Source organism: Impatiens glandulifera, chromosome 2 (genome assembly GCF_907164915.1).
Source record: "Impatiens glandulifera chromosome 2, dImpGla2.1, whole genome shotgun sequence".
Classification (NCBI taxonomy): Eukaryota; Viridiplantae; Streptophyta; class Magnoliopsida; order Ericales; family Balsaminaceae; genus Impatiens; species Impatiens glandulifera.
In genome coordinates, this window is record NC_061863.1 from 58656553 (window position 1) to 58728641 (window position 72089).

The window sequence follows — 72089 nt, forward strand, 5'->3', positions numbered from 1 at the left end:
TTAAAGTGTGCTTTATGTTTTAAAATTTTATACTAAATTTTTTAAATAAATAAAACATAATTTATCCTCAAACAATTTTTTTCAAATATATAAATAACAAAACAAACACACCAACACTTAAGCTAAGCCATAGTTTGTCATTCATTATCCTTCACCTTCTTGCACCCTATGATGAATAATAATAATAATATATATAATTAGTAATAATAATGATAAGAATTTCTAATTTAATTTGAATATATAATTTTCCTTTTTTATTATATATTCAATAAAATTATAAATTATTTTATTAATATAGCAAAAAAATTAATGTAAAAGAGGTCAAATGAATTCTATAAGTAGTCCTACAAAATGCATAAACCCCTAAGACTCACGTTTCATATTCTGGTCTTTTTCTCTCCGCCCGCTTACCGTCTCTCTCTCCATCTCTCTCAAATACATTCATACACATTTTCATTCTCCCCTCTCTATATTCAGTTTTCTTCTTCCAAAGGAGACCGACGAGACGGCACCGATCTCGTGAGCATACAAAACGAAGAAGAAATCATGTACAAATCGGAGGTTCACCGACTCTGTCTCCGGAATCAATGGGATCAACCTGTGTATTCCACCGTCAAGGAGGGCCCCGATCACGGATCTAGATACAATGCTACGGTAACTGTGAATGGTACCACCTTCCATTCAGCCGAACAGAGTTCTTCTACCAAGGAAGCGCATAACAAAGCGGCTAAAGCTGCTTATGATCATCTATCAGCTCCGCAGATCATCAATCCGAATCCTCCTCCGCCGACGCAGCAGTCTGGAGAAGTTGTTCCGAACTTGGCCCATTTATCCTCCGGTACGTTTCAGATATGTATATTTATATGAGTTATTTGTTTCCTAAACGGTTTGATAACGTTTTGGATTTCAATCGCATTGTTTAAGCTTGAAACTGTTTCAGAATCGTTAGATTCTCCATAATCGCACTGTTTAAGCTTGAAACTGTTTCAGAATCGTCGATTCTCCATAATCGGTCTTAAAACTCCTTAGTAGTAATAAGATTAGCTTTTTATACTGTTTTTAAGCAACCTATATGAGCAGATATATAGGGTTTCTTGGTACTCTTGTATCAAGTATGGGGCAAGGGAAGGGGAAAAAACAAGGGTTTCGTAAGAATCTCTGTCAAAGAATCGGATTGTGGATGGGTTTTAATTACGAATTAATTCAAAATTCAAGGATCGATTTATTATTATTATTATTATTATTTACAGGGTACATTTAGAATATTATTTCAGAGATATTTGAATATATATATATATATATATATATTTTTTCAAACAAAATTATAAAAGAAAAATGTAAACCCAATCTTGGATGGTATATATATATTTTCCAAATGTTATAGTTTGTATTGGGAATTGTTGATTTTTGGTTGTTCTTAAAATAATATTTTTGGTGTTAGGTGGTTATTTTTGTAAGAGCTCAAGAACCTATAGAATAATTTAGTGGAAAAAAAATTGGATTCTCAATAAAAAGTTGTGTAAAACATTCAAAGTGTAATTATATAATGAAAATTATAATTTTTAAAAGAAATTGAGGTTATCTATATATATATAAATAACAATGATTGCATCCGTCTCCTATTCGCTCTATCGAGATTTGGATCTTGTCGTGAGAGTAAACGGGTCGGATACAATTAAGGTCAATTTTTCTTCTCACATTTTATTTCTCTAGCTAGGTCTGGCCGCTGTAAGGCAGAAAGGTATTTGGAGCGTTTTTTTTTTATGAATGATGAATCTTGAATTATTGTCTCATAATTCAGGTTCTTGTTTTGAATCATAATTGATTCCATTTCCATCATGAAGTTGTTCTAGTTTTAGTTAATAAATTGAGTATTTTGATTGATTCTAGCCCAAGAATTGGGCTGCCCTAAGCAATTTTTAAGCTCTACATGAATTTCGATCTTGTTGTGAGAATAAATGAGTCGGATACAGAACAGGTAAATCTCAACTAGGTCCGGCTGTAGTAAGGAAGAAGGGGATTTGGAGCGTTTATTTTTTAATATCCTTTTATGAATGATAAATCTTGAATTATTGTCTCATAATTTAGGTTCTTGTTTTGAATCATAATTGATTCCATCGTGGAGTTGTTTTATAATTTTAGTTAAGAAATAGAATATTGGGATTGATTCTACCCCGAGGATTGTGCTAGGCAACTTTTAAGTGCTTCAGCCGCCTTGCCTCAATTGGGTTAGAAGCTATTCATGGAAAAGATTTGTATCATTTATGTGGAAGGCTAAACCTTAAACCTTAATCCCATGCAACTATAATAGTGAGTCTCAATTGAATGTTCATTTGAGTAAGTAATGTAATAATATTTTTTCACAGATGGGCAGCATGTGCACAAAACTCTTTTGAGAGATTATGCAAACAGAAAGAGGCTTGCAAATCCTTTATATTCCAGTGAACGCATACCAGGAGGATCTAAACGCTTCAAATCGAAAGTAACAGTTGGAGGGCAGACTTACGAGAATCAAAACTATTACCTCACAGAAAAAGAGGCTGAAATTGCTGTTGCCACAGTTGCTTGTGAGAAGCTTATGAAAGCTGAAGAAATTCAGAAGGTTAATAATAGTTAGTATAGTTATTATGTTTAAATGATTCCCATTGTTTGATTTGTCTTCTCTACTCTTCTTTTAATCTTATATGTTTTATAGGCAAAAAATGCAATGTACAAAAGTCTTCTACTTGAATTGACTAGAAAAAGTGGTGTACTTCCAAAGTTTGTGACCAAGATTCACATGAAGTTATATACATCCTCCGTAGAGATCGGAGACAAGACTTTTGAAGGTCAACCAGCCCCAACTAAAAAGTTGGCAGAGAGTAGTGCAGCCAAGGTTGCATATACTGCTATGCAACAAGTCAAGAACACAGGTTTCTTTTACGTCATATTCTTTTATCAAATTCAATACTCATTTTGAAATCAGACAGAGCACATAAGCTTGAACATTGTTCATTTCTTGGTTTAAAGCTAATATTTATTTTAAGTAATGTAATTGAAAGACAAATTTTTAAACATTTGAAAGAAAACATTATGAGTTTATTGAATCATTCAGAATAAGTTCTTATTCTTTGTTGTTGTTACTTTACAGGTGACTTAGCTGACCAGAACACAACAAAGGGATCTAGTCCTGGCCCAATTTTGGACAAACAGCAATTAACCAAAGGTATCCCATCATCTTCCAACTCTGGTATTTTTCCTCCCTTGTTCTTCTCTGCACATATTATTATTATTATCATTAACCATTAAAAATATGTCAATATCATGGTGACTTAGCTGACCAGAACACAACAAAGGGTTCTAGTCTTGGCCCAATTTTGGACAAACAGCAATTAACCAAAAGTATCCCATCATCTTCAAACTCTGGTATTTTTCCTTCCTTGTTCTTCTCTGCACATATTATTATTATTATTATCATTAACCATTAAAAATATGTCAATATCATGGTGACTTAGCTGACCAGAACACAACAAAGGGATCTAGTCCTGGCCCAATTTTGAACAAACAGCAATTAACCAAAAGTATCCCATCATCTTCCAACTCTGGTATTTTTCCTCCCTTGTTCTTCTCTGCACATATTATTATTATTATTATTATCATCATCATTAACCATTAAAAAATATGTCAATATAATGGCATAACAGTTGACCTGCCTGACAAAAAGACTGATGTGGTATCTCCTCAACTCACCACAGGGGTGGAACGTGGGCAAATGAGGAAGTCAGTCCAAGAACTTTCCGATGAAAGTAATTTTTTATGCTTTGCCATTGGATTTTGAACACAATTTAGTCTGTTATAATATTTCACTTTAATGAGAAATTGTCATCATTGCTCAGACTGGAATTCAATGCTTAAACGTACTGGAATTAATATTCAGGAGGCTCTAGATGAATCCCTTTTTGTATTGAAATGTGCTCTCGCTGGAAATTTTCATCTGATTGATGGCAGTTCTGCTGTTGCTGAAGAGAAAGACGTGGCTATGGATGTGGATGGATCCAACGGTAATATTTCCGCTGTCTCTGGAGAACTTGTTTCGATTAATTACAAGGCTGCTGTTGCCGAAGAGAAAGATGTGACTATGAATTTGGATGGATCCAAAGGTAATATTTCTGCTGTAGATGGAGAAGTTGTTACGAATAATTACAAGTCTTCTGTTGCTGCAGAGAAAGATGTGGCTATGAATTTGGATGGATCCAAAGGTAATATTTCTTCCATGGCTGGAGAAGTTGTTGCGAATTACAAGTCTGCGGTTGCTGAAGAGAAAGATGTGGCTATGGATATAGTTGGATCCAAAGGTAATTTTTCTTGTATTGTTTTTAGAATTCTTGATTCACTTGGTTGTATTTTCGTTGATCATGTCTAATCTTGCATCTACATTCAGACAAAGAAGCAACATTGGAGTGTGAGACTAATTTGAAGGGTCAAGATTTATCTCAATTGTCGATGGAACTTGGCGGCTGTTCGATGAAGAAAAGAGATTTGCTTGAAACGCCAGATCTAGATTCAGTTGCCCAAGTAAAGAGGGCGAAGCTATCTCATCCTGAGAATGTAGAAGTTGGAGATCAATTGGAGTCATCAAGCAAAGATGATGCTGGAAAGTCCAATTCTTCAATTTCTTCAACGTTGGCTTTGAATAAGCCCATTGTGGATCCGTTTATTGTGCTAAAAAGCAAAGCATCAGGTGAGACAATTTCGCTATCTTATGACAATATAGCCATCTATCCTCGAGTCCCGAACTTGGAATTTCCAGACGATGGTTCCATAACCGTATTGCCATTTCATAACGACATGTGGGTGATGGCAGGAGTGAATGAGAAGAAATAATCAGGTTATTTACAACTAATTCTTCTTACATGAACATTGACTATCTCTTTACTGATGAATTAATTATAGACAGGTTTCTTTAATTTAGTCTCAAATCATTGTATGTGAACTCTTGTTGTTGAATTGTTAAACTTCTGTACCCAATTTTCAAATTCTGTACTTTTCTTCATTTGTGTGTGGATTTTCTGTAATGCCAGTTCTTTTGTTTCATTTATTTTGTTTTTTTTTTACCCCCACCCATATAATTTTGGCATTAAAAAGTTTAAATGAAATTTTAACTTTTCATCTCAAATCATAAGGATTTAAACAATGTTCATCAAATTAGCCATTGAAGATCTTGGTATATCATATTACATTTGAAAATATATATATATATAAATCATTAAATAGATTTGAAAGTTATGTTGGTAATTATAAATGACAAAACATTATGACATGAAGAAAACAATCTCAACTATTATTTCATCTAGAAAATATGTTACAAAATCTTGTTAAGTTATTTTACTCAGTTATTGAAGTTACAATTATTCAATATATTCTCAAATGATCATTACAAAATATTTAACTAGAACTGTAATTTAAAAACTATCTATTTTATCCATCACAGGTACAAATAGCACATATAAATAATAGAAACAAATGGACAAGGTAATTAAATATACTTATCTCATTTTTCTAATGTCTCAATCCTAATTAATCTGGTGTAGATAGAAAGATAATTCTTTTCAATCTTTATTTTCTTGAATTGGATAGTATTATTTTATAAACGTAATTTTTGTTTTATGTATCTAAAAAACATTGGTCTTAAATACAAGAGAATTTTTTCTTACCATTGATGTCTACTTTTGATGCTTAGCTCTGTTTCATGTATTTGATATGGTTTGACTTAAACAATTCTTTTAATTAGTATGAAATGAAATGAAATGAATTTTGTGTCATGTCAAAGTAATCAAGAAAAATATCAATGATTTGATTTGATGTAATAATGATAACATATAGTTCTCAATTGTGTAATAATGTGTCAAAGTTACTCGTGGTGTCGTCCATTGAGTAAAATGTCTTCAATGATGCAACATATAGTTCTAGTTAGAATTTAATTGTTATGAAATTTTAATCTTTGTTTGATAAATTTTGTATAGTATACAGGTTAAATTGTTAAAGTGTTATATTTAAAATTTATATAAAATAAAATATTTTTTAAATATTAAATTAATAAAATAAATAATTTAATATAAATAAAATAAAAACATCAATTCCTTGAACATGAATCCTATGTAAAGTCAAATCTGTTTGTACGGAATTCAGGTAAAAAAAGAGACATTTTAAATCTTATTTTATTAATTTAATTTTATATATTTATTTATTTTTGACTTTATTTAATTTTGAATTATTTAAATAACAAAAAAAAATATTAAATTATTTTATTTTCATCTCTTATATATTAACTTATTTAATTTATTAATTAAAATATAAAAATATTTTTATTTAAAATTATTATTTTTTTATTATATATATATATATATCAATATATTATAAATCTTTTAATTAAAAATAATTTTCTGCCTTTTCAAAAACTATTATTAATCATTATTTTATTTATTTTTTTATTTATAATTATTTGAAAATAATTTCTGTCCAAAATAATACTTTTTAATAAAATAATTTATTTTTATTAAAATAATTAATATTAAATATTACCATAATAAAATAGTAAACCATATTAAAAATAGTTTTATAAATTATTATTAAGACATTGTTTGATTATAATAATTACTTTATTAATTAAAATATTTAAATAATATAAGTATGGTTCAGTTTGGGTTATTGAAATAATTTAAACGAAAAAATGACAATATTTTAAGGAGGTATAAATGTTTTTTTTTTTTAAAATAATTTAAGGGTATTAATATATATATATATATATATATATATATATAAATAAAATAATAATTTAAAATGTTTTTTTTAATATTTTAATTAATAAGAAGATGGGAGGAGTAAAATAATATTTGATTTTGTTAGTTATTTAAATAACTAAAACTCACGTAGTGGTTTTTTTTTAAATATAAATATATAATATCCTAATTTGTGATGTTTATTTCTAATTTTAATAAATAAAATGTCCATTGATTGTATTTAACTTTTGTTCTTTGTACTGAATACCTTAAGACAAAAATGTCATAACTTATATTAGTTTTTTTTAGTTTTTTCTCAATTCCTTTTTGTTATATTCACAAATTTTGTTTTATTTAAAAAAACCTATTTTAATCATCTAACAATTTTTTTCAAAATAAAAATATGACTTAATTTTATGAGATGCTAAGTATCAATCAAGCTCATAATATATTGTCATTTGACTTATAAAATAAATAAATTGCTATTGCATCATATATTGAAGATAATTTTAATAAAATGTGTATAAATAAAATTAAATATATTTGAATATTTAACAAGTAAATTAAATAATATAGAACAAATAAAAAAAACTAAAACAAAACATACTCGAGGTTAGCGATTCAAATAAACTAAATATTATTAAACATATATTAATCGTTTATCAAATAAACTCAAACTAAATCAAACAAGCCCAAGTGATCAACCTATTTTTGTAATCTATTAATTACTTAGATATTTTTTGATAAATTGCTAATTGTAATGATATATAAAGAAGTAAAAAAGAAAAGAAAATTACAATTAAGCCTGTTTGATTCATACCGTATTCTTGCAATCAAACAAACACTAATAAATTTTTTTAAAAAAGCAATATTACGCAAATATGGACAATGATCGGCGCGTAAGTGAGAGTAATTAGTGGACACGTGCTTCTTCCCTGAATGAATGCATCCTACGTGGAGACAACAAGCGATGGGTCCACGACAAACTAAACCGACAGCTATATCCATCAAGTGGCCTTCTTCTTCTTCTTCTGCTGCGGCTACCCGTCATTTCACAATCAATTATTAAGAGAGAGAGAGAGTGATAACCTAGCCGGCCGGAAAATCATCTTTCCGTTCGAGATGGGGATCCGATGGGAGGATGCCGTTCTTTTCCAACCTGGAAAAACCCCCGGCGACCCAACTCTCATAACAGCCAACTGCCCAGACAAAGCTGGACTCGGTTGCGACCTCTGCAGAATCATTCTTGAATTCGGACTCTGCATTACTCGTGGAGGTTCTTGTTGTTTACTACTTCCCTGTTTTTAATAATAAATCTTTCTGGGTTTTTGTTTCTGAGATAATTTGAATCTGCAAATGCAGATTTTCAAACCGATGGGAAATGGTGTTACATAGTACTGTGGACAGTTCCACAAGAAAGCTCGACTAGAATTGAGTGGGATAGTTTGAAACATAGGCTACAAGCGGCGTGTCCTTCTTGGTCAATAATGTCGTCTTTTCATTTTAACCAGCCGCCACGATTTGCCAAAGCTTCTCCAGTCTACTTGTTAAAAGTCTTTTGCCTTGATCGCAAAGGTCTATTGCACGGTAACTAATATCTACTACTGGCCGGGTTTCTTTCTTCTACCTTAAATTACAATCAATTTTAATCCTTTATATATTGGGGTTCGTTTCTTCTAAATGGACTTGCAGATGTTACTAAGGTGCTTTCCAAGCTCGACCTAACCATCCAAAGAGTAAAAGTCACTACTACCCCAGATGACAAAGTTTTGGATCTCTTCTTCATCACAGATACCATGTGAGTATTTGTCCTGTATTTAAACACACACATGTTCTTTTAACCTTGATAATATATACTGTTGTTTCAGGGATCTTCTGCACACGGAAGAGAGACGAGACGAAACGTGCAGGCATTTGGCCCAAGTTTTGAAAGAGCATTGCATCAGCTGTGAACTCCAATTGTCGGGGCCTGAGTTTGAGAATCAGCAAGGGGCTTTAATGTCTTTTTCATCTGAAGTTGCTGAAGAACTTTTCAGCTGCGAGCTCTCGAGTAAGGAAATGGGGTCTCTTCATCCTCTGAGCTCGGAGATGAAGAAGGTTAAGAAGGCGAGCATTACAGTTGACAATCACATGAGTCCTTCACATACTTTGCTTCAAATACAGTGTATAGATCAGAAGAGCCTTGTTTATGATATCCTCAGGACTTCCAAGGACTGTGATATCCAGGTTATTAATTAAACTCATGATTTTACCTGCAGTTTTGTTCTACTTAATTACTTACAGTTACAGTTCTGTTTTATGCTTTGTTTTGTTTAGATTGCCTATGGAAGAATATCACCAACAGTGGATGGATGTCGAAATGTGGATCTTTTTATACAAAAGAAAGATGGGGGAAAGATTGTAGATCCTGAAATTCTTACTGCTCTATGTTCTCGGTTGAAGGAGGAAATGCTTCACCCGCTTCGGGTTACAATTGCAAGCCGTGGCCCAGATACCATTCTTCTGGTGGCTAATCCAGTTGAAGTTTCTGGATTTGGAAGGCCTCGTGTTTTTTATGATGTTACCTTAGCATTGAAATTGCTTGGAATATGCATCTTTTCAGTAAGTAATGTGGAAAAAAAGTTGATCTTTTGTGTGTTAATATTAATTAATTGTTTTCTGATTGTGTTTAGGCTGAAGTTGTAAGGCATTCGACGTCCGATCGTAAGTGGGAAGTTTACAGATTCCTTTTGGATGACATTCCTAGGTTTCCAATAGCAAGTCAGCAGCGGTCGAGAGTGGAGATTATTGACAAAGTGAGGAAAACACTTATGATTTGCTAAATGTTTTTCTTGGTTTGTTATGGGTGGGTAGAATCCTTTTTTCTTGGTGATTTCTTATGGATCATATATAATATATAGTTGTATCTTATAAGTTGCTTCTTCTTTCATGTGCTATATATACTGCATTTATTTGTGCCAATAATGGGAATTGTAAATGTTATAGAGCCGCTCTGTTTGTTTTATTTGAAAACAAAAATGTATGGATTAGTTGTGACTGCTCATGCCAGTGGTTGAATCAAAGCAAAGATATACAATATTTACAAAGCAAAGACAACAAACAATATTTTGTGTTTGAAAGGACCATATCTGTCACAGAAGAAATGGGGATGATTTTGCCTTCATTATGAAAATGTCTCTCACAATAACTCATCTCTACCAAGTTCTCCTCTTCATTAATGTTCATGTGTTTGACTTCATATCATAGGCAATATAATATGAGAGTCATAAAATCACATTTATAAATATAATTTTATAACATATTAGGAATAAACTCATGTGTTGTGAGAAAGTATTTGAAAGAGTGACAATGAAGTGGCTATTCATTCTAATCTTTCCAGAAATGAGCAAGACCTAGAATATGGTTAGGAGAGCTACTTTTCATTTTGATATTTGATATTCTTGATTATGTTTGTGGCATGTTTGAGTAGGGTGATATATCTTAGATGTCTTTTATTTTATTCTTTTATATCATTTACAATGTGTGTTATAATTTGAAATTATTATTATTATTTTTTTTAAAAGATAGTTCAAATGCTAATAGTAGTTCTTAATAGATCATGAATTTGATTCTCAAATCTAAAAGGACTCAGATGGACTTCAACCAAATAAAAAAAAGTTAAAAATCTAAAATATCTCCTTTAATTTCTTAATTTTTTTACTGTTTGTTTCTATAATTAAAAAAAAAAGAAAGTAAAATCTATATTAATTTATTCGTTTTTTAAATTTTTTATTATTATTTAAAGCCCAACTCAAGTAATATTAAGTTTAAGAAAATAAAATTATTTATGATTGAAATTTTGTTTGAATTTGACTATATAATGCATTATAATTATAAGTGAATGAAAATAAAAAAATATGAAAAACATGTATTCTTAATTTTTTTTTTTTACAAATAAACTGAGTCGTGTCTCGTGTTTTCCATGAGGACCTGTTTATTTTGGGCCTTGGTGATATTTGGTATAAATAAATAATAATGGCCCAAACCATTAAGAAGAGAGACATATAAAGGTTTGTGATTTTGGCTCTTACATTGACTGAAACCCTAATAGCGCGCATACTCTCTCTAGGCAAGCAACAACAGATCCTTGGAGCCGCTTCTATTGATCCCCCTTTTCCGTGGTAAGCCATCAATCCCTCTGAATATTCGTTCTTCGTTTTCCATATCTTCTTCTTCTTCTTCTACTTCTATCTCAACATAAGATTCTAATATTTGTTTCTCACATCCACCCCTTGAATTTCATCTACATGTGATCTGCCTTCATCCTTTTTACATATCAGTTTATTCGGGGTCCCATGGAGTTTTCTGAATTATATTTTCTATTGCACACTGTTGTTGGATTCTATTTCCTTTGACGATGTATTGCATTAAATTGATTCGATAATGATGGATATTGGGTTGAGATAGGACGGTGCTGAATGAAATCGTCCTTGTTCTTATGCATTTCTGGGCTTGTAATCTATAAATTATCCGTTTTTGCAATACCCTTTACTCTTAAGATTCTAGATCTGCCCCCCTATAAAAAATGCAGCAAATTTGAAGTTTGAATCTTGTTTATTTGTTTTAGTGATATCAACAAAGATGGTGAGAGTTAGTGTGTTGAATGATGCCCTCAAGAGCATGTATAATGCTGAGAAGCGTGGAAAGCGTCAGGTCATGATCAGACCTTCATCAAAAGTCATCATCAAGTTTCTCATTGTGATGCAGAAACATGGTATTGTTTGTATTTCTTGACTTATCACCAAATTACAGTTCTTATCCTGATTATTTTCTTTTAACATTGACAACTAGGATATATTGGAGAATTCGAGTATGTTGATGATCACAGGTCTGGAAAGATTGTTGTGGAACTTAATGGTAGATTGAACAAATGTGGTGTGATCAGTCCTCGATTTGATGTGGGTGTTAAGGAGATTGAGGGATGGACTGCTAGATTGTTGCCATCTAGACAGGTGCATTTTAACCCCTTTCAAATTGCCTCTTATTCTTCTGTAAACATAGTGAAGAAAATCATTGAAAAAATTGTTTTGTTTGTTTGTTTGTTTGTTTGTTGTGCAGTTTGGTTACATTGTACTGACCACCTCAGCTGGAATTATGGACCACGAAGAGGCTAGGAGGAAGAATGTTGGTGGTAAGGTGCTTGGTTTCTTCTATTAGTCTTCTCATGAATGGGTTAAGAATTATAGCTAATTTTCTGGGCTTAGATCAAAAGTTAATCCAGTTTAGTGCTTGGGTTTCTTTTTTCTTTTTACAAAGTGTAAGACTTTCATACTCTTAAGAGAAGTTTTTGATGTGTTGCATGCGAACCTTATTTTCATTTTCAAATTTCTATTGACTATTGAGTTTGCCCAAAGATTGTCTTTATATCGATCATGTGTCAAGTTGAGTACATTGCTGTTTTCTTTTATTTTGTTTTTGGTTTGGTCAGGAATTTTATATAAGTTGTCTTCTTTGTTGATATTGTAGAGAGTTGCAAAAATGAAAATGTTTGAAACAATATTGAAGATAGCATTATTTTCCACTCAATAAATAATTTTCTGTCACACTTTATCAAAAGTGCCTCACAATTATAAAGAAAAGCTTTCACATATCATAGGGTCACACTTTTATGAGTTTCTTTACATTTTCTAGGTCACTTAAGAATTTAATCTTTTTTTAATGCATAATTATTATATTTTGTCACCAAACTGACCTCTGCCTATAGTGCAATCCAACCTAAAGATGTTTTTTTTAATTGTATAATTACTATATTTTGTCACCAAACTGACCAATGTTTTTTGGGAAATGTAATTTAAATTTTGGGAATAGCTTTATTAAATTGACATGATTTTTTGTCATTATAATTTTAATATTGATTTCCAATCATCTTAAATTAAAATTATAAATATTTTAAAGTTAATTATATATTATTAAAATAAGGTATAATTTTAAATTAATCATGTAAAAGTTATTTGTGAATGAATAATACTCATTTTATTAAAATTAAATTTTTTATGTTCTATGATTTTTTTTTTTTTTTTTAAAAGTTCTTTATTATGAATTGTTTAGTTTTACAACGATAATAAATCATACATCTAGCATATTTTCATTTAGTTTGTAGTTATTATACTTTTTTTTTTATAGGAATTACATAATTTGTCTCTTTTTATTTATTTTTAATTAAAAGTTATAATAATAAACAGTTTTAGATCTCTCACTGTATTTATAAAACTTGAAAAATCAATATATTCTATCATCTCAATAAAGTAAACGAGCAACTATTATTCCTTGAACAATGTCAATATTAAGATTTTAACAAACAATTGTTTAATTATGTTATATTGAATATATAACAAGTTGTAATATCATAGAAGATGAATACATCCTTATTGTTTAAGATTATTTATATCTAAAACTTGATAGACATTTACTTATTTTATATTAGTTATTTACATAAAATAAATATAAAAAAAGATTATTAATTGTACACATATACATATATCTACAACTAGAATGATAAAAGTCTTAGATATCTAGAAGACCAAAAGTGGTGGATTAAATTTCCACTTAGAATTAAAATTTTGATATTAATATTAAATATTAAAAAGATCTTATTTAATCAGTCCAAAAATAAAACAAAACTATTTTACAATGTTGTATTTAGCAAAAAAGAAAGATGTTATAATGGTCATCATTCATAAATATTATTGTATATATTATTTATAATTTAAATAATGTTTGTAAACTGCAGCTAAAATTCAATTATATTTATAATAAATAAAAATTAAATATTTTAGATCAAAATTAATTCAAGATTAAAAATTAAATAGTTTAAATATAGTTTGATTCAACCTAATTTTGACTAATTATTTTTAATATATTTAAAAATATTTATATTATATACATTAACTATTACTAGTTTCACTAATTTATTGACCTTGATATCAGAAGAAAAAAATAATGACATTATTTTAAAAAAGGAAATCATATTAAAATATTTATAAAACTAGTCTATAAAAATGGAATATCTTATATATTTTAGTTACAAAATTTGTTAAATATATCAAATTTATATATTTATTTGTATATAGATAAAATATGTTATATTTATTCAATTAATTAAAATAAATAATGGCATTAGTTTTTTTTTATGTATAATTTTTATTAATAAATAATGGCATTATATATAATTTTATTTAATTAATGGCATTATTAATTAAAAATGTATAATATATAAATTAAAATTGTTAATATTAAAATATTTTTATTATAAATTATCATAATAATATTTAAAAGAGTTTAATAAACTATGTTTTGTTTAGAATATTTATTTTATAATTTAAAATAATTTAATAAAATACTAATTGTTTAACAAGAATTTTTGTTGATTGTTTGACATTTTTATTCATCTCACTCTCACTTGAGCCTCCTCCACTTTTCATTTGGACGAACGATAAATAAATTTTTTTTAATATAAAAGTAAATGTGGAACATATATATATGATCAGCCTTTTAAATAAATACGACATTCTTGAATAAATTAGTTTTAATTAATTTCCATAGATTTTTTTTTATTATTTTTGATTGTCTAATGATATCAGTTGTGCATGTAATATACCATGTGGATCAAGAATTGTATATTCGGTCTGAAAGTTAAAACTGAAACTTAGAAGATTGTTTGGAAATTCAAATTATTTTATGAATCATTTTTAAGATTATATAAACCAGCTCATCTAAATATTTGTAAATTAAAATGAGATTAATTAAAGAAATCAGTTTATTTGTAATTAGTTAGGTCTTACGTAATCTCTAATCATAAACTTTCCTCCACATAAAAAAGTTGATAAACAAAAATGTAATTGAGCCACTAGTTTTTCCCTCTTCCTACCCTGATTATTATGCTTTAATTTTGAGCCACAAGTTACAAATAAATCATGAGGCTAATTAAGAATTAGCACATCCTGACTCAATATCCAATAATAATAATAATATAAAAAAAATAAAGAAAAAAAATTAAGAACTTGTAAGAAATGATAAGAAAAAATATATGGGAGTGGTTTAATTAGAAAATTATTTGAATGGGCGACCCACTAATAAATTAGTATTAAATCATGTCAAATGGAATTAGACTTCTAAGCTGAATGGATTTCAAGTACTTATTGTTCCTTAGTGTGATCTGATTTGGATCAATTATTGACACCATTTTTATTTAAACTTCTTATCTGATCTAATGAAGAACTGATATTGCAATTTCAGGATGAAATTTAGATAAAAGTTTGAAGATTTGTTGTGTTATTTAATCTTAATGTTGATTATAAGGTGTAAATCAATTCCATCAAAGCAACTAGTTAATTATCTTTCAATCTCATAGAGAGTTTGATAATTTATTCTAAACATTTTTTCTTGAGTCCGAATCTTTTAAAAATTGTTGCTCCTAAAATGATTTGACATTCTAAAATTAAAAGAGATCAATTTACTACTAATAGTAGTTGTTACAAGTATTAATTTTATGTAACAAATAAAATGTATTTACATTAAGATGTAACTTATTTTATTTGATTGCAACCTTTAGAATCACATATTGAATATGTATTAGGTTATTCTCTATTATGATATTTAATATATTTTAATTTATTATAATTAAATTTATACATTGAATTGTATGGTTATAATAATCTTTTTAATGACATTTTAATAAAATTAAATAAAATATTGTCCATGTATTTTATATTTATACAAATAAGTTCGATTTTTATTTGACTTTATATAAATAAGACTTCTTTAGAGGTCTCTAAACATATTGGGTCTATTAAGAACGGACATAATTGAGAATTAAGGAAGACAAAAGGCTTAGAAGAATCTCTAAAGCTTGGGTATTGTGTTGAAGTCTTGAAGTCGATATTCATAGAGAAAGGCTAATGTTAATTGGAGAATATATCGAGGTATAAACAATGATGGATGTAAGTACCCGATTCAATCACGCTTTCGATTTAAGATTTAAAATTTAAAATTTATAAAGCTGTTTCAAGAATCGATAATAATATTTAAAGATTTTTAACAGATATTCTTTTCCTTCTGAAATTGGGATGCCCAAAATTAAGATAACATAACATCATGGGCACACAAATAACCAAAAGATAGGAATTATATCTGAAATAGTGTATACTTGGGAATGATGCTAGTTAGTATATACCTTAATATGGCATCTAATTAAGTGGATCCTCCAACATTGGAACTGTATACCGGTGTGGGTCTTATCCAGATCATCAAATCAGCATTATTAGTGTATATAATATATTATTATACTCTAACAAACCTTTTCTTTTTAAAGAGATAAGCCTACAACACGCACAAATTATTTATATTTACTTTCTATTATTATATATTTATTAAAGTTGGATTTTCTTAAGAGAAATGCAAAGGGCGCTAGTATACATAGAAACATCTAATAGTTCAAATAAACAGCCACAAAACAAACATGATAATTGGTTTGGAGTCAAAATTCAAACAAAACCAAAACCAAATAAGCCATGAATTGTCTATCAATCTTGAAAGAATCTCATTCAAAGATTAAAGCTCACAAAAAGTAAAAGTTATGTACATATATATTAAAATAATATATGTTTTTTTTTTTTTTTTAATTTAATCATTATTTTTTTAACAGATTTGTTTTTAAATTTTATTTTTTTTCAATCACTTACTTTTGATTAAGCTAATTTTGCGGTGAACGATTCAACTAAACTTTCACATTTTTTTTTATTTATATAGTTAACCATCACTTCTTTAAAACCTAACTCATTTAACTTTTTACGTTTCTTTAACCTAATTAATTTAACTTTTTACATTTTCTTTAACCTAATTAATTTAACTTCTCACGTTTTCTAATTCATTTAACTTCTCACGTTTAATTAACCTAATTTATTTATGACTGAAAAGTATTACTAGAAATTTCATGAAACACGAAATGCATTATTTGAGATCCAACTCCAACATTATAAAATTGATGTTTTTCTAAATGAGAAATTTTAAAATATGTCTTTCATCAATGAATTGTGTAGGGTAACAAATTAGTTAAAACAAAAAAGTTACCAAATTTTAATTTGATTGATAGATTTGATTCAACTTATTGATTTTACTAATTTCTACCACCACTACAGAAAGATCATTTTCAGCTATAAAATATGTGAAAATTTTTAAACGGAATAAAATGGGAGAAAATATTTTTAGCAAATACTATGATGATATATATTGAAGATATTGATTCAGATTTGATAATAGATGAATTTTATTCTACACAGAATAGAATGTTACAACTTAAATAATATGTGAGAGTTTTTTAAATTTTATAGATTTTCCATTGTCTTATAATCTTTACATTTTCAATAATAATAGATAAAATTTTAAATATATAAATTTAATATTTAAATCGGGTATTTTCATCACTTTTTAAATCTCGGATATTTATTTTATTTTAGTAGGAGTATTAATGAATCGTTTCAATTAATATGCTAGAAGATAAGAGAAATATTGTATTGAAATGATATATAAAATTACATAGTCTATGTCTATAGACATTACATTGAGTTTATAAGGAAAATAATATAATAATATAAGATAATATTGATATTATCACAATTTATAATATTATGATAATATTCTACATATATATTCTCTTATATTCTAACAATCCTTCTCAAACTAAAGATGAAAATGATTTAAAGAACTTGAGGTTGAAGATGATGTTGATGTTAGAGAATAGAGAAAAGAGAAACTAGAGTTTTATTATTGATTAAATGTAATGTAAATAGAAAACAATGAAATACTTATTTATAAGCCAACAGAGAGACTAAATAATAAAATATATAAAAGTAAAGGTCTAAAATGCTAATATTCCCCGTCAAACTCATGATGCAGCAGCAATGAGCATTGAGAGTTTGGTAACAAAAAAACGAAAATGAGAAGAGGATAGAGCTTTGGTGAACAAGTCGGCGATCTGCACAGAGGAAGAAACAAATGGCAATGTGATGGTACCGATTGCAAAATGATGTCGAACAACATGACAATCAATCACAATGTGTTTCGTCCTCTCATGGAACACCGAATTACGAGCAATCTGGATGGCACTCTTATTATCACAGAACAACGGAGTAGGCTCATGAAAAAATACTCCCATGTCGGCAATTACCATCGTAACCAAATAGTCTCACAGGTCGTAGAGGCCATAGCACGATACTCAGTTTCCGTGGAAGATCTAGAGATCACATCTTGTTTCTTGCTCTTCCATGAAATCAAAGAATCACCAAGAAAGATACAAAACCCTATGGTGGACTTGCGATCGGAGGGATCACTAGTCCAATCAGCATTAGAGAACGCTCGAAGATCCAAGAAAAAAGAGGAAGAAAGGAGAAGACTCTGAAACCGAGTTCCCCGAAGATACTTGAGAATACGAAGAACATCACTCCAATGAACTAAAGTAGGCGTAGTAACAAACTGACTAACAATGTGTATAGCATGAGCAATATCAGGACGAGTGATGGTGAGGTAAACCAAGCTGCCAACAATAGTACGATACAAGGCTGGATCTAGGGATGACAACGTGTACCCTACCTGTCGGGTAGTGAAGTATCCATCCCCGAACCCGATTTTCATTTTACTACCCAACTCCGAACCCGACCCCGACCCCGATGGGTATATCTAATTTTATCCCCATTCCCGATTCATCGGGTACCCAATCTCCGACGGGTACCCCATTACCCGATTAAAAACTTAAAAATTGTAGAAGTTGAAGAAAAAGAAACATAATAACTGTAATAAATAATAAAATTATTAATAACGAAATGTTAAAAATATAAACAAAAACATTATTTACCTAAGTATTTATGTTATAGATCTTGAAAAAAAACAAAAAAAAACTTTGTTGTTTGTTGTTGCTAAAGTGAAGAAAAGTTAGAATAAATGTAAAAAAAATATTGACTTATGTTGAAGATCTTGTTGTTGTTAAAGTGAAGAAAAGTTAGAATGAATGTTAAAAAAATAAACAAAAACATTACTTACCTATGTATTTATGTTGAAGATCTTGAAAAAATAAGAACTTAGTTGTGCTAGAGTGAAGAAAATGTAATGAATATTAAAAAAAAGTTAAAGATTGAATATGAAGAGTGTTGAGATTGAAATACATCTTGTTATTAAAAGAAAATTTTAAGATGTGAGAGAAATAACTTTTTGGGGAATATAAATAAATAATGTCTTTTTTGGGAATATAAAGAAATAATGTTTGAGTGGAGTATGTATAAGAGCAAAATATTCATGATGATATTTGTAATAATGGGATATTTGAAATGTCACATTAAACTATAATAAAAAATCATTTTATTTTTAATATTAATATAATCGGGTATCGGGTATCAGGTTTCACACACTCCCTATCCCCGATCCCGTACCCGATCGGGTATCTTCTCTCATACCCCATGCCCGACCCCATACCCGAACCCGACTATCGGGTACCCACGGATATCGGGCATACGGGTACCCATTGCCATCCCTAGCTGGATCTGGCAAATGTGAGCCATCGGTTAGGGAATACCGAGCATTGGTTTCAATTGGAGTATCCACAATCTTATTATCAATAAGATGAGCACGATCAAATATATCACATATATATTTTGATTGAGATAAAATATACCCCTTTAGAGATGAAACAACCTCAATCCCAAGGAAATAACGTTGCATCCCCAATTTTTTCATCGCAAAACTACGAGCCAACTCGGATTTCAAGAGCCCAATCCCGTCAATATCATCACCTGTAATAATCATATCATCAACGTATAAAGATAGAAGAATACGGATTCGATCTGTACACTTGATGAACAATGCTGAATCATGATGACTACGATGAAATCCTATTGAAGTGATCACAATAGAGAATTTATCAAACCAAGCGCGTGGTGCTTGTTTAAGCCTAAAGAGAGCTTTCAGAGCTTACAAAACTTCACCAGGTTTGTGAGGGACACCAGGTGGAGGAACCATAAAAACCTCTTCTTGAAGATCTCCATTGAAGAAAGCATTCTTAACATCCATTTGAGTTATATTCCACCTACGAACGGAAGCGACAGCAATAAGAGTGCGAACTGTTGTCATTTTCGCAATTGGGGCAAAAGTTTCCTCGTAATCCATGCCATATTCCTGAGAAAAACCCCTCGCAACGACTCGGGGGGCTTTATATCTCTCAATAGACCCATCAGACTTGGTTTTGATGATGGTTTTGTATACCCATCAAGAACCAATAGGCCGTTTTCCTGATGGTAAAGAAACCAAATCCCAAGTATGTGTTTGATGTAGTGCTGCAAGTTCCTCAGTCATAACAAACTGCCAAAGAGGATTAATAACAGCTTCTCGATAGGATGATGGCTCATACAAACAATGAATAGATGCTAAAAAGGAAGCAAAAGATGTAGAGTAACATGAATAAGAAAAATCAGGAAGTTTGGTTGACTTACGTATACGGGTTGACTGACGAGGTGGAGGATCCACATAATCGGGAGGAGATTGAAAGACCGTGGAGGGAGGAAGATATGTGTAAGGACTTGTAGTACTAGAGTCTGTAGTAAGAGGTGTCACCTCTGTAGTACTAGAATCTGTAGTAGGAGGTGTCACCTCATCATCAACCGTAAAAGGATCAATTCTAACAAAGTCTAGGTGAGTCATATCATGAGAATTTATAGGATTGGAAAAAAATGGAATATGCTCAAAAAACGAAACATGACGGGAGACATATAATTTTTGACTGAAGGGATCAAAATAACGATAACCTTTCTGTCATATCCCATACCCCAAGAAAACACACATTACAGATCGTGAAGTCAATTTGCTACGTTTAACGTGTGGACGTAATACAAAACAAGTGAAACCAAAGACACGTAATGAGGAATAAGCAGGAGCATATCCTTGAAGCTTTTCAAATGGTGACAAACCTGAGTTGTGAAATGTTGGAATCATATTAATAAGATGTACAACAGTGAGGATGTCTTCACCCCAAAAGACACTAGGAGCATTGGCAGACAATAAGAGAGAGCGAACTGTTTCGACAATATGTCGATGTTTTTTTTCTGCAACGCCATTTAGTTGAGGGGTGTCTAAACAAGAACTCTGATGAAGAGTTCCATCAGAAGCAAGTAACCTAGAGAAATCATTAGAGGTGTATTCCCCACCCAAATCACAACGAAAGCATTTAATGACAGGCGAATACTGAGTTTTGACAAGAGCTCTAAAAGTATGAAATATAACTAAAAATTCATAAAGACGTTTCATAAGAAAAACCCAAGTATAACGAGTACAATCATTAATAAACGAAACATAATAGCGGGAACCCCTTTTGTAGGTAAAGGAGAAGGTCCCCACACATCAGAATGAATTAGATCAAATAGAGCAAAAGATGAAGATAAACTTGTTTTAAAAGGCAAAGCCGAAAACTTAGCAAGTTTACACCACTACAATCAAAAACATCATCAGTTTTCAAATCACCTAAAACTCCAATAGAAGCCAAAAATTTTAAACGGGATCCTAAAATATGTCCTAAACGAGAATGCTATAAATAAAAGGTAGAAGAAGAGCGACTCAAATGAAAAGATGTCAAATCCACAATAGAAGCAGCACTAATAGCTATTTTTGGTACTTCAAGTTCATCCAACACATATAATCCCTCTAGTAATCATCCGAATCGATTGAACTCACGAGTGGCTATGGATGAATGTGCTTTCTATAAGAAGAAGGGTCACTGGAAAGGCCAATGTCCTTTGTTAATCAATAAAGGTAACAACCGCACCAATAATAACAATCGCAACCACAACAACAATCACAAAGACTCCCTCCACAATCATCAAATCACATTGGCCTTTCCAGTGACCCTTCTTCTTACAGAAAACACATTCATCCATAGTCACTCATGAGTTCAATCGATTCGGATGATTACTAGAGGAATTATGTGGAGTTGCAAGAACGAATGAAGTGGATGTTGGGTTATGCTCTTTGTCAGGTCGAGTCTTGATTCGTATCTCCTCAGCTATCAACTCATGCACAACTGAATCAACTGAAGGAAAAGGGTTCCGATGCAATATTGATCCACGCAAAGTCTCAAAATCAGATCGAAGAACAACCAAAAATTGAATTAAGCGTTGTTGCTCTCGATGTGTGATGTAAGGTGCCAATACCCGTAACTCCTTAGACTCGGTAAGAGCCAACTAATCCCATATATCAGACATGGGGGAATAAAAATCTTAGATACACAAATCATTCTGCTTGAATGCACGAATGTCCGTTTCCAACTAAAATTGTCGAGCAAAATTAGACTGTGTATAAAGACGAGCAAGATGGTCCCAAACGTGCTTGGATATATCGTACTTTGCCAACTGAACCCCAATCGAATGTGTGACGGAATTGTTTATCCACGTGATGATCTTCGATTTATCGGCCTCCCAAACATTGAGCATTGTTGCATAAGTCTCTGTAGCCTTATCGGTAGGTGGCATTTTCGTACCCGTAACCTAACCCCACATCGATTTTCCCTTCAAATTTTTTTCATCACATAGCTCCAATACGAATAATTTTTTCCATCCAACTGTACACTAATAGACTGAATAGAATCGTCTTTACGAACAGCCATAACGAACAAGCAAACGAGATCCAAGCGACAAAGGAACCAAACAAACAAAATCCCCAATTCACAAGCCAACAAACAAACCCTAGGAGCTGCAATCAATCAGTGCAGAAGCAAAACAAGAGACATACTGTAACAGATTAATCCTTCGGTGTAGAAGCATAAGAATCGTTGCAAAATCCTCGATCCCAACAAATCAAGCCCTATAAATGAATGGTGGCTCTGATACCATGATAGAGAACAGAGAAAAGAGAAACTAGGGTTTTATTATTGATTAAATGTAATGTAAATAGTTGAAATATTAATGGTGTATCATTCAAATTTCAGAAACTCGTGAGCTCCATCCAGTTATAGAATGACAGTGTGTTGGCTGATAAACTAACGAAAATGTAGAATCCCATATACATTGAATGCTGGGTGAAAACAACCGAGAACTCTAAAGTCACTTGTGAGTCTCGAGATCCATCAAATGACGGGATGACAGTGTATTGCATAAAAGAAAACAAGCAAAAAAAAATATAGTCTCATAGACATTAACATAGAATGTTGGGGTGAAAAAATATTTGAGAAAACTCATCTTAACGAAATAATGATAGTGTGTTGAATATATAACCAGTAAAGAAACACACATTATTGGATTAAGACCAATAAAATATGAGCATTGACTATTGGAATAAAACAACAACTGAAAACAAAACCCAGAGATATGATTGTAAAAAGAAAATAAAAACATCAACATAATTATTTGAAAGAAAAAATATTATTAAAAAATATATTAATAATAATTAAAACATTATTAGAGCCTTGTTTCAATAACTAAAGTACGTGATCATTGATTGAGACAACAAAAAAAACTAATATAAAAGAAAGTTACATTAGAATTATATATAAAATTACATAGTTATGTTTACATTGAATTTATAAAAAAATTAATATATTAATATAATATTGATATTATCATAATATTTTACATATAAATTATTTAATATTTTAACCCTTAATATGCTCATTTGTTATCGATAATAGTATAATACTTTTAATCTTTATAGTGTACAGGAAAAATAAAATTCTAAATTCGGTCTGCTTGCAATATAAATATTATAATTCATAAGATACGAATAGATGGCATTTGCAAACATCAATGTATAGTTGAGGTTGTTTTGATCTCATATATACCAACATTATAAGATGGATTACATGCAAACCCCTGTATAATATATATATCATGAATCCTCCCACAAACTTGTGATTTCATTGGCTACATATAGGTTGCAATTACGTGAATACCCACCACCAAGCCTCCACTACTTTCGATCTATTCATGTTTACTTGGCACTTGTTTGATACGGGTGTTTTTTGGAAAAAGTAAAAAAACTCTTGTACAGGAAAAGGAAAGGTTGTTTAAGAAACGAAACCTCTTACTTAATATATATAAATCTATAATTAATCAGAAGCAACAGTTACAATCCTTACGTGAACTATGTGGTGAGATGCCAAACTAATTAAAGAGACAAAATAAGAAAAACTCAATTGTTCTGTTCACAAAGATGATCAGCATGATCCAACCTCTCATCTAAATGAGTATGTTGGTTTTAATGATTTTTTTCTTTACAATCAAGTTGTTTTATTATCGTTATTTTGGGTTAGAAATATTCTATTTAAGTGATTTTGTCGATTTTTTTTAGTCTGAACCACTTTAAAATTTAGAAACAGATCACAAAATTTGCCGACAACATATCAACCCAAAAAACATCACCTTACAAAAAGTGAACCTTGTTCAAAAAATAAAATTCCACATCAAACAAAGCCAATCTTTTTCTACTAGTTCTTCCTTAGTCAGCAACACTTTTGCTTCATATTTTTATGTTAAAAAAAATTATATGCCCCCAGATTTCTAATAAGTGTCAACTGAAAAAAAGAAAGAAAAAAAAACCCATTATTTTCATAGTGGAATCCCCTAGTATTATTGAAGCTTGTTGTTCATCCACAACTTGAAGCCTATATAAATGATAAGCCTTGTTTACAATAAGATCATATATACCAATATATCTCACTCAAATTAAGTAAAGGAGAGATCTAGAAATTAACAATGGGATCATGGCTTGAAATATTGAGTAAATCTAAAGTGTATTTGTGTGTGATCTTCCTGCAATTTGGGCTGTCTGGGATGTCCATAATTGCCAAGTCTGCTCTAAACCAGGGTATGAACCATTACACTTTTGCTGTCTATCGGAATGCTATTGCAGCTATCGTCTTCGCCCCTTTTGCCATGGCCCTAGAAAGGTGCAAGCTTCTAACTAGTTAAACAGAAGAAAATATTATTCCTTAATCCTTACAAACTTAATATTTATTATCTATGTAACCAACATGTGACAGGAAAGTAAGGCCAAAGATGACTCTATCTATTTGGACCAAGATTATGTTGCTGGGGCTATTAGAGTATGACTACAACTTTAAATTATACAACTATATACTAGAGTTTATCTTGATTTGTATCGAAAATTGTTGTTTAGGCCGGTTCTAGATCAGAACTTGTATTATAATGGGATTAAGTACACAACAGCAAGTTTTGGAACAGCCATGACAAATATTCTTCCTGCTCTGACATTTGTAATGGCTTGGTTATTCAGGTAAATTACTTTTCCTTTTGTTAAGTGAGAAATATGTTTGTTTAGTAATTAATATTCATGACAGGCTTGAGAATGTCGAAATCAAGAAAGTGAGGAGTCAGGCCAAGATTGTGGGAACCTTAGTGACAGTTGGAGGAGCTATGATTATGACATTAGTCAAAGGTCCAAACTTGGGCTTACCATGGACCCAACACCAAGAAACATATAATGTCTCTTCTTCTTCTGAATCAAACCAAGAAAACAACATCAAGGGCTCTCTTATGATCATAGCTGGTTGTTTCTGCTGGGCTAGTTTCTACATTTTACAAGTGATAATTCATCAATTACTCACACTCCATTTCATAATTAATTAAAAATTCTTTTAAATGTCCTGATCATCATCTTGTTACAATTTTATATAGGCAATCACCTTGAAATCTTATCCAGCTTCACTTTCTCTCACGACACTGATCTGCCTAACGGGATCATTACAAGGGACTGTTGTTACACTCTTTGCCCAGAGAGGAAATACCCAGATTTGGTCTTTGCACTTTGACTCCAAGCTTTTAGCTGCCCTTTATGGAGTAATCTACCATCTTCACATTCTTCTTCTTCTTTCGCCATTTTTAGTGTCTGCATATTAAGATATGGTTTAATGGGTTGTTGCAGGGGGTTATCAGTTCAGGCGTTAACTATTATGTTTCATTACAAGTGATGAAGGAGAAAGGACCTGTCTTTGTGACTTCATTCAACCCTCTCAGCATGGTCCTTGTTACCATAATGGGATCTTTTTTTCTTTCTGAGCAAATCAACCTGGGAAGGCAAGTAATAATAGTACTTTTTATGAGAAACAAACCAGCATTTGATGATTATATTATATTTGATCCTTTTTTTTTCTGCAGGGTTGTAGGATCAGTTGTAATAGTTGCTGGATTATATCTGGTCATATGGGGAAAAAGGAAGGAAAAAAGGAGCTTAAATAATAAGCAAGAGAGCAATCATATAGCTCCTGTTGACCTTCTGGACAGTGATAAAAATGAAGAAGAAAAGGAAAAAGAGAATTCAAAAACAGAGGTTAATAATAATTCTGTAAAAGTATTGTCTGTTGATGAAGCAGTTTGAGTAGGAAGTTTAACACAAGTCAATAAAAAACAGTTGATGTAAATTTGTCTAAGGAAAAGAAAACAAAAAAACAAAGCTCCTTGTCCTTTCTCTTATTTCAGTAATCAGGAACTCTCCTCCCACACATTGCGGCTTCATGTTTAGCTGATGAAACAAATAGGAATAGTAAGCAAAACATGATGTCTAAATTAATGTAATCTGTTAGAATATAAGGGACAAATAATTAACCTTTCCATGAATCAAAATTCACAATATTTATATTTGAGCCAGATGCAGTCTTCATTGCTCGATATAAGTCCTCATGTGTAGTAGTTTTCTGCAACTCATACACCAAGTCTGAGAATGTCTTCCCATTGGTAAAGTAAATCCGATCGTTGGGATGCTTGGTCTGTCGGCATCCGGCATGGACTTCAAGCTCATGTGGGTTGACAACCTTAAAAAACAAAACAAAAACAAATTATATAGGATAGTAAACATTAAATTACCAAAAGAAAAGGAGGGTTTTCTTATTTACAGTTTTAAACTTGCAATGATTACACCCGCATAAGTAACCAGGTGATCTGATGACCGCCCTTAAATTATTCTGCACAAAAATGAAAAGGGTTAAACGGGGGAATGTGAAAATGAAGAAGAAGAAGAAGAAGAAGAAGAAAGTGAAGACTGAGTACCTGTCGTGTCGGAGAGGAATACATTACAGGTATTCCATCAAATACCTTACTTGAGATCATGCTCTTCACGTTTGTAGGGAATTTCTTCAGTCCAGCTATCTGGCGTGAAGTCATATAAATTATACTCCTTCCTTCTCCTCCTGATCCTCCACTACCATTTTCAATGGCCAAGGGAGTAGTAGTAGGAGGAGTAGTGTATTCAATCAACTGTCCAGAAAACTGAAGTTGACAATTGTTGGTAATCCTATTGACAGTCGTGGATTGGAATCTGTCCGTCGGAAAAGTGGCGATGGGCCGAATTGGTCGACCCAAATGGCGGCCATAGCCATACAATTGGCCTGCTGGTGGTGTACTAGACAACTGAAACATCTGAGGATTGTTGTAGTAGTTCATTTGAGAATTTCCAGTGTTTGGAAATCCTAGCATTCGCGACCCAGCCAATTGAGGCATTTGCCCAATTCTTCCAATTAAATTCTGGGTTCTTGAGGAATCATCATCAGTGTTCTGATATCTTCCGTTCCAATCACTTGTCTGAAAGTCATGTAACCAATAATATATTAGTTAAGGATTATTTAATTAATTAAAGACTATCAAATCTTATATAATTAATACTCTAATCTCAATTAAATAACATGAGTCAACCGTCTAGCTAGACATAATTTCAAATATGTAGAGAAGTTGCCAGCAAAAATATTCATTATAATGTCTACCATTCTTTAATCTAAAGAAAATAAGCCAACTTAGTTATATATAATCTTAATTTTGTCGTATCTTTTGTCGTATCTTATGTCGTATTCATTCTTCGACTAGAGTTTATCGAGGAATGTGTATTGATTGTCCTAGTTACGTTATGACTCATTTAATTAATGATGATAAATTATATCAAGAGAATAAAATGAAACAATTCACAATAATTGAAAGATCACATATTAAATATTAAATAGGAATAACAAACATTCACATTTCCAAAGTATACTTTTATAAAAAGCATCAAAGCCTTAAAATCTTATAATCTAGAGACAGATAGACAGACAAATGAAACAAAGGGAAATAATTTATTTATTTTGTCCTAAAATGTTATAATGATTAGATTCACATTATCAATGTCTAATAATAAAAAGCTGTACCCTTTAAATCTCATCCATCCAGAGAATTGGAAAAAAAGAAGTTTGACTAAAAAAAATATCAAAACTCTTTAATTAATTAAAAAACTTTAAATAATTAACCAAATGTAAAAAGTTAATAAAGAGATTTACATAACTAATGAGATTAGTTATTAAAATAACAATTACATGGTTGATATTAGATCAAAGATTACCTAAGAAATATAAAATGTAAAAAACATATAATGATTAATCAATAAGATTAAACTCACCATTTCACCAAACTGAACCTGAGAACTTGCAGCTCACCTAGTTTTTCAAATGATCCGGCTTTCCCTCTGAACTGCAGATGTACATATAAACAAAGATCTAAAATTAGATAATCAATTTCGACAAACAATCATATATCATTAACTTCAATTTTGATTTTAAATATATATATATATATATACAAGATAAACAAGGATTAGTTGCTTCACCATTTCACCATGAAAACATTATATAAACAAGATCAAAACCAAATCTTTAATATTTTTTTTTGTTTGTTTATATAAGAAATTGACAGTTCTATCTATCATGAAGATGTTACATTCGATTGATAGAATTTGAAGTAGTACATAGAGAGAGAAAGAGAAAGAGAAAGCAAACCTTAGGAGAAAACAAGCAAACTAAGAAATGATTTATGTTTATGAGCTTACCTTCGATCGGCTTTTAAACTACTCGCCCACTGATCCAGTGTTCTCTACCACAGCATAACTCAATGCATCTGGACTCTACACATGTCACTGATGGACCATCCAATGGCTCTAATTTGCTTAAAATAAGAGGTTTTGACAGGTTAGCTAGGACACACTAATTATTTGACAATTTTAAAAAAATATATTTAATCCACGTGTAACATTTATCTTAATGGCTTTTAAAAAAAATTAACATATATATATATATATTAGATATATATATATTATATATAATAGATTTATATCTTTCACTTAAGTCATTTTTGTACACAATTAAGGAGTTACAAGTTTTATGTTGATTAAGGCATGCATACATAAGCTACATTTTATATTATTTTTATCATTTTCAAAGTCAACAAAACCTTTTGACAAGTCTCAATAAAATTTTAATTTAGTTTAGTTTATTTTAAATTTAGGTGCGTTAGTACTGCTAAGATTAAAAGGCTTAAGCCACATTAATGATTAATGGGATTTATAATCTGGTTTTGAAAATCTTAGGCCACATTAATGTTTAGATATATATTAGGTACCTTATTTAGTATTATGTAATTAAATAAAGTTATTTGACTCTCACAACATTTTGACTTGTATATTTAATATGTGAAAACATTATAACTTTATCTTTTTTTAATTTATCACTTTTCATAAATAATAAATAAATTATTAAAAGATAATATGTTCCCAATGTAAAATAATATATTTATAATATTATTATTATTATTTTAAACGGTCATGTATACAAAAAAAAAATGATAAAAGTAGTGTTAAACATATTATGAATAATATGAGAATAAAATAAATATAAGTATAAATTATGATAAGAAAATTTTAATTATCCAACATAATCATAAAAAATAGAATAATATAGATTGCTGAGTTAATTTTACAAGCTAGCTCATAGATAAATTGAGTTTTAAATTTTTTTTATTATTATTGCTTATACAGTCTAATCACATAGATTGCTACAATCATTTTTTAAATATTGTAAATAAAAAATCAATTATATACTGTATAAAATATTTCCTAATATATATCAAAAATATTAATACAATTAAAAAAAAATATACCATTTATAATTAATTAATTAATGATATTATATGAAGAAAATTTGAGGCCCATAGAGCCTATGCAAATAGCTTGCCTCCTCTTGCAGGTTGTCCACAATTAAGCATCCTCATTTGGATAATAATAGGCCCAATAATATTTAAAGGTGGAGCAAATTATAAATAACATTTTAACAAATTTAGTAATAATAAAAGTTATTTGGAATGAGAGCAAATTCCTAGAGTTAGTCATTTTTTATTATAATTTCATAATGGCCAATCAACAAAATCATAGAGAATAATACAAATTAACAAGATCCATATTAGACTAGAAGCCCAATTATGATTAAGGTTAACCAAATTAGCAACTGCATTCATTAAGTACTGCGCTAAGTAAAATTAAAAATTAAATTAGAAGGTCTTTGGCATGATAGAGCTTTGATATAATTTGCAAACATTTTGCGGATATGGATATCTATTTAAACAGAGTATTAAGACCATCTCCACCAACCGAAAAACCCATTTTCAAACTCATTTTGGTGTAAATATCACATCAAACAGTAAATTTCTACTCCAACACGAAAAACCCATTCTCAAACCCAAAAAGAATATTCTTAATATTCTTTCTTACATCAACTTTTATAACTTTTTAATATCACCCATATCTTTTACAAACTATAAATTACACCACAATATATAATATCATCAAAATATTTTAAACTTAAATATAAATTAATTATAAAAATTTATTATATATATTAAAGTAATTTTTTTTAATATTATTATAACTTTTTTAATTATATTATAAATTTATGTTATATAAAAAATATTATATAAATTAAAATTAATAATTATATAATAAACTTAATATAAAAATATAAGATAAAAATAAATATAACTCAATAAACATATAAATAAATAAAACATATAACAAATTAAAATATAAAATAAATTAAAATATAAATAAAATATAAATTAATTATATAAATAGTTTAATATATAAAATTGATGAAATAAAAGTTCCAGGGCTAAAAAGTAAAAAAAAAATATATGCGATCTGATACAGTAGCAACGCATATATGCAGTATTTTGAGATGGAGTATGGGATATCCATTTTTGGTGTTCCGTTTGGAGTACTATGGGAGTTGCTGATCCCATTTTGGGTTTCATTTTGCAGCTCCATTGGAGATGCTCTAATATTGTCAGATTTACAAAGGTCAGTCACAATTTGAGTCGGATTCAAACGAGGACTTTCAAATCTGCTGTTTCAAATGATATGTTCCATTATGTACCATCCTCACAAAAATTAATTATTTTAAAGAATAAGTTAAAACGTAAGAAAGAAAAGAAAGAAAAAACCCACATATTTGTGAAAGTGGTACAAAGTGGAACATAAATTTGAAAGAGTAAATCTCATTAGCTTTTTAGATATTCAAATCTATCTATCTATATATATATATATATAATGATGCTTAATTTTTAAAGTGTCTGGATTGTCGGGGTCAGAGCTGTGGTTAATTTGGATATTTATGTGAAAGTAAATGGATATTTGGGTCGGATTGTGGGTTGACCCGCCCATAAACTTAAAACGGTTAAAAAATAAATTTAAAATTATTATTTGTAGGTTTGAACTTGCAACCTAACCAAAACAAGTACATATTTTAACCAACTAGGCTAACAACACTTTATATTTAAGATTGAACACCAAATTTGTATGAACGCGAGACATTTTAACAATAAAAGTTTCAAATTTTTATCTAACTAAATCTATATATAATGATGCTAATTTTTACAGTGGCCGATTACCGGGTCGAGAGCTAAGGTTAATTGGATATTTATGTGAGAGTAAATGGATACTTGGGTCGGATTGTGGGTTGACCCGCCCATAAACTTAAAACGGTTTAAAAATAAATTTAAAAATGTTATTTGTAGATTTCGAACTTGCAACCTAACAAAAACAAGTACAACCCTTTAACCAACTAGGCTAACAACACTTTATGTTTAAGATTCAACACCAATTTGATGAACGCGAGACATTTTAACAATAAAAGTTCAAATTTTAACTACTAATCTATATATAGATATAATGATGCTTATTTTTAAAGTGTCCCGGATTACCGGGTCGAGAGCTAAGGTTAATTTGGATATTTATGGTGAGAGTAATGATACTTGGGTCGGATGTGGGTTGACCCGCCCATAAACTTAAAACGTTAAAAATAAATTTAAAAAGTGTTAGTTGTAGGTTTCGAACTTGCATCCTAACAAAACCAGTATAACCCTTTAACAACTAGAACTAACAACACTTTATTTTAAGATCAACATCAAATTTGATGAACGCTATATATATCATAGATATATATATAATGATGCTTAATTTTTAAAGTGTCCGGATTACCGGGGTTGAGAGGTATGGTTAATTGGATATTTATTTTGAGACGTAAATGGATACTTGGGTCGGATTGTGGGTTTGACCCGCCCTAGAACTTAAAACGGTTAAAATAAATTTAAAAATGTTATTTATAGATTTCGAACTTGTAACCTAACAAAACAAATACAACCCTTTAACCAACTAGGCTAACAACACTTTAAGTTTAAGATTCACACCCAAATTTGATGAACGCGAGACATTTTAACAATAAAAATTCAAATTTTTAACTAACTAATCTATATATATATAATGATGCTTAATTTTAAAGTGTCCGGATGGCCGGGTCGAGAGCTGTGGTTAATTTGGATATTTATGTGAGAGTAAATTGATACTTGGGTCGGATTGTGGGTTGAAACCGCCCATAAACTTAAAACGGTTAAAAATAAATTTAAAAATGTTATTTGTAGGTTTTGAACTTTCAACCTAACAAAACAAGTACAACGTTTAACCAAATGTGATTGAGATGTGGTTTGTTGAGGGATAATAGACCGATATCATTTGAAAGTGGTTAAAAAATATGAATCAAAATATTTAATTGACCAAAGTGTGAGGTCACGATGTTAATTATAAAAAATATGAATCAAATATTTGATTGACAAAGTGAAAGTTGTAAAGTCACGAAATGAGGGATTCATTCGGAAAAAATATGTGATGAAACATATGAGAAAATAAGTTGTTTTATCGAAGTGAATAAAATGTGGAATGAGAGCGTTTATATTTTTTATTTTAATAATTTTAAAACATTGAATAAATATTAGTATATATATACAAAAAATACAAGATTTATAAGATATAAACGAAAGAATTGAGATTCCTTTGCAGAATAAGAATGTATGTATATGATTTGCACAATCCCATCAGTGGATTCAATTTACAAATTGTTGAGAGAAAAAGACAACTGAGAATATAAGAACATGACTTACTTATAATCCACTTCCATTACACACTGGAGGCTTTTCTCAAGTGCAGCATATAGTACAACATATATATTACACAACACTAGTAAATTTGTTCAAATTTCTACTTCATAAAGCTCCAATTTGTGCTACAAGTACAACAACAAGTTTCATAACGGACACTCAATTGCACACTGTAATTGCCTCTTTCTTTTTGCCAAAAACCAGAAAACTTGTACATGTGCTGCTGTACATAGATATGTATAATAAAAGTTGTTATAGTCGATTAATGCAAGCACAAAACAAGAATATAGATTTAGCAAGGTTCATCCTAGATTAAAATTACCTTCTAGCTCATATTAGAAACTTAAGTTCACATTGGAGATAATCAAAATGTTGGGTATTTTTCCCATTTTCAATTCTAATTTTGTAAGTTCTGCTTGGCTGTTTCATTAATTATAAAGTAAAAAGCAAAGAAAAAAATAACCTTTTGCGGTGAAGGTGGATTCGACACCTGACATTCAAATCATCAGCCTGACAATCTCCCAACTGAGCTATACCACATTATAAACTTATTAAATTAGTTTACATATTGTGTGGTACGCCCAAGCCCATGCTCCCACGCCCAAGCCCACGCCCACGCCCAACGCCCAACGCCCAACGCCCAACCCCCAACCCCCACCCCCCACGCCCCACGCCCAACCCCCACTCCCCAACGCCCAAGCCCACGCCCACCTTCCACGCCCCACGGCCCCACGCCCAAGCCCCACGCCCCACGTCAACCCCCACGCCACACGACCAAGCCCTAAACCTAAACTAAAAACCCTAAAACATTTCTTACTCTTACTCAACATGCAAATATACCATTCTCAGCATTCTAATAAGCAAAACATATACAAATATTTACAAACCATTCAGAACATTCTCAGCATTTCAAACTATACAAACAATAAACCTAAACTAAAACCCTATATCATTCTCATCATTCATTACCCCCAATCCATAGAGATTACCTAACAATAAACCTAAACTAACCTCAGATCGTCGGGCTAGAAGCGTCCGAGGCTTGGCGATCGTCGAAAAGGCTGGCTGTAAGCGTCGTGGCTATCTCGTCGGGGTTCAAGGGCTTGGGGTTCTTGGAGAACGTCGGGGGATGGTGGTTGGCGGAGTTCAGGCTTGCGTCTAGGGCTGGACGGGGGGAAACCGGATGGGGGAAAAGCGGGGGAAGAAGAAGTGTAACGGCATGGGGAAAGGGAAAGCGGGAAGAAGAAAGAAAAGGAAGAAAAAAAAAGTAAAAAGTTATTAGGGGTAAAATTGGAATTTTTTTTTAAAAAAGGTTAAAATTCAATGTTTTTTTATGGAGGGTTAAATATCAAAATTAGGATCATAGTATCACATTTACCTAAGTAAAGAGGACTCCACATCTCATCTTTAGTTATGTTGTGACTTGTCATGATATTGTTTTTATATAAGGGTCGTTTTCCGGAATCATCTTATTTGAAATTCTTTTAAACTTAGTTTATTCATTTAATTGTTTTCAAAACAATCACCTAATTGACTATTAAAACTCACTTTTTATCCTTCAATTTTTTTATTTTACCTCTTAAATATATTATAACATTAATAATTTATATTATATTATGATTAATTATAATTTTTATAAATTGATTAATTATATTTTAATTATTAATTTAATGGTTACTCTATACCCAAATTATATTTTAGCTAGTGGACTATTAGTTGAAGGAGAAATCGTGAATTTTCATAACCGTATTGGTCTAATATATTCTATTCATAATGCTATTATGATAACATTAATATATCGGCATGTTTTGGTCCTAAACTTCTGATCCCTCAACCGAGGGGGAAGATTTGCAAAGATTCGTCCCCGGAAAAACTTTCAGAGTCTGTCAAGAAAGAAGTTAATTATCGTTCTTCTCGATAACTTACTATTCCATAATTTTTTAGTGTCGTTTTTCCTTATTTTTTATTTCATAATGTTCGTTATTCTTAAACAATATTTTTCATTTTTAATATACATGAACCTTTTAAAAAAATAATAATAATATATATATCAATTAAATGTATTATTCTTATTTAATATCTATTTAAATTATTTTATAAATTTAATTTATTTTTTAATATATCTATTTAAAATTATTATTAATTATTTTTAAAATTTTAATTATTTATCTTATATATATATAGCCATTTAAATATAATAAATATTCACTTTATCATCTTATAAATAATTAGAGAAAGTTTAAAAATATTTTAATCATTAATAATTTTAATAATACATTAAAAAAAGAACGAGATACAATCATCACTTTTTAAGTTACTGGCGATTTTGTTTTGGTAAGAAGAGACATCCAATAAAACATTTAGACTAGACTACACTAATAAAAAAAATATATGTGAAATAGAACCATTCAAAATATATTAGACTAGTTCTAAAATAAAAAAATTATTTAGTAAGTATTTATGAAAATGTTTAAGTAATATTTATAATACTCATTATGTGTTGATGAAACAATGTTTATGTTAGGGGTTCGTTGATAAATATTTTGATTTATGTTTTAGATTTTTACTTTGGATGTGTTTGTAAAATTTTGTTTTTGTAATAGTTTTTCCTTAAACGACTTTCATTTCTAATAGATTATATTTCACGTTTATAAAAATAATAATAAATAATAATTTACATGTGTATATATATATATTAAATAATTAAATTTATAAAAATAAATAATTTAAAATAATCAAAATTATAAAATAAGAATATTTAAATAGATATATTAAAATATAAACAAGCAAATTTATAAATAATTTAATTGGCATATTGTAAAAATATAAATAATCAAATTTTAAAAAATAATAATTTAATATATATATATAAATAAATTATTAAATTTAAAATATATTTATAATGAGTTATAATAATTAAATAACAAAGTAGATTATTTTAATAAATAATATTAAAATAAAGTAATTTTAGGAAGGCATTCATAGTAAAAAAACATTGAATCTCAATTCACGGTGATTTTATATTGTCACCTATCATTTTTTAGATGAGATAATTTTTATAGGTGAAGTTTGGTTCTCGAGAATAACTTGCTTAAGTGAGAATAAATATATTGTTTTTTTATTATGATGTATTGGCTCATTTTCTTTATAATATAACAAAGTTTTGAAAAATGATAAAAATACTCGATTAATAGTAATTTATTATTTAAAATTATCTATCCAAGAAAAATAAGATTAAGAAAACTTGAGAATTTAAATTAATTAATTTTAAATAAAGTAGACTAATTATATAATAATAAAATAAGAAAATCTATTTAGTGTATTTAATCCTAGTTTGGTGAGAATTTAGGGGAAGAAAAAAAGGGCCATAAAACCATTAAAATAAGGAAAAAAACAATAAAGAGCGTCACCAAAAACTAATATCAAATGATATATATTCGAGTAGAGACGATTATAGAATATCAATACATATAAATCGTTTTGTAAAAATAAAATATATTAATTTTCCAAATGAATGACTTGCTATATCCGATTAGTTTGTTATAGGATCGATATTTATTTTATAATCGATTAATTTTTTTTTAAATTTTGTTTGTTTAAATAATAGAACAAATCAATATAATTTATAAATTTATTTTTGAATATTAATTTATAAAATTTTGAAATAGTTTAAAATTAATTTAAAACTTATTACATGATTTATATTATTTTTATAAAAATTATGAGTACGTGAGTGATAATTTCCACCATTAATTTTGAGTGTTTATATTGAACTCCTGTAGTCTTGTAAAGCTCCGAAATAACCTATTAGAAAGTTGGGAATGTAACTTTATTTCAAATACATTTTCTTAAGTTAATACAATTCAGTTGGTGCTTTAATTAAAACTAATGTTTTGTTTTTTAAACTTTAATTTTTTAGAAAAACTATAAAAAATAATTATTATATTATTTCTTAAAGTGGTAAAACTGTTATTTTAATATATAGTTCCAGTTAATTAAAAAAACATACTAAAAAAAAATTAAACATATTTTTGATAAGAAACCTCAAATAAAACTATATATTAGATTAAGAGTCGATCAAAATAATTAAATATTTTCAGTGAAATAGTTTTCTCTATTTATCTGGCATCTCAACACTAATTTGTAACCACAATTTCAGATGCATAAAAATGACAAAATTTATTTTGTTTGTTGTTATTGCTCATACAAATTCCTTTTTACAAAGTTATAAACTTGTATAATCTACCTTATTTCGTTTGTTTCTAAAGCCACCAGGAACAAATGTAGATATGTAAAACTTTCAAATGCATGTTCTCTTAAGTTTGAGACAGGTCTCATTAAATATAAATATATATAGTTATTTTTGCAAATAACATTCCATTTAACAAACCTATACCACCAACTTCTGAACAGATTAGTCCTTTTGAATCAATTGTTGATTTCTTTTTAGATTTATAACTTTATATTTAGTTGCAATTTGATGACCATTTCATTTTAAAATGAGGATGTCGTGTGGTCTTTAGAAACTACTAAACTTTTACTTTATAAGCTTTTTTTTTTTTTTGGCAAATACCTCTCTCTACTTGTATATATATATATAATATAATATATATATATTAGTCTTGCTTTAGCAAAAGATAAACAAAAATTGTGCAAATATATATATATAGTGATTTAATTACAAAGTGGTCTGTATGTGTATGTATATAATGATCATAATAAACATATGAAAGATCCTCTGGCAGGCGGGGACGAAAGAAGAGAAGAAAAGAAAAGAATAAATATAATTAAAAAAAAAACAAAATCATATTACATCTGATGTGTAGTAGCTAGTCTCTGATCATGATCTGGTATATATATATATATAGTTATATAATAATTCAAAAATAACAATGAAGGATTGGAGAAACCTTCTGATCTCTGATATTCATGAATTGATGAAAATTATCCATTCCATTTTCTTTAGGCGTCAAGTTCAAATCCAGACATATTCTCTTACAGCTGTTCGATCTCTTCAACACATGAGGCACAAATACGGGTGGAGGAGTTTCCAAAGGAGGAGGAGGAGATAGGGACAAATCCGCGGGCTGGTTCTCCGCCAGTGTGGCCGCCCTGTGCCGCCTCATGTGGCCTCCAAGTGCCTGCCCTATGGCGAACTCCAGGCCACATATGGAACACTCATGGGTCTTCGGTTTAGGCTTCGGTTTTGTCGCCGGCTGCTGGGAACTGATCATTAGAGACAGAGACGGCTGCAGACTCAAGTCCCCCGTGTGCCTCGGCTTCTTGTGGCTGGCTCTGTGGCCCCCTAGTGCTTGGAAGGAAAGGAATTGACGGTTGCAGGTCTTGCACTCGAAGACCCGAGTACCCGCGGCCTGTTCGTGGGTCACCACGTCCTGGTGGTGGATGTAATTAGGGTTGATGAAGTCCCCTCCTCCACGAGCCATGATCATGAGACAGTTAGCTATGTTGGTTAAGTTTGGATCCGCCATCTGATCTCTTTGTCTCTTCATACCCACATGATGTACCATGATGATATATTGTCTTGTCTTAATAATTTGTTTGTGATTGATTCGATAGAGGAAGATCAAAGAACAAAAGGAAAGAAGATATTGAGTGATTAGCTAGGGATAGATGGTTAGATGTATATATAGATAGATAGGTACGGCCTTATTAAGTTATATATGATGAGTAAGTAGTACAAGTTGGAAACTTTTGACTAATTAGAGTTGACTATTCTCTAGCAGCTTCATATTCTTTACTTTTTCTAACAACAACAACAACAATTATAATAATAATAATAATAATATTTTGAATTTCTTGCTAGGCACGGAGGAGTTGTGTTAATATATAGATGTGGATTTTCGAATTTAATCAGGATATTGTGTGAATTGAAGAAAAGTAAGTAGAGAAAAAATCCAAAGAAATCATGTATGGTGATATAGAAATGATGTATTGGGATATAAATAAAAAGAGAGTTTTGAATGAGAAAGTTAAAGGGTTAATTTAATATTTGAAAGAGGGCCTGGGTGTGAAATGGATGATGGTTTGCAAACCGCGTAGGGGAGAAGGACACGAGGAAATAGTCGGAAGGAAGGAGTCGTGAACGGACAGCATATCGATGGATCCAATCTATTATAAGTCTTCGCGCTGCTGTGTCATCATCTTAACCGCACTTCATCACTTTTCACAACACACGTGTCTATATTTAATTAATTATATATTTAATTAATTATTTAATTTAACTTTCTTTTTTCTAGTCTAGACTCAAGTTATTAATGAGACTATCACGTAACTCACGTTTCCTGGCTCCATCTTAATTTACAAATATGTACCTACGGCTACTGTTTTTCAATATTTGTGTAATCTAATTTCAACAAACCAAACTAAACCAAACTACATCATAATATTATTATTATTATTATTATTATTTTAAGACTTAGTTTAGTGAGTTATCTAACAAATTATTATTATTATTTATGTAAAATACTATAATAATTCACAGATTAATGACACCCTATTCAATTTAAGATTTTTTAAAATTTTAAATCAAATTGATGACATTTGATTTCTTATAAATTATTTTGTCACTTATGCTATCGTAGCGTTGAGTTTAGCTAACAAATTATTACTATTTTTATAAAATTATTATTATTTAAATTTAATAATGTGATATAACCTTCTAACTTTTATATTTATTTTTTAGTTTAATTCAATATTTGTTTATTTAATTTTTTTTTTAAATCAAAACTTACCTCCATCTATCTATTTCATTCATAATTTCTTCTTTATTCTTTTATCCATTATTACATGTGAACATAATAATAATAATAATAATAATAATAATAATAATAATAATAATAATAATATATATATATATATTTATTTTTGTGAGAAACAACTTAATGTCATTTCATTAAAAAAAACAAAAGAGAGAAGAAAATACAAAAGTTTAAGATCAGATTTAAACAATTTCTAGATTTGACAATTAAACAATAATTGAATTACAGCCAACAACAACAATCAATTAGCGGCTACAACGTTTTTACTTTTATTCTACTTGTGACATTCTCAAACGAAATATCTCATATCTAGCAGAGTTTTTCATTCTCTTCATTCCTTTTCGATTCCTCTCCAAGATTGAATGAGTGCATTTCCATCTGAAGTTATATCTCTCCAAATATCTTCAGCGTTTCAATTTCTTCCACTATGAGTTCTTGATTTCTTTCTTTCCAGATATTGTAGATTACTGCTCCAAATTAGCATTTCAACATACTTATATAAAAGATCTTCCTTTTTCTTTATTCTTCATTCACTCTTGGATTTTTTCCCATATTCCTAGAAAGTTGATGATGTTCATGTTTGCAGCATATATATCCTCTAGATTTGTATTACAAAAGAGTATTCCCCAAATAAATGGTTTATGCTTTCCTCAACTCCCGAACATAGAACACAGTTGATATTAGGAATGTTTATGTATTTTCGAATTATGTCTTTTTTGTCAACCTTTTCCTGTATACCAACTATAGAATAAATTGGTGACGGGGAATAATCTTTGGAGACCATACCACATTATGTCAATCTACCTCCTGGCCTCTTGTTTTAACCTTTTCACATGTCTTTCCTATAATAAACTTCTCTTTACTGTTTGTTTTACAGCATATTTCATCATTACTTTCATTGAGTTGCTTCTGCCTCATTAGGTTTAGGATTCTATCACCTTCTGGAATACGCCTCAAAAGTGAATCACATTTACATTCATAGACGTCTCTAAATTAGTACTTGATGTATTCTCTTCTAACTCTGTTTCCTTACATTTCTTTTTTGAATATAATGAGAATATTATCAGCCAAGGATCAATGCCAGAATAGTACCCCTCTGCCATTTCCAATTGGTTTTTCACCATTTGAAAAGGCATCTTTTCTTGTTTTTAGGATTTTCTTTCATGACCATATCATTCTTTCATGTGATGCTTCGTGTCTAGATACTCGCTCTTCTTTTCATAAATCTGTATGCACCCATTTGACCCATATGGAGTTCCGTTTTGCTCCAATACTCCCATAAGCTTCATGATGTGAGGGCTTTGTTCTATTCAACACAACTTTTTATTCCTAGTCTCCTTTTTCTATGAGAGTGCAAACGCTTTCCGTTTGAACTTTTTTTTCTCCTCTTCCTTGTGTTCCCCAGATGTAATCTCTCATGATTCTATCGAGTTCCGTCATTACTTTCTTTGGGATGACTATCTTTTCTATCAGTTGTCTGGTTAAGTATGTTGCGGGCTACCTACTTAATTCGTTGTCCCATTTATTTTATTTATATATATATATATATTATTACAAATGAATTTTCTAAAGCTAAACATATTTAAATTATAAAAAATGAATACATGGAGTTCAGAAAAATATAAGAACTATCCAGACATTTCATAAATTGTCCCATTTATATTTATTTATATATATATATATATATATATATATATTCCTTTTAGTGCGAAATTTGTTTTCATCTTCTACTAGTTTCATAGTTAACATTGCTGTAAAACTTTATTTTCTTATTGTATGAGTTTATTGAGGAATTTCTTTTTCTTTTCTTTTTTTCTTCCGAAAAGTTGCTAATTTTATTATATCATAAATACAATCAAATGTACTCATGTTTCATGCTCTTGGAAGCACGCCGTTGTATTTCCTCTTTCACTTCCTCACTCGCATGATTAAGAAGACGAACCAACCCTAAACCCTTTAGGATAACGCTTTAACCTCAATACAAAACATTGTTGTAAATAATACCCAATACAAGCTGTACTAAACATATCGAAAATACTTAATTAGTTGGTATTAATTTAATTTGAATTTTATATTGAAAAAACATTGTTGGATTTACAAAGAGTCAGTTTCACAATTAGGGATTAATAATTTCCGCATGTTTACGCATAGTTAATTGACCAATCATATATTGAATAGTCATGATGATGAGTGTGAACAACATTCTAATTAATTTGAAGGTAGCACAAAATTAATTAGGTAATATATTCACTAATTGTGCTAGATAGATAGCTTTGATAATACGTGTCTGCAAGTTGGTAGTTAATATGTTTAATTAATAAAAACAGCCATTAGTATCCAATGAATGGAGTTGTTGTACGGCAGGTTAGACACTTAATAAAGTAATAAGATTTCCCCACCTATATAGATAATATATATACATATGGACATTAAAAATCAAAATGGTGCGTGCTCTATTTATTAATTAATTAATATATAATTCCAATTGTATTCTCACTCATTAAACTAATGGGACTGCAGCAGGTATATATATATAGGAAGTGTTCGTACCGGCTAACATATGGCAGCTAGTCAAACCCTCTTTCATCATCAAATTTCCCATTGTACTTCGGCCTTGTTATTATTATATTAGAAAAATTAAATTTACAAGGGAAAAATGACATTATTCATGCTTTTCTAATTTTGACTTGGCTGGTGCTTATAATAAAAAAAAATAATCAGAGGGTAATTATAGAGATCATAGATGACATCAGATTGAGTCATATATATATGACTTGTGATTTGTGAAGAAGGGTTAATCTGGTTTGGCACTCTTTAATCAAGGCATTTACGGATCATTATTAAAAAAAACAGAATAATAAAAACTTCAATTGTAAACATAAATATCGCTTTCACACTAATAAATAAATATATATAAACATCTAGAAGCTTTCTAGAAGAAGAAGATATTTATTATAGGAAAGGTACTGCATGGTTACTTACTCTCCATATTATTTCTACTTACTTACGTACACCATACAAATTTAAATGAAATTATAATATTTAACATTACTCCCACAACAACATAAATTTAAAGAATAAGTGGAATAGTTAACAGATTATACCAATATAAATAAACTGGATTTTTATAAACATAATTAGTAGTTCAAAATTGTTCATAATAGGTTTAATTAGTGTTTTTTTTTAGTTCACATAACCAAATGAATAATAACTAATAATAAAAAATTAATTCTTAATGTTTATTTGATACCACGTTACTTCAATTAAAAATAATTAATAATATAATAATATTTAAGCACTATTTATATAAAATTTAATGTAAAGATAATATTATATATATATTATGATAGACCAATAAAACAATTAATATAATCCAAAAGACGAAACGATTTGGTTTTAAACAATTTTGGTATTATTTAAAGTATTTGGACAAATGAACTTAAATTGTATTTTCAGTCATGTTGATTCGGTTGATGGGATATTTAAAAGAATTGAGAATGTTTTTTTGGTAAAAAAATTTAAATAGTATATATATATATATATATAAGAGTATATATATTATATATATATATATATATATATATATATATATATATATATAAATAATAAATTTAATAGTTTAAAAATAGAGAATCTTTTAATATTTTGGTTAATAATTATTTAATTTAATGGAGGAGAGAGCGAGTGAAGGATGTTTAATTTTTTTTGGTTATTAAAATAATTTAAAAACGGAACAAGGCCTTAATGTATTTATTTTACAACTTACTTATGTACAAAATTTATAACCAAAATAGTCCTAACAAATCATTAACCGATTAATCAAACCGTTTATTCATATAATTTTTATGTAGTGGTAGTGTATCGAAAATTGAAACACGTCCAAAGTTTTAGATCATTTTGTCGAATTTCATTAACAAAAAATTGTGTGCAACACCTCCGTATAATAAATCAAAGAGTCGAAACAACATCTTCTATGTTGTAAGAGTTCCGCACCATTCAATCAATCTCAATTTATTTTAAAATGTTCAGGGCAATCTTTTTCAAATCAAATAATTAACAGATCTGCAGAAAACAAGATGTCTCAATTTTCAACGGAGGCTCCTAATAGCTTAATTAATGACGTGATGGCCACCGTCAAATGACCATCTATTAATATTTTTAAATAAAATGTTTAAATAATTTGAATTATTTAATGGATTAATACATTGGATTTAATCAAGTCAAACAAACTCTAACTTTCTAATGATCGTACAAGTACTCAACTTGTATAAACTATTAATTCAAAGAAGACCCGTCATTTGCTCATTAAGTATACTTTTTATTTTTATTTTTGTAAGGTGGCTACTTGATCAAGTTATGTGTATCATTTTGAAGTTATCTCTTCTTTTAAGTTTACTTTATTTTATTAGAAAATGGAGTAATATCTTCTTATATTTGAGACATTTTTAGTAAAAAATTGAATTTTTAATTTTTTAATCTTTATACCAGAGCTCTTATTCTTTGTTTCAGTTAGTTTTTATAATATTTAAGAGAAATGATTAGGTGAGAGAATTTGGGTGAGGGAATCACTTGGCATAATCTATTCGCTGAAAAAATTAAATAATTTCTCTCTTTTCTCTCTTTCCTATTACTTTTATATTTTTCCAACCAATTAAGGTGATGTCAAGTCATTCCCTCACCAAATTCCCTCTCTTTATCACTTCTCAATATTTAAATATAAAAAGAAGTCATATAAGTAAAAAAAAATATAGCAGGAGGGATTATATATATTATAAGATTTAGGGATTATTTAATAGTTAGAGACAAAATGAAAGGGCCATTTAATCCTATAAGTCTCCTTTTTTTACTAGAAAAAGTCAGAAATTGATGCCGTACAACCATATTTATTTTGTCATACAAAATGACAGACTTTTCCATAGCAGTTGCTGACTTGTATGCTTTTGATTGAATTTTTGTATATTATAGGATTAGAATGTCACTTAAGATTATCATTTTTGTATAGATTATTTTAATTTTCCCTGACTTTTGAAATATATATATGTTAAGAAAGTAAACATTTTGCTCCAATATTTCACATCCACGTCATTGGCTAGCTACAATAATGTGCACATCTCTCTCGGTGAGTACTTATTAATTAATTTATAACATTATTAAATATTACATAAAATAATTCTAATTATTATACCATATTTATATCAAAGGAAACCTTTTCCTCCTTAAAAAACTAGAATATTTCAAACCAAAAATTAAAGTCCGATGGTTTGTAGGATCTATCCCCTGTTTGTAGGAACAGTTTGGGGATTAGTAACAAAGTGGCAGATATGATGTGGACTTTATTTGTACTATTCTCTAAATAAATAAATAAACTTCCTTTAATCTTCTTCCACTTATTATTATTATTATTATTTGAGTTTGTTGATGTTGGGCTTATTATTTTTAAATAACTTATAAAATTAAAATATTGCTGGGTGAAAACTTTTGAGTTATTGTTAAATTATCTTTTGTATTTTAAATTTATAAAAAATCTAATAATAATATTTTAATTAATTAATTAATTAAATGATTTAATATTTTAGAGTTAAAATATAATTAAAAATTTTGATACTTAATTTGTGATGACATGAATTTGGTGATTATTTATTATTACATATGTCATAATTATTTATTTGTGGTAAGAGTGATCTAATTGATTAAAAATTAGGGATTTATTTAAATTAAAACGTTTTAAAATATTCTTATTATTTGAGCTAAAGATATGTTAATGAGTTATATAATAGGTTATGTGATAAAATATATTTTAAAAATTGAATCATGTACCGGAATTACTTTAAAATATTTTACTATCGATTTTAAGGTACATAGAAATTTTACCATACAACCGTTACTTAAATAGATGTACACTTAGAGACAACTCTAGGGTAAGTTTGTTAGTGTAAGTTCAACAAGTTTATGCGTTAAGGCAAACACAACCTCAATATAACATTATAGCTTTTAATTTTGAGGTTAAATCCAATTCTAGGCTTAAAAGCTATTCCTTTTTCTGTTTATGGTTTTATTTCTTTTTATGCCTTCTTTACACTTTTTATCTGTTACAATATTTTGATAGAGAAATAATTGTTAGTTTGTTACTTTATCTAATGAAGAAGAAAAAGCAAAACATGTCTAGAGCAGTTCAACATAAGAATTTAGCAAACTATTAATATTTTTCTAATCACACATCAATGACTATTTTTCTTAGTTATATATAACAAAAGACTTTAACCACAACCTAAGATCTCCAGATTCTATAAAATTTTGGGTTCGAACTCGTCAAACGATAAATTTCTTTGTGAGCTATGTGCATATGGTCATTTGTTTAGACGCAACGAATCTGTTTATATAGATATTGGATTAGGACTATAATAGGAAGGGACCTCAATTAAAACACTTATTCAACCTAACGTATCCCATACGGAATTTTATTATTACTTATTTATTTCTAATGAAAGGCCTGAAAAAACAATTCAATGTTTTACTTTTCTAGGCATTGTGAAAATAAGAAACTCCCTACATTGCACGAATGGGACCATGAAAAGCCTTTTGAGATTAGGACTAATATCATGAATTATGTCACACCACATATAAACCCTCTTTGATACCAGATTTTTGGGAGAAATTAATTAGAAATGGTTACTTACAAACAAACTACAAGTCATGTGTGAGAAATAGATGATTAATCAAGATGCCACCCGTCACTATCATTGATTACTCAAATCCATTTGTTTCTTTGTGAAAAGTCCAAACATGCACATCTCCAGAATCATCGGATTGTACGGCCACTAAGATTTATCGCATTTTTTAAATTGGTAAATCAAGTTCAGCAAGTTATTGGGCTAATTTTTTCAATATTCACTTATTAATATATACATATAATAATCCCTCAAGAACTTAAAACACTGTTACTGGAGACATACAATCTCAAAACCTAGTTATAAAGTTATTCAATGAAAACTAAATTTCAAAGATAGCCTAACAATACAAACCAAGTTAGAATCAAATTATTATTATTCAAAACATTTTAAAATTGAAAGATCTCATGTGCTATTCCAAAACAATATTTAGCCATTTTGTTTTGAACAATTCAAATAGGAGGCAAGTGGTAATCGCTTGATCTGTTTTCACTAGAGTTGCACTACAGACATTTACACAATTTTAGATGGTGCAAAGCTTGTGACCTCGTGTTTGGCACCAGCCTACAGCAAAAAGAGCCAATCTAACTTGGTGTCGCATATGACCCTTATGTCTAAGGTCAAGCCAGGGGCCCGATCATACTAGAGCATTGTTGATCCATCAACAATACTACAAATGTGATCTCCTGTCATGTTGGGCCTAAAAACCGCCATCAACAACAAGAATAATCAATTGATACTACAATTATAAGAAACAATACCTCAATAAGAACCAATGTCACATACAACAATAATACTTTTATTTGATTATTTCAAGTAATGCACATATTCTCATAAATGTTACCAGACAACATCGCAGTCTGCAGAACTGCAGGCCATATGGCATGTGTTCATTCTATATTGTACGCCAGTTTCTAAAGGAAATGAAGCAAATGAGAACATGATTAATCTTGCAACTGTTAGGTCTACTGCAACTATAGAGTAAGCAAGTTCATTTCTGGCAGAGCTTTAACTGTGTACATTTTTCCATTTCCTGTGACTTTTGCAACCAAGAATAAAACAGAGGCAAAAGAACAAGACCATAAGTTAGTTAACTGCTGATTGACAACATAGAAACATAACCAAGTCCCTTTTTATGTATCCTAAAGGAGTGCTCAGACTCACGAAATCAGAGGGTGAACATATATATAGACAAACACTTGAGCAATGCACTCCACTTCAATTGTTAAGAAAGAAACAAAACTCTGAGAGGATTGATGCAAAATAGGACAAACTTCCAAGTTGTCTGATGTTATCAACACTGATGCTTGTGTTTTCGAAGTTAGCAATTTCAGATAGTAGTGGGACTTCCTTGGGCATAGGACCAACACCAAGGTCATAAATATAATAAGGCAAGATGACTGGCGTTTAGTCTTTGGTTATGTTGCTTACAATAAAGAATACAACTTTACCATCAATGAGATTCAGATTGAGATATCAATGTTTGAAAAAGAAAGCAAAGAAAATGGAAACCCAAAAGTGTATTGTTCTACGCCAACACTAGAGATTTTAATCTAAATTATGTTTTGCTAGTGGCTGTGCATTCCATCATAAGGAACTTTAAAGTTCATGGCAAATCTTTATCCAATGAAGGATAATTGGAAAGTAACAGTTACAGTACATCTTATTCCTTGCGAATTTTTGAAAAAAACAGAAAATGAGAAATGGGTAGGACTCACGTCATTTCAATCAATCTAGTACGACTGAATCATCAGATAAAAATTCGTCCTTAGGCTGATCTTTGACCTGGGTTCGATCCACAAACTTCTCCTTAAAGGAGTCTTGTTTCTTCATCCACATCATGTGACCCTATAATCGACCAGAGGGGAGATGGTAGAGATAAGGTTGCAACAGATTAGATCATTTAAGAATGAATCGGTTCGTATAAATATATATGAAATTAGAAAGAGAGGTATATATGTTAATTACCTGAAGACCCGCAGCCCAAACAATGAGAAAAGAGGCGAACCAGAACTTCTTGTCCCTGACAAGCTTCTTCACGTTGAAGTTATCAGTTTTCATTGTTACTCTGTGAGTATACGCTTCTCTTCTTCATCTATTGGAACTAAAATTATTAAAACCCTAATCCCATGTAGCCCGATTGCTTCATCTCTTTGTTAGTACTTAGTATAGTGTTTTTTTCTTTTTCCTTTTGCTGAATATTTATTTATTTTATCCATTATATTTATTTAAATTATTTATACTTCATTCCTCATTCTAAAAAACCAAAATTACAAAAATAATTAAAAAAATAAATACAAATAGACAAGGTAGGACAAAAGACACTCAATCAACAAATACAAAGTATAAACTTTAAAGTATTCAATAATCTCTAAAATTTAATTCAATCAACTTATTTTAACTTAAAATAATGTTAAAAAACAAGAAAAAGAATATTTGAAATAAATAAACACATTAAACAAATCTCAAATAATATCATTTTTTAAAAATAAGAAAGATTTATGTAAAACAAAATTAAGTATGACATAAAAAAAATAAAAAAAAAAAATTAAGAAAGATGATTATCTCTCCCAAGTAAATTCACATATTTCTTAACATGAATATTAGATATCATCGTAACAATAATGTTGTAATTTGATCCATGAAAAAATTAACTTTTTTCTACACATATAATTTGGCAAAAAAAAAAATAAATAAAAAAAAAATAATGAATCAGCTATTCATGTTGGACATATTTACATCTAATCAGATAACCTTCCAATAATTGGGCTCAATTAATATTGTTTGTTCAACATTAGCTTAGTAGTCAAAATATTCATGCCTTTTATACAAAAGTTATTGTCTTATAACTATATTTGTTAGGAAAGGAGAAAATTATATAAGTTGTGTTTAATCTAATCAAATCAACAGTGTCAAAAGGCTTTTAAGTGGAAAGTTATGTATAGTTACAAATTTTCTTGAATAGGCACATGAAACTATTTTGTCAAGGGAATGATATATAATTTATTATTTATAATAAACTTTAATAGTTATTCTAAATACATCGGCTAAATTTATGACAAAAACTCATTCTCGTATTTTGTATTGAGGCACGATATGAGTGATTCATGTCGTGATCTTGTGGTGCCTACTATTAACATTTTGTCGAGTTTATTGGTATGTTGACTTGCGGCTGTGGTTATAAAATAAATAAATATTTTAGTTTTTTTTATATAATTAGTTACTTAATAATTTTTAAATTATACATAAAGAAAGTTAATACATTTCAAATTAAATTTTATTATTTAAATAATTTGAATTTTTTCATAAACTAAATATTGTTTGCTGATATATCATAAAATGAAATAGTGCATAACCTTGTAGAGTAGAGCAATGTCAAAGTCCACAACTAATTCAAGAAGTTAGAAAACACAAAATATTCTCATTACAAAATTATTTAGTTTTTGTGTTTTCTTTGATTTTTTTTTGATTTAAAAGTAAAATAAATTGGAAAAATAGTTTAATTTTGGATAAAGTTTAAGCAATTCCATTATCTCCTGTTTTTAGTTTAAGCAATTGGAATTAATTTTTCTGAATAGCCAATTCATTATAATGAATTCAATAACAGTCTTTCTCCCCTTGAGGTTTTCACTATGTGATTACTCTATAACATGAAGTATGTATACTAAAAAAACAAAAACAAGAAACAAGAAACATTTATAACAATAATTTTAGAAATCTTAAATTAAAAATCTATAAATTAAGACATCTACTTGATTCAAATTTAAAAATAAGGTCAAAGTAAGGAAATGTAACAAAAGAATACCCCAATAAAATGAGTGTTACACAATTCAACACCATATAGAATGAATTACTTGACCAAAACAAAAATACCCATTTGCTTCAACACAAATAGACCAAGATTAGTCGACAAATGGATCGGGTTTCTTCCTTGATAATTGGAGGCACACCATCTCTCGAAGACCAGAGGCTGACTTCGACCCTTCTTTGTAAACTCGCGATTTGCATGACGATTTATGGTAATTATAAGCCACAGGATTCTTCATTTGAACCTCATCCTCCAAATCAATAAGTATGTTATGCAGAATACAACACACGAGTATGATCCTAGGCAAACGGTTCTTATCAGGCCTCCACATCATTCCTCCGATAATTTTCCACGTCTCCTTCAACCGAAACAACGCTGTTTTCGCTATACCTTGAGCTGCGAAAATTTGTTTGTTGAGCCCCCTTTGTGAATCAGAAAGCTTTGTATTTCCATTATAAGGAGTAAGAAGCCATGCCAAAAGAGGAAATCCTGCATGGCCTACAATGTATTCCTGCAGCTCTTTCCCTTCCTGGTCATCTGATAGCTTAATTCGTTTTCCATTCAGACGTTTCGATTCTTCGGCGAGCGTAAAGAAACTGGAGTTCTTTAGAGCGACAGATTCACTCAAGCTGCCTGGCCAACCGGAAACTACATCAAGGAATCTCATATCAGGCCCCACGATCGCTTGCAGGATCATACTATGTTTGTTATCACGATCGCGCCAAATGTTGTTTGACTCGTCGAGTGAGAAGCTCATCACAATTCGGGTGGTGTCGACGACCCCACAGCAGTTTGGGAGTCCTAGTTTATCAAACTTGGACTTTATGTCTTCTGCTTCTGATGATTCTGTTTCTGGCCAATGGAGGTGGTGGAGGCCTCTTTCCTCTATGGCCTCCACAAACCGCCATGTTATTTGGGCAACAGTTGATTGGTTAATGCTGAGTGATTCACCAATTATTGACAGTGAATCTCCAGAGCTCAGCCTTCTAAGAGCAACAGCTACACAATCATTCAGCGATAAAGGCTTCCCGTGAATATCCACAAAGTAGGTGGATTTTGCCATCAAATCGTGTTTCACTAGTGAACAAATGTAGTTGAATGTCTTCCTTGACATCTTGAAAAGAGATTCAAAATTACACGGCTCCTTCGATTCTGATGATAAAGTGCCTGCAACAGCAAAATGTTGTTACAGAAAATGTGGTTAAAATCCAACCAGTTTGTGCAATACTTAATTTTTTTTTCAGGAAGTTGTTATTGGTACTACTTAAAATATCCACATTCATGTCTTCTTAAATACTAGAGTCAAGACCCTTTGGTTGGCTGCTCGATGTTCAGAACAGTCTTTGGTATCAACAAGAAATAGAGATCTTAAGTATTTTTCGAATTAATCAATAGTCAAGCAAAGATTGTATTAACCATGCATGGTGAAACATCAGAACAAAAATATTTCAACAAATGATATACAACTGCAGTACACAATTCGAAATTGAGGCATTGAACAAGCTAAGAAAATAGGGATCTTAAATTAAGTTAGTCATACTCTTGTTTCAGAAACTGGTTAAACATAAAATAGAAGAATAACAAGTTTATGAGCAACTGACATAGGAATGGTCCAAACTTGGCTCACCCATTAGCTTTGATATTGAAACTGATCTCAGAAACCAAAAGTTGTCTATTTATCATCAAATTAGTTTGGAATCAAAAGTCAATAGGTCAAATAAGACTCATAATCCATTTATGCATACAAGGGTAAAACAGTTTTGCTAAAACACACCAAACCAAACTGAGGAATGTCTTCATTGTGGAGAATGAGGTCCAATTCAAACTACATCTCTAAGCCATTACACATAGCAAAAAGGGATGACATGAATGTGGGCACAAAACAAATAGATTCATATGATTAATCAAACAACTGAGATAATATAGAGATTTGTCAAAGAAAACAAGAGACCAAAGCAATTCATAGATATAAACAATGATGAAAAGTAGGAACATTAGACAAGACATCCCAAAATCAAGAGAGAAAATAGAGATAATCATATACCAGTAAGCCTCTTGGAGAATTCATTCCACCAATCCAACGGCTGCTGCGACAAAGACGGCGCTGAAAAGAAGAACCCGTTTGGGTTAACCTTCTTCTTCTTCCTCTTCTTGATTTCCTTGACGGGTCCCATTAGAAAAACCCAACTCTGATTTCAAGTTTCGCGTAAATCTGAAAAACCCAACAACCAAACTCAAAGCTATGACGATACAGCGGAAAACAAAGACAAAGGGGAGATCAACTCAACACAACAGAATCTGAACCAGATGATATGTTTTTTTCCAATAAAAGATGTTGAACTTCTGTCCGAGCTCTCTACTGGCTAAACCATGCAACCATATGCGCTTTTGGGGAAAGCCTAAGGTTCCAAGCACGCCTTCGAACTAACATGAGTCTCTATTTTTTCTTGCCTTCCTTTGTAGAACGCATATATATATATATATCTACGCTAGTAAAAGAGAGAGAAACAAGACTGGTATGATTTTTTATTTATTTCTTCTTAATGAATCATATATATAAACCAATTGAAAGATTGTATTTTTACATTTTTTATAAAAAATTATTATAAATTAAATCGGATTAGATTTTACCCATATCTACTTAATCCTTTTTAAAAAGATTAGTGAAAAAGCTAAGGAGATTTTTTACTTTAATATGATATTATTAATTAGAATCAAAATTGAGATATCAAAATCAAACTTATTAGGGTGGGTAAGACCACCCACCGAGGTCTACACTTACATTTGTTTTCTTTTTTCATCTAATAAAAGTTTTTGGTAGTTTTTTTTAGAGGCATTAGATTAATCTATAGATAAGATAAACATTAATGAAATGGATTGTAAGTTTTTGAAACTTATTTGATAAGATAGGTAATCTTGTAAAGTGAGTTTAAAAAAATTGATACACAATTATACCATATGTGTGTTTAATAAAATTTGAGTTTTATTATAGTAATATAATTTGATTAATTTATAGTGATAAAATTATTATTATTTATACTACTCTTAATTAATTAAGTGATAGTTAAATAGTTCAAAATTAATTGAATTAAATAAATTTGATAACTTAATTATTTTAGCTTAATTTAAATTGAATGAAAATAAATATTTTAATTTTTTTTTACTCTAGTTTATTTTAATTAAACAATAAGATAAAGAAATAGTCCTACACATAAAAGGAAAAAAAAATGAATATAAAAAAAATATATGTTAAATAATACTAAATTATTAAACAAAATATAGATTTTTTGTTTAAAGTAAAAATACATAAGGATAATTTAAGAATTATGTTATTAAAGAATAAATGAATTAATTAAAAACTTTCAATTAAAGATTTATAAAATTATATAAAATTGTACTTTATTTTGTTTAATATAACATGAGAAAATCATTATTTATCACATTATCATATACTTATCTGTCAACATATTATCATTGAATAAATATATTTATATTTATTGAAAATCAGATGACAAAAATTACTCATATAAAAAATAAATAATAAACAAATAAAAATTATAACAAAAAGATCAGATAATAAAGAGGCGGAGAATTCGAACAAATAAAAACCCCTTCAAACACGTACGCGCACGCACACGCACGCGTGTATATATATAATAAATTTTTTAATTTACTATTTTTATTTTAAAAATTATAACTTTTTAATTAATTAATAATTTTTTTATAAATGTCATCAAATAAATCATAAGAGAATCTACTAAAAATATTTGTATAGACTAGACTTAATAATAAGTTATCAATACACAACTCAAAAAATAAAGAATCACATATTCAACATTGATCAACCATGTAAAAGTAATAGATCATCAACTAACAATGAGCTAAAAACTGAGTTTATTTCCTAAGACAAATATTATTTTGTCAAAAAATTAATACAATATTTAAAAGTAAGTTAGATAAAAAAAAAATTAGTTGATTTAAAAATTTATCACTTTTTTCATTTATATTAATTTAACTCAATCATATCTCCCAAATTAAAAAGTAACTGTATGGAGTTGGATGAGTTATCTTTCAATCATATTTTATTTGTAGGACCAAACAATTTTTTTTTTCCGTGCTCAGTACATACACCATTCTTGACTCTTTCATTCCATAATTAATATAGTTTATGAGTTATTAGAGTATCTCTTCAGCATTTTATTTTTAATAATTGGTCAATTATTTTGAAGGATGAAATTGTCAATATTAAATTTGCAACATGTCAAAATCAAGGAACAAGTTATTAGAAGTATTTCTTTATTAAATTTCCATCCATCAACTCCTAACAAGGTAAAATTTATGATTTTGTGACATTACTTCTAATAAGTGCTCCTAACCATAGTTGATATTGTATCGGTAGATAGAGAGTGACTGCAACTAGAATCTTTTTCTAGTGTCTGGTGATGATGATATGAATGGCCATATGTCTCCTCTGAAATCATGGAATCGTGATGAACAATATCTCTAGTTGTAATGTTTGTTTATGCATAAGTGTGAGCACAATTTGCACATGAAGTAAACTTTTGTACTCATTAATTTGAATGGCGGCTTGTATTGTAATATAAATGTGTAATATAAACAAAACGATTGATTATTTACTAAAATTTTGAATGAAACTTCTATTATAATATAAAGAAAGATGGTATTAAATGTTATATATATATATATTTATTGCATATGTTATTATATAAATATTATATTAATCTTACAAGAAAAATTAATATAATAATATAATAATATTGTGATAATATTTTAAGAAATATTATTATATATTATAACATCTCCTCAAACTCAAGATTGAAAGAATTTGAACAACTTGAAATTGGAAAAAATACTATAAAATGATGATGTTATGTTCTTCAACTAGATAAACTCGGGAGTGTTTAAATTCATCAAATAACGTGATGACAGTGTTGACTGATAAACCAACGAATAATGTAGAATCCCTTACACAAAGGCAGAGTCATGATTTCAAGTCTATCCAGGCTAAAAATATTTTTATAAAAACTAACATAACACAATTTTTTTAAATAGTATGATTTATTCAAAAATATGAATCATTTAAGCACAACGAAAAGAACGATTAACTCTCCTCTACTGACTTTCCTAAACGAATCTCAGAAAACATCATAATAATAATATTATGAATGATACACATCACATAACAAATATATTTTTATTACATAATAAATTTGTTTTAAAAGCATAATGTTCTTAAATTAAGAATAAAACATGATCTTTTATACTTCATACTCCATCTCATAATCTCGTTTGATGTAAATGATTTTCCAACTCAAGCATAAAACGGATAGATATGTTGATCGACATAAAGCACATATTGTGATTAAAAGATTTCATAAACAACACGATATTGATTATAAATAGACACGCAGTCTTATTGCAAAACCTACAATTATTCGTGCCATTTTTTATTTGACAATATCTTATCGAGTGTTTATTAATCAACTTGATATTAATAATGTATTTTTCATTGGTCTCTATAAGATGAAGTTTACATGGCACAATCGTCCGACTTTATCCATCCAGACTTTCTAATCATATATACAAATTTCACAAGGCAATTTATGGATCTTAGACAGTCTCTTTGTGTTTAATATGTTACTCTCTAGACTGCTCTAGTATTTCTTGATTTCACATGATCAAAATATAATACATCTCAAATATCCGCATACTTTTTAGTATACGTGGATGATATTATTCTTACCGACAACTCTAAATCATTTCTAAAAAAACTTATACTTCAATTAAATAAACTATTTCATGTTAAAGATTTATGCTACTTACATTACTTTATTGGCATGGAAGTCACTCGTACCAAAGATGTCTTATTTCTTTATCAATCTAAGTATGTTGACTACATCAATACGTACTCGGGCTCATATGTTCCAACTTCCAAGCAAAACCATTACACACTCCTGTCTTTGTTGTCCTCTCTTTCTAAACATGATTGGGATCCTTTGTCTATTATGTTTCTCTATCATAGTATAGTAGAGACTCTACAATATTTTATATACACTCATTTGTCTAAGTTGGTCTTTGTTATCAATCGAGCTTATCAATTTATGCAAATTTTCCTCTTCTCATTGGAGAGCAGTTAAATGTATTTTTTTGATATCTTCGTCATACCCCTTATCATGAGACATTCCTTTGTCCAATTTCATAATTCATTCTTGATACCTACTCATGTTGATTGAGAAAAATGTCTTAATGATCGTTGTTCAATAACTGAATTTAGTATTTTTCTAGGTGACAACCTCATTTTTTGAAATTCTAAAAAAACAATAAGTAATTTATCATTCTAGTACTGAATCTAAATATTGTGCTCTTACATATACAACTTCTGATCTTAATAGATTCAATCTCTACTTAGTGAACTTTAAATTTCACTTTCTTCTTCCCCAATTTTGTGTTGTGATAATATCAGCGTCGCAGTCTTAATAGACAACCCGATATTTCATAATCGCACAAAACATATTTAAATCGATTTTCACTTTGTTCGAGAAAAAGTTGTACGTAAACAACTACTTATTCAGTACATTCTTCCTGAAGATCAAATGATTGATCTTCACCAAATGTCTTGTTTCTCATTGATTTGTTCTTTTACGTAACAAACTCATGATTTGTGCCTCACATTTTCGTTTGAAGGGGATGATAAAATATTAAACAACTCGAGAGAAATCATAGATTTATCTTCTACTATGTTGTGATAATATTGATGTCACATTCTTATCGGTCAACCCGCTATTTTATGCTCGCACAAAATAAATTTAAATCGTCTTTCACTCTGTTCGAGAAAAAGTTGTTCGTAAACAACTACTCATTGATTACATTCCACTGAAAATCAAGTAGTTGATATCTTCACTAAATGTCTTGTTTCTTATCTATCTGTTATATATTTTACGTAGCAAGTTCACCGTTTGTGCATCACTTTTTCGCTTAAAATAAATGATAAAGTATTAAACAACCTAAGAGAAATCGTAAATTTATATCTTATTATTTAGGCCATATTAATTAGCTTATAAGTTTTCTGATATTAATTAACTTTTCTACTACTATTATATTATAAATAGATAAATTATAGTAAATATTTTTAATTCAATCAATCATCCTAAAATTATTATTTATTTATATATTATCAGTTCTAAAATCAAACTATACATCTTCTAACTTAACTTAAGATAATATTACAATTAATGAATTAAATTTTATTATTCTCAATAATTGTAATGTTATATTATTTGTTAATTAATATAATATATTTCAACATCTTCTTCAAACGAACTGTTAGAAATCTTGTCTTGAAAAATAACAGAAAAATATATATACATACGATGTTACAAATAAATAAAAATAAAATAAGGTATACGAAGAACAATATCACCGTATTTGATGGTTGATTCGAGGCATGTGTTAAACACATTTCCCTTAAAACAGTTCCACCGTCTCCCCATGTGCTAGAGCTTATCACAGGTGGCTGTCTCCCAGGGTACAACGAATCTTGTAGTGATTCAGCACCGAAATCACTACACAACGAACTTGATAAAGTACCTGAACTATCACCGGGTTTCAACGGAAAAATCGAACACAGAACTCGAAGAACACTCACAAAACAAGAAGAAGACTTTTGGAATTCTAGAGTGAGAAAGAATGAAAATGAAGAAGTTGTTTTTGATTAGAGATGAGAGGTCTTATATTGTTGAAAGTTAAACCATTAAATAAAATCATCATTTGATCCAACGGTTGGCATTGTCTGCCTCTTCATTACCTTAACGTTTTTCTCTTCATTATAGAGTAATTGTTTGCCAAAACAATTAAGGCATTTACAATTCAATACTAACATTACATGGTTTTCTAATTTGTTAATAATAATATAAATTATCATAACAAATAATAATAATAATAACAAACTCATGTAAGTTACACTACAAATTAACAACATTTTGTTAATTGGTCATCAAGGCATTTTAGATCAATTAATTTAAATTAATTGATTTAAATTATACATTTGGATCAAATTTCACCCTTTAATTCACGTTTGAATTTCATGTAAATTTGATTTGATTTTATTATCCATATTCTAATTTCCATTCATTAATGGAATTTATAGAACTAGTTTAAAATTCCAACAATCCCCCACATTAATGGAAATTGAAAGATTAACCCGGTGAAGGTTCAACAGTTGAATTCTACATAGGATAGGTAGGTGTAACCCTTTGAACCTTCCCTTGTGAAAGCATATAACTTTACTAGCTGATTAGTAGACTCGATGTCTTTGAACTATTCTGCCTTTTGTGTAAACGATTACACACTTTCACATAGAATTCTCCCTGATACATGTCAAGCTCTCATGGATGTGTCTATTTTGGCCATGGAACACGCGCCTGGTTCTGTGAGAGGGTCTAGAATTGAGCCGTGCAATTCTTTCGAAGCGGCCCCACTTCTCCCTCACATAGGTGATCTCTTTGCTCACAAAGAATCATTAAAAGCGATATGCTTATCCTCGTCAAAATATATATTGTTTCGTTATAGGATTAATCCTCAACAATAACTTTCCAAGTTAGTACAATTAGGTTGTCCCATTGAACCTAGTTCTTGGGATCTCCAGTCTGCATAGGTTGGGTTTTCCTTCATACCAACTTATAGTAGGCTAATGTCTCACAAGACTTCAAACTATCTCCCTATTCAATAATCTGATTAGTGGATCCACAATGTTATCTTTGACTTACATAGTCAAATTTTATAACTTCATTAGAGAGTATAGTCTAATGACATTATGTCTAAGACGTGTATGTCTAGACTTGTCACTAACTCTAAGCTTGTCCAATTTATAATTACTATCACAATAATTAGAAATTTATGTTGATACATTCTTAGTTAACCTTGGAACATCTTCTAATAAGAAGCATAGTCATCCGTACATGCTTATCATTTAATTTTTTTTATGGAAATATTGTTTACTTGGCTAACTAGTAGACAAAATGTCTTTGAACTATTCTGCCTTCGTGTAAACGATTATATATTTTACATAAAAATATTTTATTTTTCGACATAAGTCAAAAATATAGATTATAACGTTTAATCTATCCATCATAAGTTTCTTAGAAGATTTCCATACGTAGATTGCACTTCTAAGTGTAAACATATTCACTTTAAGACATAAAGTCTTTCATTTAATAATATCAATATATCATTTGATAATAACATGATATTTCGTTTAGTGCAATTCATATCCTTTATGGATTTAATCATTTTTATCGTAATTTTCAACGATAAAAATATTGTACAAAAGACACGTAATGAAATAATTTTCATTATCTTCATGATATATATAATTGTCACATCCACTTTTTAATAAAAATATGATCAAATTTTCATATCATTATTATAAAATTTGTTATAAGTCATATCAAGACTTTATAAACTTTCTTTTTCATTTATTTTATAAAATCCTTTTGAAGACATTGGTTCTTCAAAGTTTTATGAAAATAATGTCAAACTATGACACATTTCTTGATTTCAAAATCCTCAAATCTAAAATATCGATTTGAACACCAACTCAGCAAATATAAACAAGACATTTTCTTGTTATTTTATTTCTTTTTATAAAGTTGCGCAACTTTATCTTTTATAGAGAACATATTTCTCTAACATTAAATTATCTTTATATTTATCATAATATACACAATTATTTTTGTGTTGTAATCAATAAAAATATTTGCCCCCACATTCGTGTTGGTACCCTTTTTTAAATCACACACTTATATGATTTAAATCAATGATTTTCAAATCAAGAAATTGTCACACAATTCTTTTACAAATTTCTTTTGTTATACTTATCATACAATGAATAATATAACTATATCATAAATATTTAATTGAATAAAATATAATTTTTATACAAGAGATTAGAATGTTTATTCATATATAAATCATTCTTCACATAATCTCTACATAAAAAATTAAAATATTTAATCAAATAAAATATTTATTTTAACATTTCATTTCTATAAAAGAAATTAGAATATTTAATCAAATAAATATTCACCGTATCACATGATTTCTACAAAAGAAATCATAATATTTCAAGCATCTTTGACCGAAGTCGCTCAAATATTTATTTTCGGTTGCACGTTTGCATCCCATAATATCGGCGCGTTTGCCATATTATTCTCAAATCAAACAAGACTTTCATTGCAATTATTTGATTTCAAAATTATCAAATTAAGTAAGTCTTAATGATGCGTTGAACAATGTATATCAAATATATTATATTAAACCAAAATTAATATATCCATATATATGATATTGTATATTATTGCTTCATGAATTTTTGTCACACAACAAAACAACTATAATATATATAGTCAATAACATAGAAACGTAATCAAATAAATAATATGTCATATATTATTAAACAAATATATATACAATTTCATTTATCATTAAAAATACGTTTAAAAAATACATGATAATTAATTAGAATATTAATTATTACACTTAATTAGAATGTTGATCATTTATCTTTAATCGAATATAACAATAACTAATTATAAAAATAAGTATTCATGTCATCAATTATTCGTTTCTTAATTAATTAGATGACCTTCAACATTCTATAACATTTTTTTGTCAATTAAAGAACACATGATTTGTGACAAATTTCAAAATTATCTATTAAAATAAAAATAGATAGAAAATAAATCTTAATTTATATATATATATAAATTTCTAGATAATCATACTTATTATGAATAACATGAATCATCATATTATTAGCTAATATGCATGATTTATATTAATAATCAATTAGCACATAATCAAATATTTCATATATTAATCGAAGCACTTACATTGCCATGTTTTGAACAATAATCGGCGTGAAGCGACTATGCATGCTCAAAATAAATCTTAGTAGATTGTTCTCACCGAGACAATTTTTGCGAAGAAAATTTCGACTAACATAGTCATGTCTCTTTAAATGCATGATTAGAATAAGTTCTAAAACAAATAACTTATTTAATCTCATTATACATATGACCTTCATTTTCTGTCATTATGAATCACATAATTTCTATAGTGCCCCATTTCATTTCATTTAATAATTTTTACACAAGAAATTATAATGATTTTCACATCAATGACTCAAGTCTGATTTCTATAAAGAAATCATTAACTACCTCATTCATCTCCAACATTAATGGATAGAGTCATTTTAACGAGTCTGATTTCTACCAAGAAATCATTGACTAAACATTCAACTCATAACTTATACACAAGAAATTGAAATGGTTTTAATATCAATGACTAAAGTCATTTTAACAAATCTGATTTCTATAAAAAAAAATCATTGACTACCCCCATTCAACTCATAATTTCTACAAAAGAAATTGGAATGGTTTCAACATAAATGACTAGTGTCATTTTATAACACATCAGATTTCTATGAAAGAAATCATTGGCTCCATTCATCTAATAATTTCTATACAAGAAATTTGAATGGTTCCACCATAAATGACTAGTGTCATTTTATCACGTCCGATTTCTATAAAAGAAATCAACAACGTAAATGACTAATGTCATTTTATCACGTCTGATTTCTACAATAGAAATCATCTTATCAGTTGGATTTGAACAGGGGACCTCCCTTCCGTCACGCACCATTGCGTCTAACTTTGAACCACTGCACCAATGCGCCATTTCATTGTTGTACCGCTTTTATGACCTTTTGTCTTCTTTCTAGAGAAACTTAACTTTCTCTTCTTTTTGACTTAAACTTTGTCAAACAATGAATATATACACATTTAAAACCATAACTTATTATCATAATAAAATGTAATATATAAAACAATGTATAAATAAAGATATCATCTCTCTTTATTTATTAAATCATCCTACCATATTCTTATTAATTATATTGTTTAATTAAAAAGAAAGTATATATTATAATTAATTATTTTAAAACTGAAACCATATGTTTCAATTATAATTAATTTTAACACCATAAATTTTATAAAAATTGAAAGCTAACGTATTAGTTACTTTTTTATTTTCATTCATTATTATTAATAATTTTAATAACCAAACAAATCTTTAAATAAGACTAGAACAAATTAAATTATTGTGTTCTAATTTATTTTCTATATAACATTTGTATAATGAATATACAAATTAATGTTTCTTGAGAAAATTTTCATATAAAATTATATTAGCTTATAAAACTAAACTTTAACAGCATAAGAACATATGTGTTAATAATCAAACATATTTATATGCAATAAAGACTTATCTTTATTTGTTGATTCTTTTATTCCTTTAGATGAACAACTTTATCTTATCGAAATAATCAATCATCTCCTTTGCAACATCGCGACTCAGATTCTGAAACATCAAAGACAAAAATTTTCGACGGCAAAAGCTGTTAAATAACTTAGCACATGAAACTGTTTTAAGATTGTTAGAAATATTGTCTTGAAAAATAACAGAAAAATATATATACATACGATGTTACAAATAAATAAAAATAAAATAAGGTATACGAAGAACAATATCACCGTATTTGATGGTTGATTCGAGGCATGTGTTAGACACATTTCCCTTAAAACAGTTCCACCGTCTCCCCATGTGCTAGAGCTTATCACAGGTGGCTGTCTCCCAGGGTACAACGAATCTGGTAGTGATTCAGCACCGAAATCACTACACAACGAACTTGATAAAGTACCTGAACTATCACCGGGTTTCAACGGAAAAATCGAACACAGAACTCGAAGAACACTCACAAAACAAGAAGAAGACTTTTGGAATTCTAGAGTGAGAAAGAATGAAAATGAAGAAGTTGTTTTTGATTAGAGATGAGAGGTCTTATATTGTTGAAAGTTAAACCATTAAATAAAATCATCATTTGATCCAACGGTTGGCATTGTCTGCCTCTTCATTACCTTAACGTTTTTCTCTTCATTATAGAGTAATTGTTTGCCAAAACAATTAAGGCATTTACAATTCAATACTAACATTACATGGTTTTCTAATTTGTTAATAATAATATAAATTATCATAACAAATAATAATAATAATAACAAACTCATGTAAGTTACACTACAAATTAACAACATTTTGTTAATTGGTCATCAAGGCATTTTAGATCAATTAATTTAAATTAATTGATTTAAATTATACATTTGGATCAAATTTCACCCTTTATTTCACGTTTGAATTTCATGTAAATTTGATTTGATTTTATTATCCATATTCTAATTTCCATTCATTAATGGAATTTATAGAACTAGTTTAAAATTCCAACACGAACACGGTGGAGGAAGTTTGTTACTGCAATGACCGCGCTAATGAAAGTATGAAACTCTTCAAATAGAAATGGAATCAAGTTATTCCGACTTCCAAAAAATTAAACTGGGATTTTCAATCTATTATATATGTTGCTATCATTTTCTTTTATGTCATGTTTTTGTGTTAAAATGGTTTTATTTATATTTTTTTCAAAAGAAAAAAAATAAAGAGGAGAAACAAAGTTAAAAGTCTTCAATATGAGAGAATAAACTCTTTGTGGGTGTCAATTAAGTTAGATGAAAGTGAATCTCTCTCATGACCTACAACATTTCAAAATTTTAATTTGAACATTTAGTTCGGCAAATATAAAAAAAAGAAAAAAGAAAAAGAAAGAATGTTGTTATATTATCATAAAGTAATAAATTTTATATATTAATCTGTCAACAAAATATATATATATATATATATATATATATATATATATATATATATATATATATGTCATTTTGAGTATTATTTGTTATAAGAATAATTTAATGTCAAAAATAAGTTACGAAGAGACATAACTTACTTATAGTTAGGACTTGGTTGAGTAAAGAGTTTTATAGATTTTACCTGGATTTTATCCTAAAAATTCTTGTTTGGTAAAAATTAAGAAAAAATTGATTTTTAAAATTTGAAGACTAATTTACCTTTTAACTTTAGAGGATATGGTGTAGGTGAGAGAATGGTGGTTTAAAGAGAGAATAAAATTAGAAGGTAATTTTGATATTTAAATAATAAAATTATTTGATTTGATGGTTGATAAGATATTTAGGTTTTAGAATAAAAACTGGATTTTATCCAAAAACCTTTTTATCAAACGAGCTCTTAGTGATGGAGTTTAATGTGTCCAAGGTCATGGCTTTGAGAAATTTAACGGTTCAAATTTGAGCTTTAAATGTTATTTTTGTCTTTAAAAATGTTTAAAATCAATAGATAATGTGGTTGTCTAAGTTTCTTTTGATAATATTGAGTTAGAGTTATGAGTTAATCTTAGTAGATTTCTTACATAGTCTAATGTTCGATGTTTTGATGTGTTAAACAACAAAACTCTTCATCGGTATCAACAACAGAAATTAACCACAAGAGTTAATTTATCTGTAGTTACTTTACTTGGGTATATCAAAGGTCGCATTGATTAATGTATGTATATTTATTGATCATTATATTATGTATTTAATCATGTATTGTAACCTCACGTACTTATCAAGGAAAACAGTTTTACGGCTAAAATAATTCTATCTATATTTTATTTCTTTCTTGGTATCAGAGCATCTCTTGGACTACTCCTTTTTTTTTCCGATCCTATGGCTGATTCAAACAAAAATCAGTTGTTTCCTAACTTTCTTCAATCGATCTCTGTTAAACTTGATCAGCACAACTTTGTAATCTGGAAAAGTCAAGTTATACCGGTTCTTAAAGGCAACCGTCTTTTCCGATTTGTTATTGAATCCCACCCAGCCCCCTGTGCAACGATTACTTCTGTACAGGACGATGAAGCTGTTGTTGACGATGACGAAGAGAAACCCACCGTCGTCGCAAATCCTGAGTTTGAAGCATGGGAGGAGAAAGATCAACGAATCATAAGTTGGCTCCTCTCTACCTTATCAGATTCCATTCTTGCTCAAGTTGTTGGCGACGCATGTGAGACCTCTTCGCGTCTTTGGGCTACACTTGAAAGAATGTTCGCAACACAATCTAGAGCTCGTTTGGTTCAGTTGCGATTACAACTCCAGACTCAGAAGAAAGGTAATAAATCAATGAATGAATACCTTCAATCTATAAAATCTATAGCAGATTCGCTTACAGCAATTGGTGAGAGAGTTTCTGAACTCGATTTGTTCACTCATACCTTGAGTGGCCTTGGACCAGAATACGAGGCCTTAGTGGTTGCTGTAACCACCCGTTTCGAACCGGTGAGTGTCGAGGAACTCACTGGACTTTTGCTCAACCACGAACAACGGCTAGAACTGGCACATTTTGTTGCCAACAATGCCTCAGCCAATATTGCTTTCGGACGACATAGAGGAGGTGGAAGAAACTCTCGCGGGAATCCATCGCCGCGAGGAAGGGGATCAAATTCAGGACCCTCTGAATATTATATGGCTAAAAATTCCTATGTCAATGGACCCGAGTCCGAGTCTGGTGGATGCTGGAGCGGGACGCCTTTATATAGGTCCAACAATAACATAAATAATAATTCGAGTCGAGTTGGATCGAATTATGGGACCAATAATCTTCAATTTGGAAACAATTTATTTTTTCGTGACGGGAACCGTCGTAGAAATAATAATGGTGGTAATCAACGTCCGAAATGTACCAATTGTGATCGAATTGGACATTCATCGGATAATTGTCGCTCTCACCAACAATGTCAACTTTGTAATGGTATTGGACATCTTGTCAATATTTGTCGGCGTAGGTTTGATCATAACTTTCAACCTTCGGCTCCGCCTGCAGCTATGATGGCCAGCCCATCAGTGATCTCAGATCCTGCTTGGTATCCAGACTCGGGTGCTACTGATCATATTACGGCTGACTTAGAAAATCTCCAAACTCACTCGGCATATCAAGGTACTAAACGGATTTCAGTTGGTAACGGTAACCCTCTATCCATATCTCACATTGGCAATTCTATTATTAATAGTGGAAATCAAACTCTACATCTACGAAATATTTTGCATGTTCCACAAATTGTCAAGAATTTGATGAGTGTTGCTCGATTTACCGCTGATAATAATGTATTCTTTGAATTTCATCCTTCTTACTGTTTGGTAAAGGATCGCTCTACGAAGATGGAAGTTCTTCGAGGCAGACTTAAAGACGGGTTATACTATATTTCTCCATCAACAATCCCTAAACATGCTCTTACAACCTCTCGAGCTTCAGCGTCTACTTGGCATCATCGTTTTGGACACCCTTGTGCTGCCACCACATCTTATGTTATTTCTCATTTTCAGTTACCTATGTTAGGAAACAAGAACTTTAATGTTTGTGAAGCATGCCAGATTGGAAAAGCTCACAAATTACCTTTTCCAATTTCTATATCAAAAACTTTTGCTCCACTTGATTTAATTCATTCTGATGTTTGGGGACCGGCTCCCGTTTTCTCTACAAATGGTTTTCGTTATATGGTTATTTTTGTTGATGATTATAGTCGGTATACGTGGTTATACCCACTTCAAAAGAAATCGGATGTGTTATCTATATTTGTGAAATTTAAGGCACTTGTTGAAAACCAATTCAACCGGAGTATAAAAATGCTTCAAACTGTTTGGGGTGGAGAATATCGTAATCTTGGCTCATTGACAGAACTTCATGGTATACAGCACCGACTCTCGTGCCCATATACGAGCGAACAAAATGGAGTTGCTGAACAAAAATTACGGCATATCACTGAGATTAGCCTCACCTTAAGGGCACATGCATCAGTACCTCCTCAATATTGGGATGATGCGTCTCTCACTGCAATATATCTTATCAACCGACAACCATCACCTTCTCTAGATCATCGCTCTCCATATGAAATATTATTTCGGTGTGTGCCTGACTATATTTCTTTGAAGACTTTTGGGTGTGCTTGTTACCCTCTCATAAGACCCTACAACCAACACAAGATGGATTTTTGGTCCACCCGATGCATTTTTCTTGGGTATAGCTCGGTTCACAAAGGCTATAAATGTCTCCACCTACCAACCGGTCGTATATACATCTCTCGACATGTTACCTTCAATGAACAAATGTTTCCCTTTTCTACAATATCACCTTCGGCACCTACTCACACAACCCAACAATCATCGTTATCTATCCTCACATATTCTGTTCCATCTACAACCTCAACCGTTATTACTGCACAACCAACCACACCTACCACATCTATCCCTCCTAATAATCCAATTAATCCAATCACTACCCCACCTCAATCTTTTTCTAACTCATCTACTCCCACATTGGTTGAATCCACACCTATTCCTAGAAATCCTCTTCCTCGTACTTCACATGTTCGTGCCCCTACATGCTCCATTCATCCCATGGTCACTCGAGCCAAAAACCGGATTCATTCCTTAAATATCAACTTTGCCTCTAGTGTTGAACCTACATGTGTTTCATCGGCTAATAAAGACCCTGCTTGGAGGGCTGCCATGACATCTGAGTATAATTCTCTACTACAGAACAACACATGGACTCTTGTTCCGCGAACTCAAGCTCGCAATGTGGTTGGATGCAAATGGGTTTTTAAACTTAAACGGAAAATTGATGGGTCAATTGAACGACACAAAGCACTACTTGTTGCAAAAGGTTTTCATCAACAATCTGAAATTGATTATGAGGAAACCTTTAGTCCGGTTGTCAAACCAACTACTATCCGAACCATTCTCTCACTCGCTGTTACACGACAGTGGCCTATCCACCAACTTGATGTGAGTAATGCTTTTCTTCATGGCACATTACTTGAAGAAGTTTATATGGCTCAACCGCCTGGATTTATACATCCTGATTTTCCACATCATGTATGTCGTCTACAAAAGGCCATTTATGGACTAAAGCAAGCCCCGCGTACTTGGCACTCCACATTATGTAGGGCTTTATTATCCATTGGCTTTATTGAATCCAAATCTGATACATCGCTTTTTATTTATCACAAAGGCGATATTTTGGCTTATCTACTAGTTTATGTGGATGATATTATATTTACGGGAAACTCTTCACCCCATCTTATGTCTAGGATATCTAAATTGTGTAAACTATTTCCTATTAAAGACATGGGTGATATTCATTATTTTCTTGGAGTTGAAGCTGCTCGAACTCCTACCGGTTTGTTTCTTAGTCAAGTTAATTATATTTCCACAATCCTTAAGAGAGCTAATATGGTGGATGCAAAGCCACTTCACACTCCTGTTGCCACTGGGTCTTCTCTTTCCAAACATGATGGTGAACCCTTGAGTGACCCACTTCTCTATCGAAGCATTGTTGGCGCTCTTCAATATCTTACTCTCACACGTCCTGAGCTCGCCTTTGCAGTTAATCGAGCGTGTCAGTTTATGCACTCTCCCACCACTACTCATTGGGCAGCTGTAAAACGAATATTACGTTATCTTCGGCATACACCGTATCATGGATTACAAATTCGGTCATCGTCACAACTTTCTCTTACAGCATATTCTGATGCTGATTGGGCCGGATGTCCTGATGATCGTCGATCTACCACTGGCTATTGTGTATTTCTTGGAGACAATCTCATTTCCTGGAATTCCAAAAAGCAACAGGTTGTTGCTCGTTCTAGTACAGAGTCTGAATATCGTGCCTTGGCTCATGCTACTGCTGAACTTTGTTGGCTCCAATCTCTTCTAGGAGAACTTCACGTCACTCTGAATCGTCCTCCTATTCTATGGTGTGACAACATTGGTGCTGCATTTCTCTCTGCAAACCCTGTCTTTCATGCTCGTACCAAACACATTGAGATTGATTTTCATTTTGTTCGTGAACGTGTTGCTCGTAAGACACTTATCATTCAATACATATCAACTCGTGATCAGATTGCAGATATCCTTACTAAAGGTCTTTCATCTAAATGCTTTTCACTTTTTTGTGACAAGCTCACAGTCTGTGCCACACCGTTTCGCTTGCGGGAGGATGTTAAACAACAAAACTCTTCATCGGTATCAACAACAGAAATTAACCACAAGAGTTAATTTATCTGTAGTTACTTTACTTGGGTATATCAAAGGTCGCATTGATTAATGTATGTATATTTATTGATCATTATATTATGTATTTAATCATGTATTGTAACCTCACGTACTTATCAAGGAAAACAGTTTTACGGTTAAAATAATTCTATCTATATTTTATTTCTTTCTTGATACAATCAAATGTATAATGATAAGACTAATTAGACATTTTAGAAGAATCCTAGCCGGTGGTTCTTTTAATATTTTTTATTATCAATTCATTTGAATAATTCGTCACAATCTGTAATGTTATTTAATTTGGACTGATTGTATTAATTCTTAACTTTTTAATAACCCATCTTTAGCATTTAGTGTGAATTAAATATTTTAAGAGTGTTAAGATTAAATAAAATTATGTGAAATCTATATATCCAACTTTAACTAAAATTGTGACAATAATTTTATCATGTTCTTAATTTAATTTTTACTTAAATAAAACCGTTTAAATTTAAATTTTATAGATCATGATTGCTTCTTTGGACAATAAATCATGATTGAAAAAAAGCTTCAAATTGTATTATGATACATAACACAATCAAAAGCAATAATATTATTATTTGATATCAAGATACATTATTAATTACCAAGTAGTTATTTTATTATACGTGTAACTATTCTTGCTCAGATAGAAGCCATCTTCGTTAACCTTCCAATAACATCTGTAGTCTTCGCCATCGTAGCAATATTTATCCGCTATTTTACTATCGAACACATTGAATGATTTATTTCTACCATTCGAATTAAAATGACAGAATAATAATGTAGTCTTAACAAAAATTTTACGAAACCTCCATTTGAATTCTTGGCCCCGCCACACTGTTTGGAGACCAAGGTCATTATTACCTGATTTACAATGAACATACAATGGTTTCGGAACATCTGTCACGTTGCTAATGACATGAACCACACCAAATGGCAAACCATCGAAATCGGTTTTGATATTGTCAACCCTACCAATACTGATTGTGAAATGACTTTGGGTGATAATAGCTATAATAAGAAATTGTAAACTGAAACGGGCTATCATTCTTGATTCCATATCTTATTTGTATGTGAAAGTAATTGTTATAGGCAAGAGAATGCATGCCTATAAATACTCACACATTAGGTACCTAATGTATGTGAAAGTAATTGTTATATGTTACTATTCAATTTTATTAAATTTTGCAGTTGCTTCTTAAACAAAACCGAAAATTTTAAATGCATATAGTTAAATGTTGCCCAATGCTTGTTAAACGCATGCCAATGCTCGTACCTAAATTTTAGCTATTGAAAAAAATGTTATAATTAAAAATATGCTGGTTACAAAATGTTATAATTAGAAATATGCTGGTTACAAAATGTTATAATTAGAAATTACAAAAAATTACCTTAATTTATAAGACAAAATATACTAACTTAAAAACAAAGTTACAATTTTTTTATGAAATTTTCAACATTGGTTTTACTGCATAAACAAATTTTCAAGATATTAATTTGATTTAATTATTAAGAACATACTCACAAATTTTACAAGGACTTTCAACTCAAGACGTTTCAGATGAAATCGAATTCGTGATTTTTTTGGTTTCTTAAGTTGACTCTTATAAACTATTTTTGAGTTTTAAAGTTCTTTATATGTAATAGACATTTTTGTAAAGTTTATATCGATTAATTGATATAACTAATTGATGTTATTTTATATTCGAAGGTAAAAAAATTGTTTAATCTTATAGTCATTATAATTTCGTTTCAATTTATGTAGAACTCGTGATTTTTGATTTATTAAACACTTATTCTTACAAAAAAAAAAAAAAAATCAATTTATTTTCATCTTAACTTGTTTAGTTTTTTCCCAATCAATTATGTATGTGAGTTCATGTTTAATGAATAAATAAAAATTTTAAAAAATAAAGGACAAAATAGTTGGATATGGAGAAATAGAAAGAGCAAACATTATTATATAAATTAAGAGAAGTTCAAACAAGCTCTACATGGGGAGATTAAGGAAGCAAAGAAAAGTTAATAATCCCCCATGAATTAATTAAAAAAGTCTTACAAGACAGAAAACAAAAGTAAAACTCTTGAAACAAAAATCAGATCAAAGCTCATCTTTGGAGCCGGTTTGGGCAGTTGCTGTTTTTGTTTCCTTGTTCTTCTCAATGTACTCAATGATAGCTTCCTTTGTCCTATCCCCATCATAAGACACCAACTTCCCACTTGCAGATTTAAAGTACATTGTCGGGTATCCTTGAATCTCGAATGAATCGCCAGGGACATCATTCTCGGTCGCATCCTACAAACAAAGTAAATCAATCGATCAATCCTTAGATTTTGATCAAGTCTACAATAATAACAATGCAAATACAGCTAGGGGATAATCTTACAAGTTTGGCAATAACAACTTCAGCATCCTTCTCAAAGTGAACAGCAACTTCTTCCAAAATGGGAGCTAGCTTCTTGCAGTGTCCGCACCAAGGTGCATAGAACTCAATAAGAACTGCAGTACCACAAACAACAACAATATTAATAATAAAACCTTAATCTTAATTTCTGCTATTATAATAAACAAACAAAATACAAACCATTCTTTGTCGAGGTGAAGACAAACTCCGCAAGGGTATTGGTAACAACTACTTTAACAGGCTCATCGTTTGTTTCAGGAATTGGCGCAGACTTAAT

At 29.8% G+C, this 72089-nt stretch overlaps 9 protein-coding genes across 13 annotated transcripts in view; 4 read left to right on the plus strand and 5 right to left on the minus strand.

The window, feature by feature from the left end:
• Positions 1-514: 514 nt before the first annotated feature.
• On the plus strand, positions 515-5032 carry LOC124927612. The gene is made up of 10 exons (XM_047468060.1): positions 515-838; positions 2367-2602; positions 2696-2912; positions 3131-3205; positions 3316-3405; positions 3495-3584; positions 3684-3785; positions 3876-4139; positions 4203-4334; positions 4421-5032. Exons 1-10 carry the CDS (start codon positions 547-549, stop codon positions 4861-4863), a joined length of 1941 nt encoding a protein of 646 aa, XP_047324016.1. The 5' UTR covers positions 515-546; the 3' UTR covers positions 4864-5032.
• A 2798-nt stretch (positions 5033-7830) lies between these two features.
• On the plus strand, positions 7831-9632 carry LOC124926204 (ACT domain-containing protein ACR9-like). The gene is made up of 6 exons (XM_047466390.1): positions 7831-8034; positions 8121-8345; positions 8451-8556; positions 8627-8984; positions 9075-9359; positions 9431-9632. Exons 1-6 carry the CDS (start codon positions 7881-7883, stop codon positions 9578-9580), a joined length of 1278 nt encoding a protein of 425 aa, XP_047322346.1. The 5' UTR covers positions 7831-7880; the 3' UTR covers positions 9581-9632.
• Positions 9633-10798: 1166 nt separating this feature from the next.
• On the plus strand, positions 10799-12186 carry LOC124926060 (40S ribosomal protein S15a-1). Its single transcript, XM_047466225.1, has 4 exons — positions 10799-10918; positions 11365-11511; positions 11589-11749; positions 11856-12186. The coding sequence occupies exons 2-4, from the start codon at positions 11379-11381 to the stop codon at positions 11952-11954; spliced, it is 393 nt and encodes a 130-aa protein (XP_047322181.1). The 5' UTR covers positions 10799-10918; positions 11365-11378; the 3' UTR covers positions 11955-12186.
• Positions 12187-17957: 5771 nt separating this feature from the next.
• Positions 17958-19949, minus strand: LOC124925067 (uncharacterized mitochondrial protein AtMg00810-like). The gene is made up of 3 exons (XM_047465041.1): positions 19769-19949; positions 19300-19675; positions 17958-18327 (listed from the first exon to the last, which is right to left on the minus strand). Exons 1-3 carry the CDS (start codon positions 19947-19949, stop codon positions 17958-17960), a joined length of 927 nt encoding a protein of 308 aa, XP_047320997.1.
• Positions 19950-24517: 4568 nt separating this feature from the next.
• On the plus strand, positions 24518-26159 carry LOC124925068 (WAT1-related protein At2g39510-like). Its single transcript, XM_047465042.1, has 6 exons — positions 24518-24711; positions 24805-24867; positions 24942-25058; positions 25123-25366; positions 25460-25621; positions 25707-26159. Exons 1-6 carry the CDS (start codon positions 24518-24520, stop codon positions 26157-26159), a joined length of 1233 nt encoding a protein of 410 aa, XP_047320998.1.
• An 11756-nt stretch (positions 26160-37915) lies between these two features.
• LOC124927859 (zinc finger protein ZAT12-like) lies at positions 37916-38597 on the minus strand. Its single transcript, XM_047468346.1, has one exon. The coding sequence runs from the start codon at positions 38584-38586 to the stop codon at positions 37939-37941; it is 648 nt and encodes a 215-aa protein (XP_047324302.1). The 5' UTR covers positions 38587-38597; the 3' UTR covers positions 37916-37938.
• An 8266-nt stretch (positions 38598-46863) lies between these two features.
• Positions 46864-48662, minus strand: LOC124927498. Of its 3 annotated transcripts, none has more exons than XM_047467917.1 (3): positions 48474-48662; positions 48224-48353; positions 46864-47205 (listed from the first exon to the last, which is right to left on the minus strand). In XM_047467917.1, exons 1-2 carry the CDS (start codon positions 48564-48566, stop codon positions 48234-48236), a joined length of 213 nt encoding a protein of 70 aa, XP_047323873.1. In that variant the 5' UTR covers positions 48567-48662; the 3' UTR covers positions 46864-47205; positions 48224-48233. The 3 variants fall into 3 exon arrangements, with proteins under 3 accessions (XP_047323873.1, XP_047323872.1, XP_047323871.1); XM_047467916.1 differs by lacking the exon at positions 46864-47205 and adding an exon at positions 47289-47544; XM_047467915.1 differs by lacking the exon at positions 46864-47205 and having other exon boundaries at positions 48007-48353.
• Positions 48663-50230: 1568 nt separating this feature from the next.
• On the minus strand, positions 50231-52753 carry LOC124927713 (protein ALP1-like). 3 transcript variants are annotated; one of them, XM_047468169.1, is made up of 3 exons: positions 52618-52753; positions 52358-52525; positions 50231-51480 (listed from the first exon to the last, which is right to left on the minus strand). In XM_047468169.1, the coding sequence occupies exons 2-3, from the start codon at positions 52485-52487 to the stop codon at positions 50408-50410; spliced, it is 1203 nt and encodes a 400-aa protein (XP_047324125.1). In that variant the 5' UTR covers positions 52488-52525; positions 52618-52753; the 3' UTR covers positions 50231-50407. The 3 variants fall into 3 exon arrangements, with proteins under 3 accessions (XP_047324125.1, XP_047324124.1, XP_047324126.1); XM_047468168.1 differs by having other exon boundaries at positions 52602-52743; XM_047468170.1 differs by lacking the exon at positions 52618-52753 and having other exon boundaries at positions 52358-52580.
• Positions 52754-71344: 18591 nt separating this feature from the next.
• LOC124926228 (protein disulfide-isomerase-like) overlaps positions 71345-72089 on the minus strand; it is a 2392-nt gene continuing 1647 nt past the window's right edge. The window contains exons 7-9 of the mRNA XM_047466422.1: positions 71993-72089; positions 71795-71907; positions 71345-71703 (exon numbers count right to left, since the gene is read on the minus strand). The exon at positions 71993-72089 is cut by the window's right edge and continues 21 nt beyond it. Of these exons, the coding sequence (XP_047322378.1) occupies positions 71509-71703; positions 71795-71907; positions 71993-72089 (405 nt within the window). The 3' untranslated portion in view covers positions 71345-71508. The remainder of the gene's footprint in view (positions 71704-71794; positions 71908-71992) is intronic.

Coding starts and splice junctions, on each gene's coding strand:
- LOC124927612 (XM_047468060.1), top strand. CDS start 547: ATGTACAAATCGGAGGTTCACCGACTCTGTCTCCGGAATCAATGGGAT. Junction 3,786..3,875: donor CCAAGAACTTTCCGATGAAA/GTAATTTTTTAT, acceptor ATCATTGCTCAG/ACTGGAATTCAATGCTTAAA. Junction 4,140..4,202: donor GAATTTGGATGGATCCAAAG/GTAATATTTCTG, acceptor CTGTTGCTGCAG/AGAAAGATGTGGCTATGAAT.
- LOC124926204 (XM_047466390.1), top strand. CDS start 7,881: ATGGGGATCCGATGGGAGGATGCCGTTCTTTTCCAACCTGGAAAAACC. Junction 8,557..8,626: donor TTCTTCATCACAGATACCAT/GTGAGTATTTGT, acceptor CTGTTGTTTCAG/GGATCTTCTGCACACGGAAG. Junction 9,360..9,430: donor TTGGAATATGCATCTTTTCA/GTAAGTAATGTG, acceptor GATTGTGTTTAG/GCTGAAGTTGTAAGGCATTC.
- LOC124926060 (XM_047466225.1), top strand. CDS start 11,379: ATGGTGAGAGTTAGTGTGTTGAATGATGCCCTCAAGAGCATGTATAAT. Junction 11,512..11,588: donor CATTGTGATGCAGAAACATG/GTATTGTTTGTA, acceptor ATTGACAACTAG/GATATATTGGAGAATTCGAG. Junction 11,750..11,855: donor GATTGTTGCCATCTAGACAG/GTGCATTTTAAC, acceptor TTTGTTGTGCAG/TTTGGTTACATTGTACTGAC.
- LOC124925067 (XM_047465041.1), bottom strand. CDS start 19,949: ATGGATTACGAGGAAACTTTTGCCCCAATTGCGAAAATGACAACAGTT. Junction 19,676..19,768: donor TGGTGTCCCTCACAAACCTG/GTGAAGTTTTGT, acceptor TCACTTCAATAG/GATTTCATCGTAGTCATCAT. Junction 18,328..19,299: donor AGGGATGGCAATGGGTACCC/GTATGCCCGATA, acceptor TATTGTTGGCAG/CTTGGTTTACCTCACCATCA.
- LOC124925068 (XM_047465042.1), top strand. CDS start 24,518: ATGGGATCATGGCTTGAAATATTGAGTAAATCTAAAGTGTATTTGTGT. Junction 24,712..24,804: donor TTTGCCATGGCCCTAGAAAG/GTGCAAGCTTCT, acceptor AACATGTGACAG/GAAAGTAAGGCCAAAGATGA. Junction 24,868..24,941: donor ATGTTGCTGGGGCTATTAGA/GTATGACTACAA, acceptor ATTGTTGTTTAG/GCCGGTTCTAGATCAGAACT.
- LOC124927859 (XM_047468346.1), bottom strand. CDS start 38,586: ATGGTACATCATGTGGGTATGAAGAGACAAAGAGATCAGATGGCGGAT.
- LOC124927498 (XM_047467917.1), bottom strand. CDS start 48,566: ATGAAAACTGATAACTTCAACGTGAAGAAGCTTGTCAGGGACAAGAAG. Junction 48,354..48,473: donor TTTGGGCTGCGGGTCTTCAG/GTAATTAACATA, acceptor GGTCGATTATAG/GGTCACATGATGTGGATGAA.
- LOC124927713 (XM_047468169.1), bottom strand. CDS start 52,487: ATGGGACCCGTCAAGGAAATCAAGAAGAGGAAGAAGAAGAAGGTTAAC. Junction 51,481..52,357: donor ATTCTCCAAGAGGCTTACTG/GTATATGATTAT, acceptor TTGCTGTTGCAG/GCACTTTATCATCAGAATCG.